The 69,444-nt window shown below is 37.8% G+C and overlaps 1 protein-coding gene across 1 annotated transcript; it reads right to left on the bottom strand.

Moving 5' to 3' along the window:
• Positions 1-28,812: 28,812 nt before the first annotated feature.
• LOC145788255 (potassium voltage-gated channel protein Shal-like) lies at positions 28,813-69,223 on the bottom strand. The gene is made up of 6 exons (XM_082600034.1): positions 69,120-69,223; positions 50,002-51,082; positions 49,369-49,531; positions 44,403-44,510; positions 32,989-33,242; positions 28,813-30,509 (listed from the first exon to the last, which is right to left on the bottom strand). Exons 1-6 carry the CDS (start codon positions 69,178-69,180, stop codon positions 29,954-29,956), a joined length of 2,223 nt encoding a protein of 740 aa, XP_082456160.1. The 5' UTR covers positions 69,181-69,223; the 3' UTR covers positions 28,813-29,953.
• Between the last annotated feature and the right edge of the window lie 221 nt (positions 69,224-69,444).

The following is a 69,444-nucleotide window of genomic DNA, read 5'->3' as shown; positions in this document are numbered from 1 at the left end:
TGGGTGTCGCCTTCGGCGACACGCCCGCAAGGTTCGCCTGATATCGCCCTCCAACAATTCTTGGATATGCTGCCTTGCAGCCCCCCCAATTCAGGAGGCCACCAGCCGCCACTGATGAATACTATACTTTACTTTAATACTTTACTTTAATGATCGCAATTCGAAGTCCATTTTCCAAGTGTTCGTCTTTCAGAACCGATCGATAGGGAGATTTCATGACGCCCGTTTTAGAAAAAAATGTTCGCACAAATACGTTGAGCCAAAAAGTGCCATTTTTGAAGCCATGGATTTTTCAAATGTGCAAAGTCATCTTAGTTGAAATGCTTTCGGTAAAAATCGCCAAGATTCATTTATAAATACTTTGCTTTCAAATCCGTTTTCTCTTGAAGATCAATCAGTTCAAGTTATATCTTCTGGTGCTTTGTTAATGTCTGTGTTGCATGGCGAAGCGAATATACCAAACAAATGTTCATGAGATTTGAAGTCCTTGAAACGAGCCAAAAATTCATACAACAATTTTTCAAGTTGGTCAGCAAATTCAGTTTTCTTCTCAGGATGCATTCCATAGTCTCTTAAAGTTGGAAAGTGGAAAAGATTTCCTGTCTTTACGTGAGCTTTCCAAAGTCGTACTTTGTTCATAATGCCTTTTATGTGACCATACATTTTTACGTTCCAAATAATTAAATACAATGGATTAGCGGTGGCCGGTGGGAGACTTCTAAAATGGTTAACAGAAGGTGCGAAATCTGCAATAATCCACTCCGCAATGAATTGTTCACACGTACCAGACTAAACTAAATTATAAACACGTTTCGCGGGCCGCACACAATTCAAAATTGGCCCATCTTCGCGGGCCACATAATTTTTCCTCGCGGGCCGCACGTTGCACACCCCTGTAATGGACCTTTCCCGAAGCCAACCAATGAAGCGTGACGTTGAAAACAAACCACTTCAAGAACTGAAGTCGTAGTAGTGAAGCATAGTTTTTGATCGAACCATCGCTCATTTTAGTCGTACATTTTGTACTAGAAGTACTTTTTTGACTGAGTATTACAATTAAATTATTTATCTTCAGAAAAAATTTGAATTTACTACAGGGCCTTAGCCCATGGGCCAAACTACCGCCGGCACAGCGCTATAGCCCGCACAGCAAACAATGTTGGCTGATCGGTGGCCAACCGTCGCGAACGTCGCGGTCGGCTTTTCGTCGCAAAACAACCATTTGCCAACTAACATTATTTCTTTCACTGAACAAAGAATCACTAAAAAAGGGTACAACATGTTATAATTTGGCGATATAAACCACATGAAACATTTTTTTTACCAAATATATATTGTGTAAAACTTGGTTGTAGACACAACGTTAAGGCAATGGTGGGCCAACGTCGCATTTGCCGTCGTGGGCGTTCGGTTGAAAGCCAACCTCCAGCCACCGATTGTTTATTTTTATATTCCCGGTGAAATAATCTTACATAATAAAAAGTACCCATTACAATTCTGTGAACTGAAGCTTTTATAAATTGTTATTTCAACAAACGTCAATATAATAAATAGGTTGTTAACACAACGTTGAACCAACGAAGAGCCAACGTCGCGTACGTCACCGTGGGCATTCGGTTGTCAGCCAACCTTTTGAGAATAAATCTTAATTTTGGTATTTCTGGCAAACGAATTAAGAATTATGGTAAGTATGTATTATAATTCTGTAAATGAAGAATTTTAAAGCTTTATTTCAACAAAAATTTAATGTGAATGATAGTTGTTGACGCGACGTTGAGCCAATGGTGGGCCCCACAGCGCGTTCTTCGCCGTGAGCATTGAACAGTTGTCAGTCAACTTTTTGAGAATAAATCCTAATTTTGGTGTTTCTGGCAAACGAATTAAGAATTATGGCAAGTATGTATTATAATTCTGTGAAATGAAGAATTTTTAAAGCTTGATTTCAACAAAAATTTAATATGAATGATAGTTGTTGACGCGACGTTGAGCCAATGGTGGGCCCCACAGCGCGTTCGTCGCCGTGGGCATTCGGTTGTGAACCAACCTTTCTACAACAAATATCATTTTTCGTATTTACAACAAAATAATTCTAACTATTGGCCAGTATGTGTTACAATTTGACGAAATTAAAGTGAACGAAGGTTTATTGCAACAAAAACGCTATATAAAAAGTAGTTTGTTGACGCGACGTTTAGCCAATGGTGGGCCCCACAGCGCGTTCGTCGCCGTGGGCATTCGGTTGTGAACCAACCTTTTGCCAACAAATCTTAATGCGTATGCAATTGAATCAAATAGTTTTCAATTAAAGAAAACATAAGTCTCAACAAAATGTTACAATCACTCCTATATTAAATACTTTATTTCATTGAGAGGTAGCATCATATTCACATGGCATGCTTTATTTTTTGCGGCTAGTCGTAGTGTTATAGTACGTTGCCTATAAAGTAAACGATTGTTTACAATGGGAAAGCTTTTTTGGAAGCGCAATCCTGATAGTTTTGCGTATGGTACCCGGGGAAGAAGCTTTGATCGAAACTGACAAAATGAAGTTTCGGCTTGTTGTTAAGTGTTGTTTCTCCAAAATTTTGGCATCCACTAGGTGCCACTAAGTAGAGAGTTTGCTTTGGTAGAGAGGATCTAGTTTTCCATTTCTTTTCTGAGCAAAACTAATTAGTTTTTTTGTTTTTAATATGTTTAGTTCGTTTTGTTTTGCTGTGTAATCTAGTGTCTACACCAGCTCAGTGGCCAAGTGGTTTCGTTTTTGGCTCTGGTACTGGTAGATTTGAGACCGATTCCAGGTCGGGTCAAACCAAAGACTTACGGGTAAAAACAGTACCAACTGTATTCTTTATTGCATAACGCAGCGAGAATAAACCAGGTAATAATATGATAACATCGTAAACCTGATATAAAATAAAAACGAGTCCTGTTGCTAAAAGACCTTAGCTGTTGCTGAGCGACAATAAGTAAAAACCATAACATTATTATTATTATCTAGTCTCAATCTAACCACCTCAGTGGCCGAGTGGTTATCGCTCAGCAAAAAATGGAAAAACGGATCGATGCCTTCGAGCTCTGGTCATACAGGCAAATGTTAAAAATGTCATGGAAACAAAAGGTCACTAACGATGAAGAATTATCCAAATTTAATTCAAGCAAAATTCTCTTACAAATAGTCAAAAGAAGAAAATTGAAGTATTTCGGACACACAATAAGGCAAAACTCGTTACAAAGATCATTAATAGAAAGGAAGGTAAACGGTAAAAGAAACAAAGGCAGACCAAGAATGATTTGGACATCAAACATCACTAAATGGACAAAATTAAGTTATGAAAATGCAGTATGGTCGAGAACAATTGCATTGTATCCAACCCTCAATACGAGAAAGGAATATAATGATAATGATCACCAGATGTATACAGTGACAATCTGCTTTTATTTCGACGTTTCGTCAATCAGACACGACTGACTTCTTCAGGGGGCTAGACCAGGTAGTGACTACCAGTCTAGCATGGCAAAACACAGGACCATGTTGCTGAAATCAACTAAACATGCAAAAAATTCAACTTCTAGACAAAAAATTATCGCGCGCAAAGTTTGAAATACCGGTAACTTAAAAGAAGGGACTTAAATGTTAACCATCAACAAGAAACATAACAACAAGAGAGGAGAGTGAACGGCATGAGTCATCATGATGAATCGAGTTTTGTACGCACTACTGCACAGTTTTACAAGCAGCGTGAAACCAATTTAAACAACGTAAAATAAGATCTTACAATAGTTTTTTGTAGATCGCAGGAAAAGAGATGCCATCATTGCGATTCATTACATGAGGCTTTTGATTGATGAACCAACTTTCAGAAAACATTCGCTTTTTATAATCACTTTCAACTTTTAGAATTGGTACCGGTATATAATAAACTTGAATATGTTAAACTTGATAACGTTGCTCGGCTTCGTATGCCTATGGTTCAACAAGACAAACTCTCTACCGAAGCTCTATATTTTTGGAATCGCTCCAAGGTATTTTATGATCTGAAGTTATGACATGCATGCAAGGAGCAGAATGTTCCGGGCGTTGATATTTGAAAGCTCTTTGTGTTCATTAATGCGAGATTTAAGATCTCGTTTGGTTTGGCCAACATAAATTAAATTGCAATGATCACAAGAAACTTGGCACACTAAACCTGAGATTTCGCTTTGTCTTTTAAAGACGGCAAAAATTTACTTATTGTCAAGAAAGGTTTCAAAGCGACTTTTACACTAATTTTATTTAAAGATACGCCGAATTTTTCAGAAACTCCCTCAACATAAGGTAAAGAAACAAAAAAGTTATACTGGGTATAGATGGAGGTATGAAACTTTTTGGTTGTCGTTGGCAAGCATGCTTTCTTGGAAATCCATTGGGGAACAACGTAGGCCTATTGTGTACATGCTTTGTTCTGTCGTGAACGTTCATGCGGATCTGCGACATGTGTGTCAATGCTGTCATACAAAGGTTTAGTTGCAGTAAGTTTTTGATGTTTGGGGTGATGTGAATTAAAATTTAAATATCTGTCAGTGTGTGTGGGTTTTTTGAAAATCGTAGTAGTCAAAGTGTTTGTGGTATAGTGACAAATAATTAAGACGTCTAAAAATGATATGAAGTTGTTTTTTTCATGTTCTGTTGCGAACTGAATTGAAGAAGATATGCTGTTCAAATGTTAATGGAATTGGTTGACCGCAGACTTTTTATAATGTAAAAAGTGTCATCTACATATCTCACCCAAACTTGCGGTGTATGTATGAAATGAAGCGATGGCAGTGCGCTCAATGTATTTCATGAAAATGTTAGCCACGACCGGGAAAATGCAAGAACCCATCGGCGTACCATAAATTTGGCGATTAAGAACGTTATTATAACAAAATGCAATGGACCCAAAACACAATATTAAAGCTTTTGTGACATCATTAATAGAAAGTTTAGTTTAGTGCGTTCGTGTGAAGACTTATCTTGCGAAAGTAATTGAGAGATAATCTGCAAACATTCTTTGAGAGGAACGGAAGTAAATAAGCTCACAATATCAAAAGAAACAAAGCAATCATTGCAATCAACAGAGGTGTTTTTGATTAATTGTACAAACTCAAATGAATTTTTTACGGTGTATCCTTGGTTCAACAATGGCGATTTAACAAATTCAGGTTCAACAATGACAATGGCGAAAACCACGCTGAAATATCCACCAAAGCAGCGGCTAAAATCAAGAAAGCCATTTGTACGCGCTGCACTAGACCTTCTGGCAGCCTCTGGTGGAAGCCCTAGCAACCAGTGGTGCCGCGCGGCGTGGTGTGAACAATGGTCAAGCAGCACATCCCCACTTCGCCAAGTATTCAGATCCCTGCCCGAGAACCAGCTGGGCCATGGTCTCTCTAGACTTGCCTCATCAAGGCGTAACCGTTTGCTCACTGGTGTTGGACGCTATGGTGCAGACATGTTGCGCTGGGGCTTGGCAGAAAGTGCTACTTGTGAGTGTGGTGAAATGCAGACGGCAGCCCACATTATCAAGGATTGCCGGCTATACAGAATTATGGAAGGCCTAGTTTCTATCGACGACGACACCAGGCAGTGACTAACCAACGGATGCCCTGACATATAGCGACAACAAGAGAGAAGAACAACGGCGATGAAATGTCAATTAAAAATTTCAATAAATTATAAGTAGGCGAACCGATAAAGGACAAACAAGAAAACAAAATATATTCATGAAAAAAAGTTAGCTGCTTTACGACAATCACAGCTCTCATAAAGAAATGACGCATCATAGTTGACAAACCGATGGGTGAAAAATCTAAGCCAGAAAGAACTCACTAAACGTCAAATCAAAGTGTTGAAAAAGGGTCACAATTTTGCCATTTTGCCCTAGTCAATTCCGAAATTGGATATTGTAGCGGCAACAGAAAAAAGGATACAGAGGTGTGAATGACGCAGCTGGTGTTGCAATGGTCAGATCAAAGATTACTCAAATTCTGAATTCGGCAAGACCCCCTCCACCCAATCTTCTTCCAGAAGAAATGACAGCTTTTAAAGAACAGAAATTTGACAGCTCCATCAAAATAATAAAAGCCGATAAAGGGAACGCTACGGTAATTATGGACCGTTCTGAGTATCATAACAAACTCTCTGAACTTTTAAATGACAATACTACATACAAAATTTTAAGACGTCAACCTAATCCTATTGCATCTATTGAAAAATCTGTAAACAAATTAGTTTGGCGATTTGCAACTCAACGAAAAATCACTATGCCAGTTTATCATCGTCTCCGAAAATTTATAGATTTCCCAAAATTCATAAAAACCACACCCCTCTTCGACCTATCGTGTCCTTTATCGGTTCGCCTCCTTATAATTTATCGAAGTTTTTAATTGACATATTATCGCCATTGTTGAACCAAGAATACACCGTAAAAAATTCATTTGAGTTTGTACAATTAATCAAAAACACCTCTGTTGATTACAATAATTGCTTTGTTTCTTTTGATGTAGTGAGCTTATTTACTTCCGTCCCTCTCAAAGAATGTTTGCAGACTAAACTTTCTATGAATGACGTCACAGAAGCTTTGAAATTGTGTTTTCAGTCCATTGTATTTTGTTATGATAACGTTCTTTATGGTCAAATTTATGGTACGCCGATGGGTTCTTGCATTTCCCCGGTTGTGGCTAACATTTTCATGAAATACATTGAGCGCACTGCCATCGCTTCATTCCATACACCACCGCAAGTTTAGGTGATTGCCATATTATTTTAGGTCGTTTGTCAGGGGACACTCACCATCAAATTTGTGTCAGTCTGTTAGGGGACACCCACCATCAAATTTGTCTGTCACATATATTTTTGTGAAGCTTGACACCCACAGATTAATAATCAGTTGGTTTTATTTGGTAACTTTTTCAGCTGACCTAGCGCAAATTTTTTAGAGGGTATAAAACTTGTCTGTCAGAGCCCCCCCACCACCGAAAGTGTCTGTCACATACCAGACAATCATGTAGAAACAATTTACTGTACAACCAACTAAGTTTCAAGCGCTAACTTTTTCAGCTGACCTAGCGCATTTTTTGGGCCATGAAAAATGCCCCTCATTCCCACACCCACCACCGGCGGCCGGCAGACTTCCAGATTATGAGTACCCACATACCACCGGACATCGCTGTATGAATAGAAATTGGTAACTTTTTCACCTAGAGTGAAGGTCGCGGGCTCCCGGTCTAGTAAGCGCAGAAAACCCCCTCTCTCACACATGCAGGTAGTAACAAATGGCTGGAGAGCTTTTACTGCCTGTGTGCAGTGGTGCCAAAGTAGGGGGGATGGGGGGATATATGCCCCCCAATATTTTGACAGCATCCCCCCTAATAACTCAGAAAAAAACTAATTGCTATGAAGTTGTACTTCGATTTAGTTGTTTGAAAGTATCTCAAATTGCTGTTGTTTTTCTTTTATTGATGTTATAGGACCTTCATTGAAGGTATTAAGGACGAGTTGGACCAGGCCACTGGCCACGGCACTGCAGTAATGAAGAAACTGCAGAAACGTATTTGGGACTTGTGCTGATTTTGAAGCCTTTGGCACTTATAGAGCAATTTAGTATCACGTTGCAAGGAGAAAAGCTCGACATTGACTCTTGTGAAGAGCTGTTTCAGACCCTGAAAATCACTCGAGAGAAATATTGTGATTTAGAGTTTGAGAACAATTACAAAAATGCACTTTCACTTCCGGAAAAATTTGCTGCTAATTTTATCACGCCTTTGCAAGCACCACGGCAAAGAAGAGTCTCTGAAAGATTGGGTGGAGGCTCGATGGCAGCTCCTGCAGACACTCAACTGCATTAAGTTATAAAATACTTTACAATCAGTTCATGGACAGAGTTATCTCTGAACTGACCGAACGGTTTGAAAGTAGCCTGAATTCCGATTCTGCAAAGTATAAAGAACTTGCACGAATTTTCAAGACCGGCTTAGTTCCTGAAATGGTCAAAAATTATCCAGAGCTGAATAGACAATCGATGAGTTATCAAATTGATTCATTCAGCAAGGCAACAGGAGCAAAATCTCTGTAGGCTACGATGCTAAAAGAGCTTACCAGGCATTGTCCGAGTTGGAAAAACCTCTCTTTATTCTCAAATTTAATACTCCAGCTGATTAAGATCCTCTTTTTGCCTGGTCAGCTCTGCTGCTTGTGAGAGGTCATTTTCCAATCTTCGTAGATTGAAAACCTGGCTGAGAAATACTTTGGGACATGAAAGGTTAAATGCTAGCATTGTTTGCAACATTCACCAAAATATTTTTAATGACATCAGCATAAATGACAGTGCTAATGTATTTTCAATGTGCACTACCGTAAGACGCAATTCGGTTGTAACAAGTTCTTGTGATGTGTTTGAAAGTTAGAATTTTTGTCATAAATTTGCAGATGTTCTTCTGTAGCTTCGATTGTTTTCAATCTCCTGACTACTAGTGACTTTGTCCGATAGCGCACTAAGTGTAGTGATTCTAGTGAAGGAGAGCGCAAGAAGAAAAGTATAACTTCTGTTTTTTTTGGAAAAACTAAGTATTTATTGGAAGTTTATAGGTTCGAATCCCGCTGGAGGTACCAATTTTTCTTTGCTTGTTTCTTAATCTTGCAGCAGTCATTCACAAGAGCACTGGTAGCGCTTTAATCTCCACGATTTCTTGTCTGTATATTATTATTATGCTGTTAGCAGCTAATTTACCGAGGTCCGGTGATTGTTTAATAAACTTAATACCAGAACCACTAAAATTGTGTATAAAAGTATGCATCCCCCCCAATGTTCAAAATCGTCTAAAATTTGATAAAATTTTGATTTATCCCCCCAATCCTCCACTAACTTCGGCACCATTGCGGCGTGCCAACAACAGTTTTTTCATTTGTGACTTTTGTCCAAAATTGACCAATGGTTTCTTTCTTAAAACAGTTCATCAATACACTGTCGCACTGAATGTCAATAAACTCCTCTTGAAACTCAAAAATGCATAGGTAGGCTAGTTTTCCTGTAGGGTATCTACATCAATAGCAAATGGATTGCGCACCCATTCCAAATCCTTTGCATTTTTAAGGATAATCAAATCAAATTATCGCATCAATGAACCCAAATGCCTTTCTATGACAAGCTGAACATCGTCAAAGCCAAACTCCGTATCTTGCAGTAACTGTTTCAAAACAGTAGCCTAAATGATGCTGTTTTCTGGAACACGATCTTCTTCCACAAATTCAGCTTTTCTGTAAAAGCAATCAGTTTTTCAAATACATCGACCAACATTATGTTTGGTCCTTGCAAAAATTTATTCAAGATAATCAGCTGCGAAAATATATCAGAAAGATACACCACAAACAAAAGCCACTTTTGATCAGCAAACTTTTCTGCCAAGCTATAGGCCTACTTCTTGTTTATTAAAAATTCCTTCACCTCCTTGCGCACCTTTTTCCTTCTTTGAAGAGGATGTGGGAAATGCATTAATTTTTTATTTGATAAGGTTTAAAACAATTAATTGTCCAATTTTAGCAAGTAATTGTATTTGTTTGGTGTGGTTTTTGAAGCAACTAATTGTTACAATTCCCTAGTCTAATGTGACTGTGTAGGCTACTGTTGTGTACACTTCACCGCAAAATGCGTGTGGCAAAATCATCGAGTGAAATCCGCAGCGTAGAATAGCAGAAATTACGAAAACTAAATTAGTGGTAGGCAGTTTTAACTTTGCTCAAGAGACATTATCTTTTATCATCACATCTTACAGCGACCCAGCGAAATTAAACGGCGAAGCAGTTTTGGGTCGGGACCCAGGCGTTGAGAAGCACTGCCTTATGTTAAGGAAGTTTCTGAAAAAATTCGGTGTATCTTAAATGAAATTGGTGTAAAAGTCGCTTTGAAACCTTTCTTGACAATAAGTAAATTTTTGCCGTCTTTAAAAGACAAAGCGAAATCTCAAGTTTGGTGTACCAAGTTTCTTGTGATGATTGCAATTTAATTTATGTTGGCGAAACCAAACGAGATCTTAAATCTCGCATTAATGAACACAAAAGAGCTTTCAAATATCAACGCCCGGAACATTCTGCTCCTTGCATGCATGCAATAACTTCAGATCATAAAATAACTTGGAGCAATTCTAAAATTCTAAAAGTTGAAAGTGATTATAAAAAGCGAATGTGTTCTGAAAGTTGGTTCATCAATAAAAAGCCTCATGTAATGAATCGCAGTGATGGCATCTCTTTTCCTGCGAACTACAAAAAAACTATTGTAAGATCTTATTTTACGTTGTTTAAATTGGTTTCATGCTGATTGTAAAACTGTGCAGTAGTGCGTACAAAACTCGATTCATCATGATGACTCATGCCGTTCACTCTCCTATCTTGTTGTTATTTAAGTTTCTTGTTGATGGTTAACAATTAAGTCCCTTCTTCTAAGTTACCGGTATTTCAAACTTTGCGCGCGATAATTTTTTGTCTAGAAGTTGAATTTTCATTTTGCATGTTTAGTTGATTTCAACAACATGGTCCTGTGTTTTTCCATGCTAGACTGGTAGTCACTACCTGGTCTAGCCCCCTGAAGAAGTCAATCGTGTCTGATTGACGAAACGTCGGAATAAAAGCAGATTGTCACTGTCTACATCTGGTGATAGTTTAGCTTAATTTGCACCAGTAGAACACATATTATTTAATTAAATGCCTGGAGAACAGCGTCATTCAATTTTCAGCAGAGTCCAGAGACTGGAGTCGCATGAAAAAGCATTGGTGAGTACATATAGGTAGCCTACTGCATATCGCTGTTTTTATTGTTGTTAGCATTTTTGATAAAGCATTAGATGATTCAATTAGTCCGATGTAGTAGTATTAAATGCAATATATAATTATTCATAAATTTAGATTTTAGGACACACCTGGGCATTGGCGTAGCCAAGGGGGGCGAAAGGGGTCATGCACCCCCCAAACTTTCAAAGTTTGAATTCAGAAGTTGAGTCCTTTGTTGAAAATATAATAAAATTTATATCGTTTTCCAAGACGTCTGGCTATTAACACCCCTCTGGACTTGTTTTTGACACACAGAAAGACACCAATAAATTTTGCAAATCGCGTAAAGTTTTGCGCGATTTACGCTTTTTTTAACTAATCTGTGGAAGCAATTTTAGAATCGCTTGCTCTGTTGGGTTTTTGTGTAGCTGAATTTTTGGTGTTCTCTAATTTTAGCCGCAGTTTTTGCCCGTTCGTGTGTAAGAGCTACCTTTAATAAGTTAATAGCTGTTTATCTGCTAATAAATTTCATACAAATATTACCCTAAAAGTGTTTCCAGAAAGCGCTATAATCCATTATTTGAGTGTAAAGTTTGCAAAAATTTTCCGGGGAGCATGCCCCCGGACCCCCCTAGAATACGCGTGCCTTAGGCACGCTCTAACTCCCCACCACTTTTATTGCTTTCCTTGCTCAACCCACCGGAATACGCCACTGCACATCAGGTGGCAATGTCTCAAATAAAACACTTTGTCGTTCTCTTGAATTCATCAAATATTTGGCCCCCCTAATTGTTTTTCTGGCTACGCCACTGCGTGACCTGGGTGTGCACTGTGCAGGGTAGTGATTTTTGCGTTAGTTTCGATAATCTACTGTCTTTTCAAGGAAGTCAACTTTTTGTAGCAAGCTTGCGCGGTGCGTTTTTTTGTAGGGATTATTTAGTTTGTTTTATGTCGCCAGTTTTGTGGCTCAGACTGCTATGTGTTGTATCGCAATTTTGCAATTGTGGTAGGTTAAGATATAATTAACCAAATCAATTAGTTTTCACATAAAATCTCAAAAACACACTAAATTATTTGGTCAAGTTTTTGTTAAGTCAATAAGGTCATTTTTACATTTTAAAGTAAATTGTTTTGAGTTTTCAGGTCGATGAAAACTTGCTGGAGTTGTAAGGAATGGGCTACATCAAATTTTGACAATCTTTTTTTACTCCAAGCACAAGCATGGTCTGAAATCGAACAAACGATAGATTGCGTGTAAATTAAATGTGATCAAATCCAAAATGTCTATTACGAGATAATTTATTTTTTGTGGCCCGGCAGCAAATGCATCGCAAACTTGTGGTCGCTGACCTCTTCTGTACATCACTGTTAAGTTTAAGCGTTGAATGAACATGGACGTCGCCAATGTTTTTTTTAAGGTGTTTTGGGGGACCGAAACGGTCCCCCAAATTTCCAAAATTTGGACTTGCAATCACAGTAGAAAAGTAATGGTTGTTTCTCGCTATGTCTTAAGCAAATATGGCTATTTTTTGATATTTAAATGAAACACTTGCAGTCTCTTAAAACTACTTGGCGGTCACCCAAACCAAACCTTAAAAAAAACCTGGACGTCGCTATTATAACATCACGGACAGGAAGCTAAACGCTGCTGTGCAAGATGAGGCTCAACAAGATTGTCATATTGGAGTTTTTAATGCCAAGTATGAGAAATTTGGCGTTTTTTTTAATGCATTTGTCTTTTTTATTTTGAGTTTGGCCTTTTGACATATTTTTGGCGTTTTTGGAATTTTTTTAGCATTCTAAATAGAAGTTTAAAAAACTTCGGTAGTAAAAATTGAAAAATGATAGAAATCATGCTGTTGACAAAATCAGCTAGCTCAAAATGCAATAGGATAATGAAAAGCATTATCAGGATGCGGGCTTTTCAAACCATTGAATTTAAACAAAACTAGGTCAGTAAAATATGCGATGAAGACTACCCATGACGTTCTTCAAACAAAGATACTCGTAATGTGTGAGAATTGAATTGAAAAATGATACAAAATAAGATGTTTTATGGCTTTGGTCGCAATTATAAATATTACCCCTTTGCCGTTCTCAACATTTGCTTGTTCGATTTTCGTGCTGAAAACGTCACACAATTTGAAAATGGTAATGCAAGTTACTGTTTAACGATGAAGATTTACTATTGCCGTTGGTGGTGGGTGTCTCGCTTTCGACTTTTCGAGCATTTTTACTTCATTTTTCTGTGTTTTTATTCTGTTAAAGTTGTGTTTCTTGTGTAATCAGTTGCCTGCATTAGCGACGTCTATTTCCATTATCATTACCTAGCCAACCTTACATCATTATTTTATGCGCCGCTGAAGTTTGAGATTGAATGCAACGATCATGGAATGTTACGTATTATTAAGAACGATTTTACACACAAAAGTCAAAAAATTGATCGCCTAAAACAGTTCTTTTTGCACTCTTGAGCAGTGAATACTATTTTCTAAAATGTAGTTATTTTGTCTTGTGAGCTGTGCTTATTGCTTGACAAGGGCATAAAGTTGTAGAATCGACAGGAAATCATTAAATTTAAAAATGCGGTTTAAATTTTGGCAAATAAACGTATTCAAAGTTTTTACTTCAGCAATTGCGGACGCTATTTCGTAATTTTACGCCGGCAATGATTTTGCTGGAGTTAAAATATGCTAATTTTGAACCTTGGCGATTATAACGACGCCCACGAATTGAGCAACCAATGAATTTGACATCTCTTCAATGTTGGTATGTCGAATTATTTTTCACGTGGCCCGTAACACTATATCTGTTTTAAAAATAGGTTTTTGTTCGTATAGTTGTGTTTTTAAAAAAGTAAAATTTCATAATTAATGATGCCTAAAGAGAAACTACACAAACTATTGTCATCACGTACAATAGCCTACGCCGCAATGCAAGAATGCAAATGCGCCAGCATTTTGATGATTTGTCGCAACAACGCTGTATCTGGCCCCATAGTCATTCAAAACGAAGTAATGGAAAAAACTGATTTTTCCAGTAAATTTGGTGAGATTTCTAGCCGTAATAAATAAAAGCCAAGAGAGTCAGACTTCGAATATTTTTTCCCAAAAGTTTGTAAGTTATGTTTCAATCCATCGCAACATAGTCTTTCTATTATTCCTGTTTATAAGCTGTTTTCAAGAAATATAATTTATTTTATTGATGCATCCTACTATATTAAATGTTGAAGCTTTAAAAACTTTCAATTGTTTTTCAGCTCTCCAAACAGATGTTTTGCAAGATGTAAATGTCATTGATGAGGATATGTCTCTGTCAAGATTTGAAATTAAAGGTAAATCTAAAAATCTATTGCATTACTTTCTTTAGTGAGTTAAGCTGTCATATGTAGCTAGTTCCCAAACCTTATTTTGTAAAAAACCTTCATACCCAATGGCGGTGGGGTGACGTAACGGATAAGGTGTGTGCTCTCCAATGATGCAATCCTTGTTCGATCTGGTTGTTGAAAAACACCGCTAACTTCCACCTTGGGTGCAATAAATTGGGTGGGCGTAGTTTCTGAATGGAAGGCGGCCGAAGTCTTGTCAGTGCCAAAGGTTTAACCGTTTAACTGTCACGGGCTCTTTAAAGAGCCCAAGCCCTAAAAAATAAACACTTTTTGCATCACCATAACTCTGGTGTTTGTTTTCCAAACTGCATGGGTCTTACTTTCTTAGAAAGAGGAAGACTTGTATTGTCTAAAAGTTGAAAAAAATTACTTGGTTTGTATTTGAACTTTTTCTTCGATTTTCAATCAGATACAGAGAATTTTTATTTTTTGTGCAAAGTGAAGTTTATGCGGCTCTTTCTTCGCATAACACATAAACATTATCATGACAACGTCGCCTGCAAAGCTTGACACTTGCCTGCTTGCCTGACGTCTAGCGCTGACGTTTACCGCAGTTTAAATGTTTTTTTTTAGATATCTAAACGGAAACAAAAAAGTCAAAAAACACAAAATTTTTGTAGCTTGTCAGAAATTTTAGTTATTTGTGGCATTTTTTTAAACGAAATACACAAAATTTGTAAACATATTCTAAAAGCTGTTGAAAATGCAACAACTGTAATGTTTTGATTTTTTTTGGCAATTACCATTCTCAAAATACGGCAATACAAAATCAAAGCCTTGCTCAAGGTAAATTCTGAAAAATGCATCAAAAAAAGGGTGGCAGTTAAAGGGTTAGCCTAATGTGAACCTTTTCTTCTCAATATTGCCCAAATCTTAGAATCGAGAATGGAACCACCTTTACTTTTACTCCTTTACCTAATGTTTCTTTTTCAACAAACTCTCAGTTTTTAGTGAATAATAACCACAGTCAAAGCCTCTGTTTCGGCCTTTTGGGTCTCACCAGTGCTATTATGACTCTTTATTGAGTGCTTTCAGTTTTATTTTAAAATTTAGCAAAAAAACGCCATTCAATTACAGTAAAATGTATTTCAGGTTTGCGACAAAAGCATTGACTGGCATCTAGGTACAAAAAATGCAGCAAGCCAAGACCCACATGTTACTTGATTCTCTGGTGAAAGCACAAGATGATCATCAGCAGTGTCTAAGCGAGCCTCCTAGTGATCTTGTGCTTCCACTCAACAGCCAGGATGATGTGCTGTGCAGAACATAGAAACATTTCTAGAAGATAAAGATATAAGAAAACAGTTGGTGAGTTACTTCTAAAATATCAAGTTCCAGCTGCAGAAGGCCATTTTGTCTGTTTTTGTAGTTGTTAAGATCGTCTTGTTTAACATAGGCTACATCTAAAATTATAATATTTTACAGGTTATGTTCTTTGGATGCATTGGAGGAAAAGATGTCTTCAGCACTGTTCAGAGGCTCATGAGCCATGTCATGACGAATACATTGGCAAGAGAGTTCAACATGACTGGAAGAAATTTTAAGCTTTTGTTTCGAAAATTAAGCCTTCTCGAAATGATCCAGGGTGAGGAGATGAAATGCAATATTGCATGAAAAAGGTTTTTATTACAGTGACGAAAAAAATCACAATTTTGTATTTGTAACAGAAGTAATTCGCAAAAACTTTAAAGAAATGATTTCAAAGTTTATTTGTAGCAGGATAATTCCCATTTTCTTTTCCAGACTGTTGTAATCAACGTAACTCTGAGTTTGTCAAGCATGGAAGATGCTTTCAGAGCTTTTTTAAGTGCGATTAGTTCATTACTTTAAGGGGAAAAGTTGCTTGTTACGTGGCTTCAGCAACCGACCTTTTCCACAAGACATATTGGTTTGGACCAGCTATTTGCAAATTATCCGAATGACATTATTATTTTTAGATGGAGTACGAAGAACCCACAACTTGTCCACAGCAACAAATTCAAATATCGATGCCGCTATTTCAGACTGGTTGAAATACGCAAGAGATTGGGATGGTGGGCGTTTGAGAAGAGGAAGACAGGAAATTTGATTTCAATTTGCCTCTTATGCCCTTTTCTGGACCGCTGTTATATTTAGCATGTTTTTTGTTTTTGCTGTGATGGTTAGAAATAAAAACAAACTTAACTGCCATCTGTCCTACTTTTTGCTTGTATGAATGCCTTTTCTAGCAATGTTGTACCGAGTGGAATGCTAGTATGATAGGTGATAAGGTTTACTGCGAATTGAGGCCTCGATCCCACGTCTTCGTGGTCATCATTATCAGTACAGATGAACTCGAAAAAAGTGAGTTAACTACACGCCACCATGTGGTCAAAGTTTAGAAACTTTTTCGGTTTGGTAAGGTCGTTATGTCTATCCTTTGTCAAAGTAGAATGTGAGCGTTTGATCGTAGATTAACAAATGGATGGCTTGGTTGACTTGGCCAACGCTAGGCCCACGAGTAACCAAATCGTTTTCGCCACAGAGGAGATGATTGTAAATTGCGTCATTGATTCCACGTCGACCCAACGAAAGCGTTTGGTCGTAGGTTGGCCAGCAGTGCACCAACGTTGGTTCCACGATTAAACAAATCTTTTTTGCCACTGAGGATAGTTGTAAATTGCGTCGTGGATCCCACGTCGAACCAACGAAAGCGTTTAGTCGCAGGTGGCAAATGGTCGGGAAAGGGTTGGCCAACAGTGCATCAACGTTGGGTCTACGATTAGCCAAGCCTTTTTTCGCCACAGTGAGGATAGTTGTAAATTGCGTCGTGGATCCCACGTCGAACCAACGAAAGCGTTTGGTCGTCAGGTTGGTCGCAGGTGGCAAATGGTTGGGAAAGGGTTGGCCAACAGTGCGCCACCGAGGGATCGACGTTTAGCCAACCGATTTTTGTGACTGACGATTCGCCCCCGCTGGCCAAATATCTTACGCGCCAACGTCGGAAACCAACGGAGGGCCCACGGAACGTTTCCGATGGGCCAACGACACGTTGTTGTGCGGGAGCCTACTGCACGGGATCACTGAACGAAAGGACCTCGCATTGATAAACTTTATTTCAAAAATATTTGAGGTAGCCTACCGTAACAACCAAAGTAGGTAGCCTAAACGTGTTATCATTTCATTTAGAATCTACACTTTTACTTTTTCGTGCATCATTTCCGTTTATTAATTGATGTTTTTGTCCTAGCTAACCCAATGCTCTTGATCACTCCAGGTCTCTAGCCACTTAACGTTTGGTTCGGCTTCTTTTATTCTTATGGAAGTAATATATTGACACAGAATGAGACAGCATAGGCCTATGTATTTTGGCACTTATTACTTTCTATCGAAATAGGAATAATCACATCACAAGTTTGCAACACACACGCATTCATTTTAAATTGGATTACAGCGCAAGTGGAATACCCAATAGGCTACCATACTTTTTGGTTAGACTAATACAATTTTATTAAATTATTAGCCTACTAACTGTTGTCTAAAATTTTAGTAAACTTTTTAACATTATAAAACTCTAATTAAGTAGCCTACAAACAATTTATAGCTTAGGCTAATGTAGCAACTGCATGGTTGAGTGGTGAAAACGTTTGCGGGACGCTCGGCAAAGACACTTAATGGCATGCTAAAATAAGAATAGCAGCAGTTGACTCGTTAACTAGGCCATTATATCTCTTCGTTGCTTCTTATTGTGTTGCATTTGTGATGGCAGTGAAGGCTACGTAGCCTACTCTATATGTTGTTGCAATGGGAGCAAAAAAACGTGATTAGGTTAGCCTATTACTGGACTTCATGTCAACTTTACTGGGTGGCTTATATGAAACTGGGTAGGCTAAACAAACAAATAATTGAAATCCTTCTGTGGTCGGAAAAAAGATTAAAACGTAACTTCGATTTCATATCTAAATTAATCACCAAACTTCTGCGGAAATCCAGTTTTTATTGGATTGGATGAGTTTGGGCAAATGTGAAGTGTGTGCCCTTACGTCTTCATCAATGGGTTGACCCGTTGGACAATTGAGCCAAAAAGCGGCCAAAACAAGGTATAATGTGGTAATATGGTGTTTAAGTTATTTAAGTATGAGAATGGTTTGTTTATAAGTTGAGTTGAATTTTACGGCTGTCTGACTACCTGATGAAAGTTCTATTTATCTAATTTATCTAGTTTGGCTATCTGACTCCATGAAATAATTTCCACACAATTGTTATTCGAATTATAATTTTAAGTTATCAGAAGGTGTTCGTATAATGTTGTAGGTCTATAACACAATTTGAATTTAAACAGTACAGAATAATGAAATTACAGGATAGTGAAACATTATCACGAGTTATTACATTTTAATTAAACAATCAATTTAATGTTTTTCTGAGAGCTGAACTGGTCTAACTGAGCTGGTTTGATGTAAGCTAGTCCGATTTGATAGAGCTCTTTGTCTAATTGAGCTGGTTTAATGTGATAGAGCTCTCGTCAAAGGGCGAACAAACCCTTTTATTTTCTGTTCTCTTTTTTCTATTTACTTCGGGAGCAGTTTACATGGAAAATTACAGAAACTTTAGTAAAAGGCAGGAAAACTTATATGTTGAAATAATGGATCGCTACAGAGGCCCCCCAAATTTGGGCTAAATTGGAACCAAGGGTACCAAGTTTAGTTCAAATTTAAGGAGTTAAAAACGTTAACACAATTGTAACAGACATAGTATGAAATAGGTATGTTTAGTGTTTATGATAATAATGTGGTGTTGTGTTTGTGATATCGTGTCGCGACGTGATTCTGCGTGATTCCACCGCCTTCCGCAAAGGAATGTCTGAGTTTGTGCCGTATAAGAAGAGTCCACCACATAAAAGAATTGGTTGTTTTGTTTGTGAGCGCCGTTGCAAACCGTAGCAGGCATTCATTGTTTGTCTGACTTTTTCTGTTGAAAAGCAGACCATGCCGATTGACTTGATGCAAATGCAGCAGCAGCCTTGTCTCCTTTTTGTTTGCTAGAGATCAACGCAGCTGGAGATCATTGACATTCGTTGACATTCGGCCTTTGCATTCGCTGTGAGGCGCTAAAGAGTCGGTTGCAAGTGGCTCTGAAGCACTTTTTTCGTTGCAGGCGGTGAAAAGGGCAGAACACTTGCGTTTTTGATCTTGGTTGTTCATGATGGTTTCTGAGAAAGGCAAAATACATTCAATTACCCGTCCGACTATAGAAATATTTGTCGACTTGGTTTGTTAGTCGACCTGTACGAAATGTGAAGGTACTATTTGTAATACGGAAAAAAAATTAATACGTAACAAAAGAACATACGCTTCGATAGGTCTAAATATCATTCACAAAATCGTAAATGTTCATTAGTCTGAACAGTCGTTCGGCAACTGCAAATAAAACACAGAAATAAAAAAGATGCAGTACATGATTCAAAACCATGCAGTTGTTTCATACAGTATGTAAACTAATGTTTCGTGGGCATATGCATGCTTGCCCAACATAGGTTAATAATTAGGTTAGTAACATGCCATGCCAACCGTTTGCATGCCACACTCTCAAGTTGCAGTCACATTCAACCATACACAATAAAACAAAAACGCTGAGCAAACAACTTATACAGAGAGAAAGGTTGAAATTGAAAACCACTGGTTCTGTATTGGAAAGGATGCAGGCAGTGGAGAAAAAGACAACGATTTCGTATTAATGCAATATTTGCATTTTTCCTGCAACGAAGTAATATAACCTGCAGTGGAGGCAAGAACTTTTGAAACGCAGGTAGGCCATCTTATATAGCCAGACATCGAAGAACTGCCAAAGTGGCTGAGGTGCACCTCATTTCAAAGTACATGAGATGGCTATACTGGAAGAAGCTGTAACTGTCCTGCAAAGAACTGCATGGTTTAAACACATGTATTTAGAACAAACAAAAATAACCTAATTTTCTGCATTACTGCTGACTGCAAAATAAACAAACGGAGGAGTGGTACACTGGTCAAGTGGACAATCCTTAAAGTGATTTCGTCGTAAAACAACAGCTTGGCCCTGTTAAAATACACAAACACTACAGTAAAAAGTTACGTAATTACAATATTAAAATACAACGTAAACGCAAGGTATTGCAGCTTTTAATCACATGAGCTGCCCGTCGACTGTTCGGCGGATGACGTCACTGATTGATTGTGTTGTTGTTTAGCAACATTTCTGGGGTTCGAAGGTCCATCACTGTTGTTCACAGCGTGTGTTGCCACGTCAACCGTATGGGTTGTCTTGAAGGTTTTCAGCGATATGCTATAAAACGGTTATCCAACGTTGATCAGCCATATTTCGATACAAAATTACAAATGGAAGAAATTATATAGTGTCAGTTGAGTCGAGGCGAGTGGTGTCATCAATGAATTGTTTTACTGAGTAAAAGTTAAGTGTGATGGATAGTGCTGTTTTGTCGATCTCAGCACCAGAACACGTGACAGCGATTCTGCCTTCTCAAGAGACAAAAGATAATGGCCAAATGCCAAGCAAGCTTACACAAAAAGTTCCATTACAGGGTAAAAAAAAACTGTGCATACACAGTAGTGCAATGCAAACAAAAAACAGAAACAACGTTTCTTAAATCATGTTAGCTCCTAGTAATATTAAAAAAAGTTGGGGCACACGAAAACTACAACCTCTTTGGGTGGCTTCGCATAATTTTCCCTGTCTTTGCGCCACAGAGTTATACAAACTGATGCTTCAGCTGAGAACGTAAGGGTGGCAAAGTTGTGAAGCAAAGTCTTCACAATGATTTCTCCTATTCGGAGATCTCCTTGTCGGAGTAAAAAGACGCACAAACTCATGGATGGTTGCTTGGAAGCGACACCATAACGCTTTGCAGAGCTGTGCCTGCACGTGTACGTCTGTATAAAAAGTGAGATTGAGGCTCGAACCTGGCAATCTCCCATGCTAGTTGCATGTTTAGGTTAAGGCAAAAATAAAAATATATATTAAAATGAGCTAAGGATTTAAGTAACATTTGACACTGCGATAAATCTACAAAAAATTACATAATTATGTTTCCCTGCAACGGCAACTTGTTGGCAATTAGTGGGCTTTATCTAAGCAACGTTTAAAAACATTACATTTGGCGAGTAGCGCTTCGGCATAAAATTAAATTGTCGACATCGGCTGCTGAAATGAGTAGTCTGCCGTTGAACGATTCGCTTTATTGAGCAAAAAACAACAAAAATCAGTTACGTTTAACAAGCAATAAATTGCTGGCATGGTGCTTTAAAAAGTAGGCTACAATACGCTACAGAAGAATTGTTGGAAAACCGACGCGTGAAATCATAAAAGGTGACATGTTTTTACAAAATAATTGTGAGCTCGTGTTTTTTTTTATTGACGTAGAAATAAAAGTTTTGTAGCATAATGTACTTACCAGAGTCTCCATAATTTTGGTTATCTTGTTAAACTTACTTTTATTTTTAAACACCTACTTACGTGCGGGGTCATCAATGTGGTAACATGTTATTTAGGTTATATTTAACGTATAAGGATAGTTTATATTTCAGTATGAGAATGGTTTGTTTATAAGTTGAGTTGAATTTTACGGCTGTCTGACTACCTGATGAAAGTTCTATTTATCTAATTTATCTAGTTTGGCTATCTGACTCCATGAAATAATTTCCACACAATTGTTATTCGAATTATAATTTTAAGTTATCAGAAGGTGTTCGTATAATGTTGTAGGTCTATAACACAATTTGAATTTAAACAGTACAGAATAATGAAATTACAGGATAGTGAAACATTATCACGAGTTATTACATTTTAATTAAACAATCAATTTAATGTTTTTCTGAGAGCTGAACTGGTCTAACTGAGCTGGTTTGATGTAAGCTAGTCCGATTTGATAGAGCTCTTTGTCTAATTGAGCTGGTTTAATGTGATAGAGCTCTCGTCAAAGGGCGAACAAACCCTTTTATTTTCTGTTCTCTTTTTTCTATTTACTTCGGGAGCAGTTTACATGGAAAATTACAGAAACTTTAGTAAAAGGCAGGAAAACTTATATGTTAAAATAATGGATTGCTACAATAAGCATATAGCCTAGTACGGTAACAATAAATGTTTGTCAACAGCTGATTGTAGCAAGAATTGACAGCAATAGACAGTTAGACACCGGTGTTTCGTGGTCTTCAGCTCGTGCGAGCTTTACATATGTCATTTCTACGTTCTATAATAGCCTAAGCACAGAAACAAATGGAGGCCTAATAATTGTATCGGAGCCCCAACTGACGAAGTTAGGCTACGGCCTTGATTGAATAGCAGTCCAGCTTATTGGCCTACTCCAGTTGATTCATATTCAGTGCAAGTAGGCCATTAGTGATAGGGCAGATAGGCTGTAACTTATTGCTCTCATAAGTAAAGAAGCAAAAAAGGCTACAAACTAAAACCCACTTAGCCTACTTATTGTAGCAAATACAACAGTAATTCTCACTTAGGCTATTATTATTATAAAGACATAGTAGCTAAAGTAGAAAGAAATTTTAAGTCTATCAGAATTGCAGACCAACAGCGTTTTGCTTACACATTAACACACTACCAGCAGTGTTGGGCGCGATAACTCATTTTTCGGTTAAGCGATAACGATAATCGATAAACGAAAAATGCCTAAAGCGATAACGATAAACGATAAATCAAAAAAATGTTAAGCGATAACGATAAACGATAAATTATCGCCGATAATGTCCGATAACGATAATTTTTTTTTTCTTGATTAGCGCTGCCCCATCCCATGCAGCACGAACTGTTTTCATCAACATGACGAAAAATCGAACATAATATATTGTAAAGGGACAAAACTTTTTGTAAGTTATGCATAAATAGAATCGCAATAGCGGCAGTGGGTATCGAATCTTCAACCTCTTGATCCAGAATCAAACCACTAAGGTAACCGCCGTGCTTATAATTATACCTTCAGATACCAGTTGGATGCTTTTATGAATTGAGTTACACTGCCGCTTACGTGCAGTAGGCAAAATAATTAAATCAAATGAAAATACCATAAAAAATTCCAAACTTTGTATTTTGCTTTCTGCTTAAAGAGCTGTTTACAGCAAAGTCAGCAATAATTGAAAAAATTCCCAAAAACGCAAAATGCTTGAAAATTTATCAGTAATCTTAAGCGTTATTGGTAGTAAAAATGTGCATACTGTGAAATCCATCAAGCTTGTCAAATTAGTCGTGTTTGTTTAAGAACAATAACATAATTATCGTAATTTACTGATAATTTCAGATAATTTTTTTTTTGTTTTCTTTGTGAACACCATCATTAAAGCAATGGCAGAACGCTGAGTTGTTGAGATAAGAATTACAATGTAGGCACTGTATTAGTGGGAATAAAAATATTTGATTGAGGTAGGCTATGTCGCATAGGTAGGCTACAGTAAATGAGAAAGGTTATACTGTATTTAGCATAATTTTACCACGCAACTCGATCCGCCTATTGTCATACAAAAACTACTACAAGATGCAAAAAATGTGATGTCGGTCTGCATGTTAAATGCTTCAAGCAATATCATATTCCGCAATGACTTGTTTCAGTGATGTTGTGTTCCTTTGCTAATTTTCATCTTCATATTTTTTAAACTTTCATTTCAATAAAATGCTCGATGACAATAATGACATGACAAGACATGAACAAGACATTTATCACTTTGAGCGATAAGTAAAATGTAATAACGCACATTACGCACAAGAAACTTGTGAAATTTGATAACGGATTTGCCTAGCGTCTTATATTATATATAGGACGCCTTTTTTCTCAAAAAGTACAAACACAATTAGAAAAAAAAAAATTGTGATATCTTTTTTAAGTCATAATTATGCAATATTTAAATTTTTCGAAAATTTTTTTTAAGTACTTTCACTTTCGGCACAAATGGGTTAACTTTTTAAGTTTAAGTTAAATGGTACTTATGCATTCGGTTATTATTTTTGGATTAAAGTTATATCGCCAAGCTAGAAAAAAATCGATCTTACAGTCTATAACCGATCTTGTGTTGTTATTGTGTGTGAATTTTGTCTTTTAATCTGAGTTTGTGACGTAACCGCACGTCTCAAGGCAAGTTCTTGAAATTTTAGTTAATCTACTCATTTAAAGATTTAATGCGCTTAAAACAGTAAGTTTCGTGTTTTGACGAGAAAGATTTTATTTTTTACGACAATTACTAAAAACTAACACTTCCAACGAAAAAAGAAAACACAAGAATAAAATAGTTGATCGTGAAGTGGCGCGAAAAACCATGTTTCCGATGTAAAAGCGGCCTCGTATTGCGACACTTTCACAAACCACTTGCCAATTTCTTTCGCTTCGCTTCAAAGGAATCTGTACTGTCTGTGCGCTTACATTTTAATTGTAAAATTCACTCGCGATTGCCGATTGCAGCAAAACAACAAGAGACTTGTTGCATGCATTTCATTGCATTGCAATTTGCAACTCTAAAAATTATTGTGTTGTCAGGGCCGTCGCTGCAGGGGGCGTGCCCCCTCCCCAGATAACGACCTGTGCACACACACTTCACGCACTGAAGAAGAACTGGTTTTAATTTTAGTTTCATTAACTAGGGGGCTAGTAAAAATATTACTTTTCATGATCTTTCCACTTGTGTGTTGATCCAAAATAAAATTTATCGGCGATTAATTATCGGCGATAATCAAATATTGCCTTTGGCGATAACGATAAACGATAACTGAAAAAATAATTGAGCGATAACGATAAGCGATAAAAATTTATCGCCGATAATTATCGCCGATGAATTATCGGCGATAATGCCCATCACTGACTACCAGCAGTTCCTTCAAGCGCCATAGCTTATGCGCAGTTAGGCCACAGTCTCTAGAGACTGTGGTTAGGCTACTAGAGCCCATTAAATAAGTGGCTTATCATTGCATCAATTGGTTTGTTTTTTATATAAAAGTAACTTGAATAAAATTTAACAGTCAGATCCTTGTTTTTTAACGTTGATTCCATGTTTTTACGAAGATTCTACTAACTACTCAACAAGTTATCAAGTATTCACAAGCAATTTGGTGCTTGCCAATGAAGGAGCCAGCGTAATTGTTTTCAACGTCAAGCTTCATCGCACAGAGCTGCGGGAAAGGTCTATTGCAGAATATTAAAGTTGATTGCAGTGTAATTTACTAATGTGGACCGATACTCTTTAAGCTTTTAATCGTTGACTATCAACACCTAATATTGGAACTTGTAATTTTGCATATCATGGATGCAAGTTTGTTTCTGTCTTGGCTCATTGTTGCTAGTGTAGATATTTTAGTGTAATGTTTACTAAATGTTTATCATCGACTTGGCTGAGGGTGGCTGCTTGACTCGAAGACCGTCATGGTCACTTCGCAGCTTCCCGTTGTGATTTACTTACCGTACTTCTACGATGTAGTGTACATTTCTTTCTTTTTTGTTTCAATTGTGTTCGTTAAGCGTGCTGCATCATTTAATGATTTTGCTGTTATGATATTGCACAACAAAATAAACCAATCAATAGTCTCGTAACGAATTCAACATGCTCGAACTGTATAGCCAGGGTTGCCATCGACATGAACCCAAAAATAAGGACAACAGAAAAATTAGATTTGCATTTAAAAAACGTTTTTGGACATACTTTGTATTTATACGAGCCGTGTCATATTACATTCCATACTTTTTGCCAGAAACAATCTGCTCCAGTATAGCTTCTTGTTATTAGAAATTGCTTCATGGATCTCACGGCAGTTCAGGTATAGGGTTATCTTTACTTGTAGCTGGGACTTGACTGTCATTTTACTAAGTCTGTTCCTTTCCTCGGTCCACTGCGTCGAAACAAGAGAGAACATTTTTTCCACAAACGCATTCCTGACATGAAAGGAGAAAATGATGCTAACCAGCACGTAGAGCAGCGGAAAAGAGTTGTTTCCGGTAAAGATCTTCACCCACTTGTCCTCAGGTTCATCCTGGCTGAACATATCATCTGGAATCTTTTTGAGCAGAGCGTTAACAGCCGAGACCTCATCGAACAGCTCATCTTTCTTTGCCATTAGGGGATCAACTTGCTTCGCCAACCCCTTGATTTCCTCGTACGGGTACTCAATTGATTGATCTTTCAGCAGGGTCCAGTTGACGTGCGTTGGATGCTTCTCAAATCGATACCACTTGTTGATATATTCTAATGTAATGGTGTAGAACTCCTGGAAGCTCGCTTTGAGAACCTTAGCATGCTCTTCATCGACTATTCTTAGTAGTTCGTCTGTTGTTACTCCGAAAAACCCTGAACACTAACGTTGCAATACTTTGATCTTGAAAGATTCAATTATCTCTGCCAGTTCTGGAAACAATGCAGTTGACTTTTGCAGGAGTAACAGTGGTTTATTGAAGAGCAAGAGAGCGCTGTGGAGGAATGATACGATGAACAATAACTCTTCTGATTTAAAGAAATCCTCCAATATTCTTGGTGGATGTTTCAGCGAAAGAAAATGAACTTTGAGTGGTTCCCAAAGAACGATCATTTGTTCAAGTACAGCATCAAGTGTGGTCTACCAAGTCGGCGTGTGTGTTGGTAGAGTCGAGTAGTTGGTATCAAGCTCCTCACAGAAATGCTTGAGCCTCATCGTTCTACCACTTTGGCTTTTGAAGTGGCTACCAATCTTCAGTAGCCTACGATTGTTTCTATGTCAAATGTGAGGCGCTCTGATCCCTTCTCTGCTACATTATGAAAAATATGAGCAGGGCAGCCGACTGGGGATCAGATGCAATGTTTGCTCTTTGAGACGAGAGAAGACGTTGTTTTTTCCACTATGCTGTGATCCTCCAAAATTTACTGGTGCATTATCGGCACAACAGGATGACAGCTGTTTCATGTCTAGGCCATTCTCTTGAATGGAGGAGTGAAAAATTTTGTGATCTGTGCCGAGGTCTCGCCTGGCATTGATCGCAGGTCAAGAAGACGCACTTGCACTCCAACTTTGGCGTTGAAGAATCTGATGATTAGAGGAAACTAATTAGACTAATTTTAGAATATTATGCAACACCGGATACCAGAGGAAAACGATTGAAGTTCTGTAATTGTTGAAAATAAGACAAAATAAGGACGCAAGTTGAAAATAAGGACATTTCTTAGAAATAAGGACATTTAAGTTTTCTAAGACCTGGCCCTTCAAACTAAGGACAAATCTTAGAAATAAGGACGGTATGGCAACCCTGTGTATAGCATATCTGGTCCTCAAAGATATTACTCTCATGAACGTCATCTACGTCTAGCACAACCTTCGCGCACGCGTAGCTCACCGCTATCTTAATACTATTCTGGTTTGCTTCTATGAGTGTCAAGTCCTATCTCTCCGGAGGCGGGGCATGGACAGTCATGAACACTTACCTGCCTATTAGCCTACATTATTTGTGTATTTTATTTTTAAAACTATTCGTAACGCTTACTCAAGAATGACGCAGCAACATAGCAGCTGCCCTATTTCTTAGATCCTCCTGAGCATGAGGCGAAACTTCATCCCTCTTGGACAAGAGGTAAAACTGTGCCCAACCCATTCGTCAAGCCACTGCTGTCTTGCCTAAATAGCCAAAAGGCTCCCAGGGAATTACGACATTGCCTTATCTTTTGTGATAAACAATTGTTTCCCCTGCAACCGCAATTACTGTATTACAGTCCTGCAATTACTGTAGGCCTATATCGTCCTAATCCAAAAGGCTTCCAGGGAACTACGACATCACTTATCTCTTATGATAAACGAGTGTTACCCCTGCAACTGCAATTTGTGTATATCGTCCTAAGCCAAAAGGATTCCAGAGAACTTCGACATCGCCTTATCTCTGATGATAAACGAGTGTTACCCCTGCAACTGCAATTTGTGTATATCGTCCTAAGCCGAAAGGATTCCAGGGAACTACGACATCGCCTTAGGCTATCTATTATGATAAACGAGTGTTACCCCTGCAACAATAGAATTCAGTAACAGTATGTATTATCTACTTGCTTATGTGTGCGTTTAATCTCCTCATCCCATGAAAGGAGGGGGGGTCATGTGTCTTCCCCTACTAATTGTTAGCCTACAATTGTCAATTTTCTTTGTACGGTAAAGTATCTTATAATCACACACCTGTATATTATTTGCATCATGTATAACCGAGTTATTGTAGTATGATTTATCCGTTATTTTGCCGTAAGGAGGGAAGTGTGTAACATGTACCATGATTTTAAGCAACAAATTTATATTTTAACATTTAACCAAAACTTATCAGAATTGCAAAATGCATTTCAACACTGCAAATTCAAAACCTAAGTTCTGTTCTCACGAAATTCGGTCACGCTTCCTGTTTAACCAATGCCGGGAACCAATGCCGAGAACCAATGCCGGGACCAATGCCGGAACCAATGCCGGGAACCAATGCCGGGAACCAATGCCGGGAACCAATGTCACTCACATGGAATTTAGCTCAACACATCTGTATTTCTAAAGCGACACAACTATGTAACCGGTTTTGCTTTCATAACTCTAACGATAGGTTATTACTGATAAAAAGGTATTACCAGTATATTATCAAATAAGCGAGGAATTGAAAAATGCACACACTCAGTGACAGACTTGCAAAGCGAACGGACTGAACACGAGAACGAGAAAGTTAATGTCTCGACTGGAGAATGTCGCTCTTCTGACACCGGTCGCAATGAACTAAATTGGGTAGAGACAGAATCAGTACTTTTCAATTTTCCGAACTTGTAATTTTTATTTATAACAAAAATTATAACAAATAAATTAAATATTAAATTTATAACAAATATATTTAATATTTCTATTTTACTTGTTTAATTTTTGTAGGAAATCATACCCCTACACAGAAGCCTAAATTACCAGTTTTGTAGCTAGAGACTCAGAGTATCTCAATAACCAAAAGTCTACACTAAAAATACAGCCAATTATTAGGAAAACCCTACAACCATTCGCAGCCAGGTTTTGAGTCATTGCTGTTTATGATGTTAGTATTTTGTCAACGTTTATTTTACCCACAGGTTTAATGTGAATTCGAGTGTGCACTGTTTAGTAGCCATAATAGAAAAGATGCGGATGAGGTGTAATTATGCGCTATACTATAGGTCTAGGCTACAGCACATGAAAGCCTTGCGATGAATATGTTGTTATGTTGCAATTTGTGTTGGAAATGATATGAAAATTCACTTGAATCGGTACACTTCTTAGCACCAAACAGTGAAAACAGCCACAATATTGTACGACAGATGAAATAGCCTACAGATATTACAAATGACTTCGAACATTTACCACACAACAAAATAATACATAACACTATACTTCCTTGACAGCTTGTCCGGTGGATTCGCTCGCGTATAAATTAAAAGTGTCGCCTACTCTTAAATACAGCCTCAATATTTTCTCCCAGTTTTATGTTTCTAACAAAATTCAATGTATCCAGCCAGAGGAAATACGTAGTTTCGTTGGTCACACTTCGTGTTAATTGTGCCGGCAGTGACCAGAAGAACGACAAAGCTTGTTAGCAGTTATTTGGGCAAAATGCTGAAAGCCCAATCACGCCATCATTATCACAGCTTGATGTAAGCGGCCTGCAGCAAGGCAACGAGAAAAAATTATACTTGTACTCTGGCTATTAATTTTGTAAACATTATCCCCTGACATCATTTTTACATCTTAATATTCCACAGGCTACAGAAAATAACATCACAGCTGGAGAGTCGATGTTCTGTTGCACTATGAGAAATAATTTGTTTTGCCATTTTTGGCCGCTATAAGTGAGACGCTTGAATTGAGTTTGCCTGGAGATTTCCACTTTTTTCAACTGACTTATGAAGTCTTAGTTCTACGCTGGCAGTCCGTGGCGGATGAATGCACGCCATCACTGTTTCTTCCGGTCGGGAAGTTACTGGGCTCCGCGAAGTAAGAAAGTTCTTTGAATTGGAATTGTTGTGTGCACCATGGTCTTTCGTGGTGATCACGTGGGGTAGATTTTCATCATCTTCACTCGTACTTGCAAGACGGTAACCAGACGATGATAACCCACCACTCACTCCCGAAGGCGATGATGACGAATCTGACGACAGGGGTGTCATAGCTACCGCTAGACTGTAAGTTGGTGGTGATCTCGGTGGACTGAAGCTGGTGCGAGGTGCCTGACTTTGTTCAATGGTGGTAATGGCAGAAATTTGGGTCTGACTTTGCTCTTCGGAAGCGCTGTCAACCGTGTTCAGTCGAGTAGAGATACTGCAGCTTGCTGACCGTGGACACACTGGTTGGTCAAAATTAGCTGATTGATCGCATAGTCCGGGCATATCTTTTTTGTTTCTGGAATAATTAAATTCAGTTTAATCTGATAGTTCTAAACCTTTTGTACCGTACATCTCCGAGTCTACATATTTAGGTCATGCCAGTGTACAATTAAACATCAATAAAATCACAACAAAGTGGTTCAGGTCTTCCGCTGCCATCCTTGTTGTGAAAACTATTTGCCATTTGTGTTTGTACAATGTAAATTTACAGTTTTTCTCTTCTCTCACGAATAAAAACAAATAAACCGAACTGTTCATCTAGAATCAACCACTGAAATGCATCAAATATGCGTCGACACATTTGCTCTCATGACAATTGCTTTCAGACGTCTTCTAATCGATTTTTAAGCGTGTTTCAAATGAATTTTATTTGATTGAAACAAAAAAAAGGTTAAGAAACTATGATTCAAAAAGGTACAAAATTTTGTTTGGAAATGCAGTGCAAGTGCAGTATGCCGCTTTCCACGCATTTTTTTTATAAACTAAGTTTTTAAAACTCAAGAGGCAGTTGGAGTCAGTTTTTAATTTCTGTACAGCACAAGCTTCGATCATAAATTTAGGAAAGTTGGATTTGGATGAGTTCAGTAATTTAACTATAAGCTCGCAATATTTAAAAGTTAAATGTTTGGGTAGGCCTACTTTATCGATTTATTTGCTCTGTTTGGGCAGATCACCTTAATAGCATGTTAAAATATTGGAAGCAGCTGACTCGATGACATTACAGTAGATCCCTTCGCTGCTTCCTATGATCTGCTATATTGCATCTGTAATTGCAGGATATTGTAGCCTAAGTCGCGATGGGCTCAAAATAAAGCATGGTTATTGTTTACAGTAGACCCCGCTTATTAAGCCAACAGCTAATAGGCCCACCCGCTTATTAAGCCCAATTTAGTTCGATCCGAAATTACTATATATAGAAGTGGCAGAGAATAGTCCCTCGCTCAATAGTCCCAAATTCGTCATGTCCCAAGGTAGGCTTAATGAACGGGGATTACTGTAGCCTATTATTATTGACCACCCTAATCATGAGTCAGAACTGAACGTTTAAATTATTTGTTTTCTAAACTTTATCTATTTAACAAGTAAATAAAAAAATAACAGTAACCTCTCAAGTAGGCTACATGTAGCTCCACTAGCGGCATATATAGGTATTAGGATTTAAAGAAAATGAAGGGGTGTAACAGCAAATATCTATTTGGGCAAGTGCTTAGCAAAAACTAAAAAAATACAACGTTCCAAAGTAAAAACATTGCTCATTTAACTACTGTACAATGTACATTAAGTACATTAAAAGGTATGTGGTAAATTATGCCGTTTAGGCTATGTATGAAGCAATGGGTGTCGAGTCATGGGTGCTAAGAAATTAAAGTCGGGCAGCCAAGCTTTTGATCGCAAGAAAATTGTTGAACTAAGAGCAAAGTTAGCATTAAAATTGTCAGAGAAAGTCATTTCAGCAAAAACAAGAGTGAATTGAGGTTGCCGGGAAAATATGTTAGGAGCATCACTATTATAGAGGAAAGCGGAAAACACCTTGAACATATTTTCGAAATTTTTCTGCCAAAGGAAGATCATGAATAGCACAGACTAAAGTTTTGTGTTCATCGTGCTTGCCAAACCTCATCATTGTGAAAATAGCAAACGGAATTATTGCAGCATTATTGCATTAAAAATACATAAATATAGCAGCATATGTCATATGTCCGATAGAACTATTCTCACTCCGTTTAAACTATACGCCCTACATGCCTTTGTCTGATTACCATAAGGGTTATTGAAAACTCAAAAAAATAAGTATTGAAATTCTTAGGTCGCCAATAAAAAGTGAATTTGAATATTTATTTATAATTTTACTGTTGAATCAAAACTTTTAATTCCAACTTCTACAGAAATGAGAAATGTAACTTTGATGATTATGATCAAATACGAGTTGTTGGCTACGTCGTAAAACATATTGGGCCACAAATATACAGGCGAAGCTGGAGAGGAAGTTTTACAAAAAGAAGCGTTTCATGCTTTTTCTAGTTTTTTTTATTGGGGGGGGGGGGTGGATGGGATGGAACTTGACCAAGGGATGCGTATAGCCTATGTAGGCTATACCAAGTTTAGTCTAGGCTACAAACTAAAAAATAAACGAACTAAAACGTAATACTAAAACGATCATGTGCATGTAAATGTTCGCAAGTCTTTAATATTTACTGGCCAATAGCAATTAACTAATAACTTTTGAAACCCTGCTTGGTGAGTTTCGTGCATTTTGAAACTTAGAAAAAATAGGGTAAAAGTACAGAAAATAATAAGCAAGCAAATTTAAATGTTTTTCAGGTTTTAAATGTTCTTATAAACTGGTTTGTGATTGAGAATTTGTTGGTTGTTTTTCCTCTTAGTCTGTTGATAAATCAAATGTGAACACTAGCGCTACTATGTGTAACATTGTCTAGCACCCTAGCTAGTCACTATCAACATCATTTTCTACTAAGCATCGTCATGTAACAAACCCAGTATCCGGAAATTCCTTCTCTACAGAGATGCCGTTTGCATTGTTTTCGAATGAAGTTGGTTCGTGCATGGAAGAATATACTTGCTGGTGCCATCCATCATCTTTGCGTGACAAAACTTTAAGAGAAAACTTATTCCTCTTTTCTTCTGGAGGAGAAGATGTTACAGAACTCACCAATTCGTCTGCTCTGACATCTCGATTTAATTTATTGGGCATGACGTCACATTTTTTGTTTTCAACGAAGTGCTGGTTCTGGAATAACAAAAATTTTGGCATTATGGATTGCACAGTTCGAAGACGCAGTTATTGCTTAGCTAGTTGCAAGCCAAATAATAACTTTTCTATTCAAACCAAATTTCAAAAGCAAACATTAAAAATTCAATGGTTGCTTTTCAATTCGAACCAAATCAAACAGTTGCTTTAATATCCTTGTGTAACGCAAAGGCTCGCATGCAATAGTTTTTTAAACAAACTTTTCTCGGTGTTTGCTAAACTTTACATGAATATACATGTTTTTAAAGCAAGTCGTACTTTTCATTGCAGTTTATTGTCGTATCGTACTTCTGAATCGTAGAGTCATACTTATCATTATCCACTAGTTTGTGGCTTGGGTTCAATGAACTTGCTTTACGACAACAAATATCCTACAACTTCTTATGATTGTGTCTATTTTGTATTGTTGTTACATAATCGTGGTGACCTTGTGTTTCTTTTTCCGTTATTGTAGTAAAACTAAGTCCGCCCCGTTAGCTCAGTGTCCGCCCCGTTAGCTCAGTCGTTACGCGCCCGGCTCACAATCAAGCGGCGCTGGTTCGACTCTCGGGGTGTGCGCTTGGGCAACGCATTTCAGGACTGCTCTCCATTCAGCGGCACCTAGTGAATGGAATCATTCCCCAGTAACAACACTTCAACAATCGCAAAGCTTCACTCTGCCAATTTCGATAACCGGCCCTGCCTCAAGAGCCTCTACAAGTATGCGAAACTACCAGGAATAACCTATCAAGGCTTTGTCAGTTCGAGGATAAAGATTCAAAACCAACCAACCAACTTCGGCGGCCACTTTGAAGATGAGTGCAGCATGTGCAATTATGCATTTGGCTTAACAATTTTCGAACAACTCGAAGGTCATGTACGAAGTTTTTCATAGCAGGTTAACACTTTTTTTTCGTACCCAGGCTTACGCCTTAGGTTGAAGATGTGGATTAAGTAGACAGAACGCAAGGAAGCCAATCTTCTTGTCCACCACCAGCCATGCCTTAAAGTTTCCTGCCAAAGACACAGCCGCATGCTTTTGAGCGGTGTCGAACCGTCGCCCTTTCGAACGTCGAACCAGGGCTTTCACCACTCTGCTCGGTGATTGATTTTTATTTGCTGGCAAGATGAGAAATTTTATTCACATAAATTTGTAAATAAGGGATTCATAACTGCAGCAGAATTTCAATATCTACTTTTAAATTTGTTTATATTAACCCACAACTCATCCAATGAAACGTTGGTGAATTTTACTTTTCAACTTCACAATGTAGATTTTAACGACCTGTTTCAGCCTGATGCTGCGAGTTCGCTGTAGTAATAGTGAATTGCACTCGCTTTCGGAACACAGTTCCCTAGTCGTGTTACATGATGAATGGTGTTGAAGTCAGTCAGTGAATCGTTCTTTAGTTCAGCTCTTTGTTTGGCTTGAGGCTGCTGTCTGTTGATTTTCTGTGTTGTTAGGCCTTATTTATGGTGAAGGGGTTTTCATGTGAGGGTGTGCTTTTGGGTGTGGTATTGGGGTGTAGGGGTTTTCATGAGAGGTAGTGCCTCTGTTCCTACCAGTCGCGGATGTGGGTAGAGAATTCTGGTCCTCCACTGAAATCCTAACTCTCACTTATGGCTCCATGTAGTTGTAGTTGGTAATGCACACCAATGGCCACACCCTGGTAACGGCTCGACTGCCGGACTAAACTAAGTGAGGTGCACGTCTAAATGGTTTGCGGTTGGCATGTTTTATTGGGAAGTCAATCCCATGAAGTGCATGAAGACTGGATCGGCTGGGAGGCAAATGAACTCATTAATCAGGTCAATGGCTCTTAGGGCGTGCTCTTGACAAAGTGAGTAATGGCCAGTCACCTCGAAAGAGATTGGAGCCTCATCGAATATTTTTATCCGTAGTCTACAATGAACGTCAGTAACAATGAAGTGAGATATAAGGATCGATTCGTGACCCCTGCAGAGACATTCTTCAATTGCTACAGGGAAGGAGCATCTCCATCTACCAGTATGGACAACTATGATGACAGCACATGCCCAAAGCTCTATGGACGGCATGAGCCTGACGGAAGATGTTTGAAAACTAGAGGAAAGATTCTCGAACTAGCAACATGGAATGTACGAACATTGCATGCTGTAGGGCAGGGGTCACCAACCTTTTTTGCATGCGAGCCACTTTGGCACTTAGGAGAGCTGTGGCGGGCCGCACTAATAAAATTTTAGGTAGGTTGATTCTTATGCTAAAAAAGAACGCATTTCGTACCCAGTATCCAGCGATACATGTTGTCAATATTTATCTTAGAATGCCGTAGCAACAAAATTAGTCGAACAACGCTACTGCCAGCAGTGCCAGGCCAAGCTCCTTTAACAACACTTTTGACTTCTTTAACAATGCCTAATAAACGAGGCCACTTGTTAGGCGCACTTATAGCCAGGCGAGCGGTTTTATCAGAATATTCATCGCCAAGCAAGAGTGGTGTTGTCACTTCGCTTCAGAAAAGATATCTTGCCATTAACAGTTTCAGTAAACATGGAAATGTTTGACACATCGCAAAACAGCCAGCAGTAGTGACCTGCAAACATATCAGCGAAAAATAGGCTCCAATAACAGGGAGAAACAAACCAGGCACCATGAAACAAACGCTTGTGGAAATCACCGAAAAAACATTTCTATTGTAACTCATAAACAGTGTTCCATCTAAAAAAGCAATGAGTTGGTTTTTCATCCTTTTTGTGAGAGTCTATAAAACCGTCTTTCTTTGATTATTAGACAAATGTCACTTGCGATGCTTATTAGCATGGAAAGAATTGTTGATTAACAACATTTTGCAAGTACTAAGCTAAATATTTTCATAATACCAGAAAAAGTCTTTGAATTTATATAATATTTTTCCAATTTATTATAAATTGAGTTGGCACACCGACCTATTTTGCCAACAAAAACTCGCATAAAGGAACACTGCTCGTGAAATCCAATAACGGTGAAACGCACACTAATGTTTACAGGACATTTACAAACTTAAAATAAGCAACACTATGCTCACAGACATTTTCGAAATTCGAAAACAGACGTTTTAATCAACTACTGGGACAGTGAGGCTGGACATCGCATTGGAATAACTTTAAACGACCCCTACCTAAAACTACAATTTGATTGGTAGGTCGGTGGAATCGTATGCAAAGCGAAAATATGCTTCCCGGAAAGTATTTTTTGTCTTCATGCTGTTTAACTCCTCAAGAAAAGTATTTTTGGTTATACTTGTGCGGTGATACCTTCTGCGGGCCGCATATAAAAGCGTGGCGGGCCGCAGCCCGCGGGCCGCCAGTTGGTGACCCCTGCTATAGGGCGTTATGACAATTTAAAACAGGAGACAAAAGCAATGGGTATTGACATTATGGGAATTAGTAAAACACGCTGGAAAGATGATGGTAAAATAGCAGATGATGGTTTTGTAATGATCTATTCAGACGGATGTAAACACATGCATGGAGTGCGAATTCTAATGAAGAAAAGCGTGGCATCTGCAATGATTGGATATTGGCCTATGTCCAACAGAATTATAATGATGAAACTGCAAGGAACCCCTTTCAGCATAAATGTCATACAGGTATATGCACCAACACAAGATCATACAGATGATAAAATATAAAAATTCTATGACAATGTAAACAATGTTTTATCATATACCAAAAGGAATGAAATTACGTTCATAATGGGAGACTGGAATGCGAAATTTGGAAACTAATATGAATTTCCAATAACAGGGACATTATGGATTGGGAGAAATGAACCAACGAGGAAGACGACTATTGGAATTTTGCAAACTCAATCAGCTGATAATAGCAAACACGTTGTTTCAACAACCACCCAGACGACTATACACATGGCATAGCCCTGGAGATCAATGTCGTAACCAAATTGACTTCATTATGATAAATCAAAGATTCAAGAACTCAATAAAACAAGCCAAAACGTATCCAGGAGCTGACATAAACTCTGATCTTAATCCAGTTTTTGTAAAGGTGCAAATAAAATTGAAAAAAACAACGAAACGAAACCCCATTTTGGAACAGTTAGATATGAATCAACTTACAATTAAAAAAACGAAACGGCAGTACAATCTTTTGGTAAACAACAAATTTGCCTTACTAAATAACGAATCTGGACCACAAGAAGGCGACACTGAGAACATGATTGAAAACCAATGGCATGAAATAACTTACAGCAGAACTTGAATGATGCAAGCAAAAAGTTTTAAAACAAAAGAATAAAGCCTCTAAGCAACCATGGATGAATCAAGAGATTCTAGACTTGATGATAAAAAGAAAAAGAAACAAAGACAATAACATCCAGTATTTTAAGCTACCGGTACATAAAGAAATAAATCATAAGTGTCAAACAGCAAAACAAAAGTGGTGAGATGAACAGTGTGAAACTATAGAACAATTAGAACCTACGCACAAGTCACGAGATAGCCTATGCATAAAAAGGTTAAAGAAATGACTGGTAATAGAAAGTCAAAAGCAAGACAAAACAATTGCATCAAGAATAAAGACGGAAAAATGATTTTTGACCGAGATCTGGCGACGCGAAGATGGGAAGAATATATTAGTAGGGTGTGTCATATTTTTTGATTTTTAGAATCTGTATAAATATTCTCTCGGCTACCCCAACAAATGGTGCAAATATATGCCTAGTACTGGGGAAAAAAGTTTTAGCAATATTGAAGTTTGTTTACCTACATCATTTTGCATCTGAAATTTCGAGAAAATTTGAAGTTTTTTCAATTTTTTAAAAATTAAAAAAAATTGAAAAAACATTTAAAACACAGCAACACATCGTAAAACACGTAGATAATTGTTGCACAACTACAGAAACACAACAAGAGTTGGCAAAATGGATATTTAAATTGTTCCGAAACTGCCAAACTGGATCAACTTTGCTATGTCTTGTTTGGAATGATTTCTGGACATCAGCATACGGCGAACCTGCTGGGATTTGATGTACGGTACCCTTCCCTTCGTTCTTGTGTAAAAACAGTTGCTGCTGCTTCAGACACCATCTTTACACACCTCTCAACACTTTGTGTGTGGCTAGACCACATGGGCACGTCCATAGGAATAGCATAAAACTTTCTCAGTTCACTGCTTGTAAGAGAACATGTAAGAGGTGGCTCATAAGCCGATGCTTCCCACTTTATCATGTCTGAAATCTTAGTTGCATCGATATTAATCTCTTCCACCCGTCTCACTCGCACTGCTTCATTTCCAACTTTGCTTTCTCCTTCTCCTCTCAGTTCAATGATCTTGTTAACAGCCCAAACCCTTTCACTTTCATCCTGGGAACAAAGCATTGCCTGCAAAATTGTCTCGCTGAAGGCGTTCCAAGCTGATCTTTGCACTGCAGGAATGACCAGCTGCTGCACTTCGGTCTTTTGCTTTCTTATCTGTTCTAGCATGAACAACAAATTGGCGGGACCTTCTGTCCATTTATGTTTCACTTTAATATTAAACCAGTTAGAAAGATAGACCCCTATGATAAATTGAACAATGCTTTGAAGATTTTGTAGCTTTTTTCCCTTTAAATTATGCTTGGAAATCCAAATTCGGCAGAATCGAAGAGCGGTAGTGAGCCAGCGAGCATGATTTACAGGGCCAATTTCCATGCGAGCGAGAGATGGTGAGAGGTTACCAGTTTTTATAGCTTCATGGATTTTGTACGCATAGCACTGATCTGTAGACAGATCTTTTATAATTTCTGGTTGAAGATTAAGAAGTGCTGGACCACCACTAATCGTGGGAAAACTTGGATTTATCTCCATCTCCGTCGCATCGTCTAACATCTTGCCTAGGGGTCCAGACCACTTACTATCAGATACGGTCTTTCCATCAAGAGCAATTATAAGATGCCTCAAAGGCAGCTCTCCAGTGTGCAAGTCGCAAACTATCCAAACCAGTTTTCTGTTCAATTTAGTTTCCAAACAGTGCATTACTCCTCCTTTCCAACCTGTGTTTACGTTAGTTGAGTCACCGCCGACCGCCAGGATAGTTTTGTCCAATCCTCTTTCGACCAACCACTCGAATATCTTCTCAGCAATGATTTCAGCATGTTTCTTTTCTTTAGTTGCAGTATCTGGTGTAAAATGAAATAAAAATTTTCCTCCTGGCTCACTACACACCGAGTAATGTTCCTCCTTTACCATTCCTGGGTACTTTTGGCTAGATCCTTCAACATAGAAATAAGAATTAGTATTGTCTATCCTTCCATCAAAAAACACACAGGAAATTCCTTCTGTTTTGATCTGCTCTTCAAGCTTGGATTCGATGCTTTTCATCACTTCTGTTTGTGCTCTTCTGAGCTTGTTATGGTCAATCACCTTAGATAGGTCATCCTTTGATATAATCCCAGCATCCATCCAAGCTGCACTGGCTATTTCAGCTGCCTCTCGTAAGCCTGTATTGTGTCGTAAACTAGCTAATGCAATGTTTGGTATTTTTTCTGTGTTACGCTTACGTCGCTTTATAGTAGAAGGCCAAGCAGAAGCTTCTGTAACAAATTCACCATCTTGTGGACTTTCGTTTGCTTGATAGTCATCTTGTTCTTCTTCTTGAGGTTCGAACATTTCATCCTTCTCTTCTAGTCTAAATTTTCTTTTCTCGCTGGCTTCCATCTTTCTTTTTTGATTTAAAGCACTTGCAATTTGTTTTCTTGTTTCAGGAACATCCTCATGAGACATTTGATGGGGCCCCTTGCTGCTATTTTTTTCCCTTTGTCCCTTGATGTACTCTAAATCCATAACTGGAATCTTGTGTTCACGGGTGCAGGTACAGAAAATATGAACCACTTTTTCACAACCCGAACCACATTGGCATTCATCACATTTTTTTATAACACAGTTGCAATGAAGGATGTCAAACAATGAGTCTATGCTTCCTAGAAACTTTTGGCGTGCTTCGGTTTTTCCCTTACCACTTCCAATCTCATTTGCTCTTTTCCACAGTTTTTTTAACCGGTTCATAATGCTTTTTTCTGCAATAATGACAGGGAATTTGAATAGGGCATTAGCTTTTTGCCACTGAGCATACACCTGGTTGTAGATATCTGTAATGAGCTCATTCTGTGTATAATTTCTGCGATTAGTCTCACTTGTTTCTCGCAAAAAGAGACCCAGCTTCAGCACATCTCTGACAGTTGGAAGTTCTGATGGCAGCATCTTGCTGCCACATCCTATCATATTACTTAAATGACAGCTGGAAGCACTTCTTGTGTTAGTAGCCACAATGACTGTTTCATTAAAACTGCAGTCAAATTTTACTAACAGTAAAAATGATCTGGAAACAACAAAAACAAAAGAATGACTAAACTTTTTGCAGTAGCCTACCTGTAATAGCTTGTGCTTAGTATGTTACTTTGCATGGTAAACCTTAGCTGAATGCTTAGCTTAAGTTATAACTTATATTGTACGAGCACTGGATATCTGGTTAAAACAATGCCTGATGAATCTAATCAAAAAGCGATCTGGATAAGCTTTGAATGACATTGCAGACATAGGCTACTGCAAAATTTAACAATCTTAGGCTACTAACTGACCACTGAACCCAGTGAACACTGAACAGGTTAAACCAATCTGAACTAAAGCTGGCTTTTGTTAAATCAGCAATCTTCACATTGATTCTATACATTGGTGTTGGATATTGCTAAATTATCTTTGAAAGCCTACTATTTCCTTGGTTTTTCATTCCCAAACAAACTGGAAAACCAGCAACCTTCAAGCTACCATTATCAAGCAACCAGAGTTCATTATTGCATCACAAATGATTTGATACACTTGGAGAAGGTGTTTTAATCACTTTATCACATATTTATCTTGTAAACTTTTGTTTATCACTTTATTGTTAATGTTGTTTTAGAATGTAATCATATCCTTTGATATTCTGCAAAACACAAGCATGTCAGGATCCTCATTGCCCTCAAATCAGAAAGTCAATAATGGAGACTATTCTTGGCTTTTTTTTTCAAAATTCACTGTTTTTTTGACATCATTTACAAGAATGTTTTTGGAGGGTAGAGCCATTTAACCACATTTAGGAGGGAGAGTGTAACTATTTTGAGCCATACTGGAGTCAAAAAAGCTGAAAAAAATAGTTGGGTATCAAATTATAAAATCAAGAAAATTTTTAAAAAATGCAAATTTTGGCCAAAAATGAAGATTTTCAAGTGAAAATCGATGTAGGTAGACCTTCTTCAAATTCTTTCAAATTATCAGGACTTGCTATTGTCATTAAAATATCACCTTTTTTAGCATAGCCGATAAAAAATAAATTTTTGCAAAAGTATGACACACCCTAATATATTAGCGACCTGTATGGACAAGAGAGAGGAGATATGATTGATTGAATCTTTATCCTCGGACTGGGAAAGCTTCTTGCAGAGCTTAATCCTGGCAGTTTCGCATACTTGTAGAGGCTTTGAATCACTGACGCAGGCCCGGTCACCGAGATTGACAGAGTGAAATTTCCTGGTATTAATAATATTCCTGGGATTAATAATAAAGAAGATGAACCAATACTGGAATCTGATTCTGAAGCCATAAATGAACTGAAAAACCATAACGCTCCTGGTAAAGATCAATTTAACAACGGAAATGATAAGAGCTTTGGATTGTGAAGGACGGAAACATATTTATAACTTATGTAGTAACATCTACATGAATGGCCACATACCACTAAAATAGAATGAATCCATGCTTATCAAACCGTCGAAGAAGCCAAAAGCCACACACAATGTACAGAATTTAGAACCCTTAGTCTGATGAGTCATATACTAAAAAATTTGCTGAGAGTTGTTTTCAGAAGAAATAGAAAAATCATCGAAAATGAAATTAATGAAACTCAAAGTGGTTTCCATGGTAGCATAGTCCAGTGATGAGAGCCTTGGTAAGGTAGGCTACTTGAAAGGGCGCCGGTTCGATACCTCTTAAGAGCAGACGGCTGTGTTTTGGTAGGGCACTTAAGAACATGCTTGAAGGTGGACACAAAGTTTGGATTTTCCCTTTCCGTCCACTTAATCTAAAATAAATCTTTAACCACCTGACATAAAGCAATTCAATTTATTTTGCCTTGTCGCAATGCAGAATAAACGATATTGTGGAAATAAAGTACCGGTACTGCAACAAAACCAACAAAAGGAAAAGATGGTAAAACTGTAATGGTAAAAGACGTGTGCATACAATGATCCAATTCTAAGGTACATGTATCGATGAATATGATTAGACACGATCACCAAACCTTATGTTCAAACCAGCAAATGAATTGGTTGAATTTGAAAGAATGCATTTTCTTTGTTATTAAACAACTGAAGTGCCGATTGTTGAAGCAATGCGGGGACGACCGAACCGAACAATCATCGTGAAAACAGTCAACATCGGTGACCAGACTGGTCCGGACCAGATCGGCCTGGTCACACTCTGAGCCATTCGCAAGGAACGAAATATTTTTATTTATTTGCATCAGACTCAAGATGGTCCATATTACAATCAAACATAAAAAGTAGAAACAAAGCAGATGCTCAACTCCGAAGAGCTGAGTCGTAATGTAGCCTACCAAAGACAAAGATTGATAGTATCAGTCTGTTCGCATTAGTTTATAAGTCCATTGATTGGAAGACAAGATACATCGGGTTACAAACTGATATAATTTTTTACGAATGAGAGCTTGAAAAGTTGTACGAATGAATGTACCAACGAATGCAGAGGTGCTGCTACATCGTCGCTGCAGATTAAACAACATTCTGTAGCAATTATTGTATCCAACACGTAAGCGATTACTACTGGATAGAACATAGTTACACCATCGTTGACAGGCATAATATAAAGTCATAGGCCTATACAATAGGAACGAAACAGCACATTTTTAAGTTTAGAAGCTTTTTAAGTTTACTTTTTAAGTTTAGAAACGGACTTACAGCCCTTGGGACTTATAAAACAAACAAGGATTATTTACAAATGTCGTATAAAAAGGAAGTGTTCGCAGGAAAAATTAGTTGGGTGCTTGGTTGGTATTGGTTGGCGTGTAAAAAATGATTGGCGTGTATTGTTTTCGCTAAGGTGATCAAAAGTACAAACAAACTGAAAGTGAGTTTCAGATTTCCAGTTATCCTTTGCCTGTTGCCAGATAAAACTATTTTTCATTCATCCAAATAGTTAGACCAGCAGATGGTACACTATATCACTAAAAATTTAAAAAGCGATTTTGTATCAATTAGAATCTTTACTTTTGCATAAAAGTCTTACCAACACAACCAGTGGCGTAATGTAACTCATTTGATTGGGCACTCCAGAAACACAAGTATTGAACTTAACATGAAAATTAGGCAATTTTTAATCTGTAGGCTAAATTTTAAATTTTAACAATTATCCAATAAACGCATTTGCAATAAAACCTATATACACATAGGCCATGCCAACGTGCAAGCTTTAAATTTGAACTGCAAACACAACTTGCTAATCTGAGTATTAGTTAATACAGTACAAAACGGTATCGTCTTTGTGTATATTTTATGTCGTTTTGGGCTATTTTTGTGGCACTGTTACAATGCATTAAACTAAACTTTGGCACTTGTACAGGAAGTCCAAAAAGCATAACGATGGCTCTTTGTTTCCCATTCTGTGGGCAGCATCAAAAATTCATAGGAGATACAAAAAAGATATGAAACCAAACTTATCAAAACAGACCATCTGTCCGGACCGGATAGATTCAAGGACAACAAAAGGAGAGTTATTTTGTTTCTATACCATTCTGCAAATTAATATACAGTAGAAGTTTACACTACATGCAAAATTGTTGTGAAGTTCTGTTTTGCCTAACACTTAGCTACGTTGATTGTATAGACGTCTGTTTCTTATTATTATTGCTTGCGCATTTGTTGTGTTGTTAGTTGCAAAAGATGATCGAGGGGAAGTAGGCCTACTACTGTAGTGTGTCATTAATGATCGTATATCATGGTTCTTAGTAGTAGAAATGTGCATGCTTTGCAAATGCATTGTTTAGTCTTTTAAAGTTTGAAATACCTAGTAGCCTATGAAAAATTGGTAGTCTAATAGAATTGAGAGAAAGCATGAAAATAATGATAAAAATTTACTTCAAAATCTTTCATCTTACCAAACTGGGTGATGTGTCGTCATCGTTGTACAAGCCTTCCTCCCTGGTTTGACAGAATGAACTAACACTTGAAGGCTTGTCTTCCCGAATTCTGGCCAACCTTGCTCTCTGCGCAAGAAAAAGGTTGGAAATACAGCAACCTTGATGTGTCAGTTGGTTACACCCGACTATGGAATGCATCAAGCAACACAATGCAAGGAGAGCTCTTCATTCAGCGATAGGCTCCCCAGTGAATAGTAGCCTATAGTTTTCAGACAAAACTCTTCCACAAGCGGGAAATTTGATCTGTCCGTTTCGGTAACTGGCTTGCGTCGGTGGTTCGATGCCTTAGTAAGTGGCCAAAACTACCAGGATTAAGCTTAAGCCTTAAATAGGCTTTCCCAGTCACACGAACAATCATTATCAAATAATATCATTAATAAGTTCCTTTCTTGTGGTGGGGGTTGGATGCAACCCACCATTCTTCACGGTTATGAGCATTTCTGCATTTTCATACTTTAATTTTGACTATTTTGTACTGTTTAATGCTTTTACTCTTTTTTCAACATGAAATGCTGGTGAAATTACAAAGATGTTGATTGACATCTCGTAGCGTCGACAGGGGTGGTACATAGTTTTCGACGATAAATGATTTTATAAGTCCAGAGATTTTTAGAAGCGCTCTAACCAGACGGAAAGTCCACAACGCGTTTTTGGAGCTAACGTGTTATTTTGAAGTATCACTGCCCTAATTTTTTTAAATACCAACTCCATGTCACTCTTTCTTTCCGTGTGTTTAGTTTTACAAAGTGTTGCAATTTCAAATTTTGGAGCCAGCCCTTTTCATTGATGCCAGGCCTAGATCATTGTGTCAACACAACTCTGTTGACAGCACTCTGCTGAAACTAGTCAATGAAGGAGAATGCCCGTTTGATTAAGAAGATGAAAGCATTGTACGGTATAATCTTGTTCCTGAAGAGGTGAAATTCAAGATCAACTTCTTTCTTCATTTAGTAGGTTGGCGATTAAATCTTTAGAATATTGCTTTGACAAAGCTCATAATGTGACTGCTATTTTTAAATTCTCTTTAACTCAATAATGTATTTTAAAAGCGTGAGAAAATTACTTGTACCACACCTATCAATAGTTACGGAAAAATCTTGAAGATAATGAGAAAGAAGTCTGATTTGTGTAAGGCACTTCCTCATTTCCAACCTAAGAGCTCACAATTAGAGAAAAATTTATCTCTTCTGGTTTTCAATTTTCATCTTCATCTGGTTTCAGCACTAGGCCATTATGTTTGTAGGCTACTCCAAGCAATGAAAAAAGGACCAATTAAGTTTATGGCGGCTACTGGTAGACAACTTATATGTTGAATGAAGGTGTGGTTCGCAGTCTAATCCGGTTAAGTATATTTGGTCCTCAAATGAAAACAGTTTCACGATCCTGTTTTAAGCTTTCTACTGAAGACAGCTATAGAATTCTTGTCATTGAGATCGGTGAGAAAATAAACAACGGGAGTCAACGCAAATGGCAAATCGGGAAATTCAGTAACACAACATTCATGGGCAACTCAGAGTTCGTAGAACACACGCTTGAACTGACTTTGCTGCCATCTTTGAATTTCTGGTAAATCTTTTTCAGGCTTGGGAGTCCATTTATTTACCTGGGTACCCCTTCCGCTCTGAGGACACGGAGAACGTCATCTCCGGCTCTGGTTGAGAGTGGCTGCTTGAGTTGAAAACAAATATGGCCACTTCGCAGTTTTTTTGTTGTTTACTTGAACGATGCAGTGTATGTCTACTTTTCTTGTGCATTTCATGCATGTTTCTTAAAATGTGTGATTTTGTTGCGTGTTGTATCATGTTTATCGAGTGTACTGTGTAGATTAACTTGTTACTGTATGCTACTAAAATGCATTTGTCAACTTATCAAGACGATTCTTTTCTAATTCATTTTGCTCACTTACCAGCAATACATAAGCTGGAAACGTTGTAGATTGCCAGAGAGAACGGTTAACTATGTTCTTGTTACTATTTTACAGCATTAAATAAATGAGAAATGTCATGAACAAAGTATGCTTCAGCAGTACTTTCGTGAGGAGATTTCGTGAGGTTTGCAGCAACATAGGCCACCATTTAATAAAAACGACAGGAAAAAATATTCCATTCAATTGAATTGACGTTTCGCCCAGGCCAAACTTCCACTGTTTTATTGCTATTAGACTACACAGCATTCAAAGAACATACAGTACATGTGAAAAGCTTGTAGAAAAAATATGAGTGCATTAATGTCACACTAATGCGTGGTTTTCCTAATGCAAAGCACCCAGATAGTGATGCATAATTTATTGAAAAAGCTGTTTCGAGATGAGATGGCGTTCGATAGCGATATCGCGATTTCATCTCATTATCGACTTTTTAATGCATCCATTACAACTTGGCGACATGTGCTTGCCAGTGATAACAAGAATTTTCGTCAGACGGTTAACTGTGTTGCTGTCATTCGGGATTTTCTGACGTGATGGTGCAACAATCTGTTGTGTTGCTCTCCAATAAATCATAATATAAGTCAGAATGTAAAGTTTTTGATCAGACCTGCATCAACTACTGTATGCACATAGCTTGCCTTGCAAAAAAAATAATTATAGTATCCGAGCAGGGATTGTATACGAGCCAGGGTTACTGTATGTTAACTGGCTCCCGTACTTCCTGAATTCGCTTTCATGACTGTTCAGGGGCACTCTCTTTTTAGTTTGTTTAATGTTTTCGGTTATATGAAAAGAAAAAACATGAAAGTTGCTCCACCATACATTCAATAACTTAAATCACGCATATTTATCGTTTTCTACACCCACCCATGTTTAGTAGATTCAGCGTTTTTTAGCTATTTCAAATAAGAAATAAGAAAATAAGTCTCCTGCGAAAAAAGCTTTACATATTGTATTCTCTTACAATCGTACATCAATGAGATTTTGTATTGTTTGTTTGTGAGCGTTTGATATGACCATTTCAAATCAACGAAACCAGTAAATCCATGCTATTTTGTTAAAGTTTATGAAAAATGAAATAACAGAATATTATCTCCTCGCTTTCTTGTGACATGTCTTGCAACAGTTAAAATCAAGAAACCTATTTGTGCCAGGCGCTCAACTTTTCCTTAACAATGTGGATGGACAAGACATATCTGAGGCTAATTGGGCGGACCACAAATGAAAATCCAAATGGAAGTCAAGCACCATCAGACTCCGTTCGTTCATCCGCGACGCCAACACCCGTCCCATCCGCCTGACCCAATCGAGACAGGTTTGGGTGTGTCTCAACCGTCTTTGTACGGGGTCGGCTTTTATTTTTTACCATGCTTCAATTGGAAATAGCATTTTCCTCTTCTTGTGAATGTGGTGCTCAGAAATAGTCCCCAGATCACATCATTAACGATTGTATCATCTTCAACCAACCTAACGGAGTGGAAGATCTGTGTGTATTCGATGATGAAACTAAAGACTGACTAAGTGACTATTCTCTAGCTGCCTTCCAAGGTAGTCCAAGAACACCTTGAAACTGGAGTGGTAGCCTAAAAGAATAAACCCTCGGTCTCAGCAGCTCAAATGACGACGAAGAAGAATGGTTGGTACAATAGGACCTATCTAACATTAAACGCTCCCGAAATGGAGAAGATGTTGGACACATGCATACTGGGAAAAGATGGTCCAAATTTGCCCAGAAGCCCATAACCCAAACAAATTACCACAAATATTAAAATGGTTTTGATTTCCTAAGTAACTTGAATTGTAACCATTTTTCCTTTTTGACCACTATTGTTCCAACACCTCAGTCAAACCAAGAATATCGATCTTCAAACTCTTTATTTATTTCAATATTTTATAACTTACGAGCACTTACCATTTTTCATATACCAAGCTTAAATTATTGTTAAAACAAATTTTACTTTTTCTTATTTCCATTGCCGCAAACAGTGTAATTGTGAATACAAAATTTCAAACATGATGCAATACAACGAAATCGCGAGATATGCTTCCTTCTGCTGATAAAATACATTAATCACTATGCTGTAAACCAGTGGTTCTTAACCGGGGGTAAATTTATCCCCTGGGAGTAAATTTCACCTACCGAGGGGTAAATTTACTGAATCATAAATTAAGACTTTCAGACAAAACTAGATCTGTGGAGTAGAAGAGTTCAAAAAGGAATTTACGCAAATTTTCAAACATTTGATGATTGAAAAGTCAGTAGAAGTCGCAACGAAATTTCTGACCTCGAAGTCGAAATATGCCAGCACCTTGCCGCCTTAAAAAGAACTTTGACGGTTACTTCGAAGGTGAAAGTTTTAACAGTTCTGCTCTTTGCACAATTCATCTCTTCGAACCCAAGTTAGAAAGTATTGCTGACGATGATCTTTGCAAAGATGAATTGATTGATCTTCAATGTTCAACGACGCTTTGTTCCAAAGTCTTATCGTGCAATGGTGACATTTTCAAGTTTTGGTGTGGATTAGTCGAAGAGTTTCTTACCCTGACTAAGCGTGCATTTGAAGTTATTATACCTTTTCCCACTACTTATCTATGTGAAGCAGGGTTCTCTTCATTGTTGACTATTAAAACAAAACATCGATCTCGCTTAGTTCCCAAAGACGACATGCGAGTAGCTCTTTCAACGACTGTTTCAAGACATTATTTTTCACAGGACACCGTCAAGAACAATCGTGTCTTCGGCAAATAAACAGCTTGTTTTTGATATTTGCCAAGGTAAATCCAGACATAAAGGATGTTTTGCATATCTTCGCATGGTTGACTGGACACGATGACATCACAAGGGGCCACCAAAACGATGGGGGTAAATTTTACTTTTTTCATTCAGCAAGGGGTAAACGAGACAAAAAAGGTTAAGAACCCCTGCTGTAAACAAATGCTACTCTAGAAGAGATTAAACCAGATAGCCAATAGTTAAGGTGTCCAGTTCCTTCCTACCTTTTGAGCCCTGCGCTTGTCCTGGCGTTGATTTTGACTGTAGATTCGGCCAAAGTTGCTGACGATAACAGGGACAGGCAATGCAATAACCAGGACCCCACTCAAGGAACACACACTTCCAAAAATCTTTCCAGCAATCGTCTTTGGTACCATGTCTCCGTATCTGAAATAAGTCAATATTAATGTGCCTCTCACAATCGACAGACATTGTGAAAAGTAAATTCAAAAAAATAATAATATTAACAATCCTCAACAATCAATAATGAACTTTTAAGTGTCATGATAAACCAGTGAACAGAATGAAAGCTCTACCGGTCAACCAGGCTAGCTCATGTTGTTTTCAGAGCATGCAAGTTTTCTGTAGGGGTTAGAGATTACAAAGCGATACAAAAAAAAAAAATTTTATTCAGGAAGCCACCTCCAACTTCCAAAGTCACCCTATGTTTTTGTTGTGCAAAATTAGACAATACAAAATAGCGGAAAAAATTACCACATACAGAAAGTAACTGCAAGACACTGATCCTGTTATATCATGAAAAGTGATGCCGTAACCACTACTTATAAGGTTTGCAATTACTTTGGCATGAAAAACCTGAAATTGCACTGTCACTGTTACTTGACAATTGAACGCACCCGAGCGTTGTCATCGTCACAATGGTGTACCAGAAGGCAGCTGGGATGCTGGTGAAGGTCGTTTCTTTCAATCCCTTTTCTGCATAGAACATCACAGTCGCAAATATGATAATGGCCATTGTAAGAGAAAACAAGAGAAATCCAAGTTCGCTGGCACAGCTCTTTAATGTGTAGCCGAGTATGCGTAGTCCTTGCGAATGCCTGGAGAATTTAAATATGCGAAACACGCGAAAAACACGAAGTGTCACAAAAGCGCCACTCACGTCTTCATTGTCTGTGATAATGAGGCCTATGTAATACGGCAATATTGCAACCACGTCGATGATACTCATAACCGAACGAAGGAACTTGCATCGATTCGGAGCGGCATAGAATCTCATGAAATATTCGACCGTAAATATCATCACACATGCTGTGTCTAGGCAGAAAAACACGAGCTGATACATGTCTCCACATTGCAGATTTTCAGAAAAACCAGGTCGCTTGCCACATGGAATCGTTTCCACAATATTTGCAAACACTGACACAGCTATGAAAAAACCGGTAACATAATAAAACACAAGAGCAGGAGTGCTGGTATGAGGATTCTCGAAAGCGCGCCACATTCTCTTTCGGAGGGAGTCAGTGCGTGTAGCAACTTTTCCTCCTTGAGTGACGGGAGTCGATGATGTTTCCACTGGGTTGTCTTCCACTAGTCGCTCATCATTTTCTCTCTTTCGATCACGATAATCTTCATAGCAACAATCGCCGATCATTTCCGCCACTATTCCGAAGTAAGCGAGTTCGTCGTCTATCGAGCTGACGCACTCGGTGCGGGGAAAGTGCATTTTCCCGCTCCGATAGAATGTTAGAATGTGACGAAAAATCTCGGGATCTCGATCGAAAAAATACTCTTTTGAATTTTCGTTGAAAAAGAAATCTTTTTCTTCACTTCCGAGGAGAGTGTTAGGAAACTTTTCCAAAGAACTCTTCCATATTTGAAAGCCTCTCCCGCTTACATTGATGTTGATCAGCTCATCGCTTTTATTTTCTCTTCTATACGTCATAGGCAGAAGACTTCTGTTCGCCACCGGTGCTATCCCTGAAAAAATTGAACAAATCAACATATTATTAGGCGCAAACTAATGACAAACAACTAGTCAGAGATAGGCCTACGCCTGGTATCATCACTGCCTCTCAGACATGTCAGCCTTGTCGTAAAAAATATGTTATTACTTTATTTATGGTCACTATACTGTACAGCAGATGAGGGTTGTCAGTGATTGCACATTTTTTCTTTCTTTATCTTTGAATCACATTTATGATGTCACTTTAAGACCTCCATTTTATTTCTGTTATAAACAAGACCACAATCGGTACAAAGGCATTGGAATGATCCGGTCAAAACCTGTCAAAGGTCAAAAGTCATGAAAACCAAAACCTTATCGGAAGCAACGATCGACCACTAAGCTGGTTACTTTGGTACAAACATTTAAATAAATCACGTGACAGGCTGCATCAGTGGACATTGCTATAACAGCATCTGAACTGGAAGCCAAACGCCGCCGTCCAAGATGAGGCCTAAGTAGGATTTCCAATTAGCTGTTTTAACGCCAAACTTCATAAATGTGGCCCTTTTTAATGAATTCTGAGTTTAAAATGTGGCAAGGTCACAACACGTAAGACTAGAAAAGCAATCATGCTGTGGACCAAATCTGCTCAAAATGCAATAGCCTACCATAAAAAGCATCATTCGGATTTTAAAAAAGTTGCCTTTTCAAACCTGATGTTTCGTAAATAGTCTACTGCGAATTGACTTGGGGTTAAAACCGACAATATGACAATCCTTTTTACACCTCATCTAAGACGGCAGCGTTTGGCTTTCAGTCCAGATGCTATTACAGCAATGTCCACGGATGCAGCCCCTTCACAAACCGGATATTGCTGTTTGTCAAGAGTGCAAAGTTTCAAAACAAAACAAATGGTGGCATTAATGAGATTCAACATGTTCTTTAAGAATTTGTGATTTTCTTTAAATTATAGGTTTTAAGTTTATTGATTTTGTGGAAAACGCCAGTAGATCGTGTGCTATTTGTAAATATGTTACTTTGTATAACAGGATTCATAAGAATGACAGCTTAGAACATTCAACATGTGTTCAAAAAGCAATATCCAACTGAATGCTTCTATTGTAGGGAAAAGGCAAGCAAAATGGCCAAGCGTTGTTTACAAAGGATGTTTCTTTTCCCCTAAGTTTTCCTGCCTACTTCGTTGTTGGCTTTTTGGTTGAATTTCTGTTTCAAGTTGTATTTTTTTTTTTTCTTTGACCGCTTAATAATAATGCTACTGCTACAACTTCATTTATTGTCGTTCTAAAACAGCAAAGGCCTTTTAGCGACAGGGCTCATTTTTTAAATTTTTTATCAGGTTTACGATCCCACCACATTACTACCCAACTTATTCTCACTGCGTTATGCAAAAAAGAACACAATCGGTACCGTGTTTAAAGCCTTCAGTTCGACACGACCTGGAATCGATTTCAGATCTACCAGCACCCGGGCCAAAGACGAAACCACGCGTCCACTGAGCTGGTCTCTTTGACCACTTATGAGCGCATCTAAAAAAAGCACTACAAAAACATCGTGCTGACTCTACAATTGATGTAGGCTAATTTCATGCCTACGCTATTCGCAATGCTTACAAAGCTAATCAGACTAAGCAACTTTGCGGTGAAAACCAACTCAATGTAGGCTACTATTTACTAATTAATTGGTTGTTTGCATCGAGCTGTCAACAATCTTTGTTTTCAATCGGTTGCCTCAACAAGGCTACAAATGATGCTTACTGGTATCATGGAAGTAACATCATCATGTACAAAAAGATAAAGCACACGCATTCACCTATTTATTTGGCAGCTGTGTGAGGCTTGGCTAGTTGCATGTAATAAATAGCACATTCTTTTTCAGCCTTTTATTCAGAAAGTAACAAACTTTTTGAAAGGATCGTGAAAACCTCATGAATAATAAACGAAGAGTGACTGATCATAGCATTACTTAGGATTCGACAACTTCCAACAAAAGTTAAATAGAAATATTAACTGTTTTGTTCTATAGTTTGACGGATTTTTACTATTCTCGTGTTACAAAATTCTGAAGGTTCTTTAAAAGTCCTTGTTTGCTCCTCATCTTATAATTGCTCTTTCACATTTCTTCAAATCAGGCAGGAATTTTTACGTTACTTTTTGCAGTATCAGGACACCGTGACGCTAGTTTTTTCTAAACACAAACACTTTTGGTAAAGGGTCATTTGATGAAGTGTCATTTACATTTCATCTAAACCCCTTACTTCCACAAGACATCAGTCCGGTTACAATGTTATTCACTTGACGCTCCTTTTAAAGTTGAACTTTTTGGGACAAAATAAGTAATTGTACATTTGTCATCTAATGGCACAGAAATTACAACAAAGCTTTACCCGGATGACGTTGATCTAAGCTTCTACTGAGTAAGACTGAAACCCACGGAAAGTAACTTACTGGTGGCGTCAGAGGAAATTGTTTACTTAGCAAGCAGTCTAGCTCAGCTTGAGGGGAAAGTGAAGCAGTATAAATAAATCGAAACTAACTTTAAATTTAAAAGGTTAAAAACCTTTTTAATAATACATGAAGATGTGCAAACATTGCTTGCCTGTTTCATCTAGGAGGTTAAGACGTCTACGAGGAGTAATGCAACCGAGACAGTTCAGCTATTACAACAATAGTAATTTGTAATTTTCCTCCTCAAACGTTTATTTAGATAAACTTGGTTAACCCAATCCGCCTTTGGCAATTTATGAATGCTTTACTTTAGCATGAAAAATTGAAATAGAACTTAAAGCTTTTACCAAAGAAAAGTATGGTTATTGTATTTGAAGCGGAGTCACGATCCTTTCATCGCATCACGAAGTTTGAGTTATCGGCGACGGGAAATCAATCGAAGACGAATTGATAATAATTTACCGCATTAAAAGCAGGTAGGAAAATTTTCAGAAAACTTTCTCCATCAACCCAATGCTGCAATAGCTGCCAACGCACTCGCGATAAGTTACTGTTTAGTAATGCCATCATCCTAAGAGATCAAGCCTTTTCTCTTCGTTTGCAAAAATGTCAGGTTGTAATGATATAATTTTCTGTTTCATCTCTCTACCATCTATCTTTACATTAAATTGAACTTCTTCACAAATACAGGTAGGCCTACCACTCGTGGCAAGTTCCGACGCCACATTTTAAAACCAAAGTTACTAAGTTCAGTTGACAAGAAATTCAGTGGAGATAAAACAAGTGTAGCCTACAAAGAGCATGTAGCAATGGATTTTCAGATGGAGAATAAGCTACTTGGCGCGGAAGGGAAACTCTCCTTGACTAACCATCTCTTACGTTGAATGACATGATTGCTTGATGGACTAGGGACTTCTAGATTCTAACAGATCTTGGGCGGGTTGCAAAAACGGCCTTCAGGATTTTAGTCGCTGGATAGTTGGTTCTTTTTGGATATTTGGTAAACATAAAACGGGTATTTTAGTAGTATGCCAGTAGGCTACTCCATTGTTAACTATCGTTTCCAGTTGTGGCATATACACCACTATAGAATAATCGAATCGGTTTGCTCGGTCATAAAATTCTACTCTGGAAATAAATTAACACAAAAAAGAAAGAACAGTTCCAAGAAATCAATTGAAACCTGCTTATGCTTTGTTCTTATCTATGCTTAGCATCTAGTACAAATTTACATGCTCAAAGAGGCAACAAAAAAACGAAACCCGGAAAATCAGTGATTGTGCCTATATCGTTGAATTTCAACAAACAAATTTCAGTTAAAGTACCGTTATAACAAGTGCCTGTAATAGCTTAGGTATAACACGCAAAAGCTAGCCAAAATTTCCTTTTCAAGAAAGTAATCAAAACGACCGCGTGATAACAACAATTTAAAACTACTGCTTTGTTTTTCTTTGCTTTTCTTCAGAACATATAAATCATTGTAATAGCCACACACAGTTTACTTGACAATTGCAAAGTAAAACATACTTTAGAGCAGCTATGTTCAACTCAACGGCTTCTCTGGGCCAAAATTTATGTTTGTATTTTAAAAAGTCCGCAATTAAATAAAAAAGTATAACAAAATTTCAGTGTCAAAAAATTCAAATGAAACACCATGCAAATTAATCAATTCAGATTGATTTTGTTCATGCAACACTCTCAATGGGATGATTTGTGATGTCGTCTTCGAGTGCCAGTTATAAACCACTAAACGGGATGCATGGTAGAAGCACTTGACGAAACCACCCTACCCTGACCTAGTTTTTTAAAGCCGGCTCTAACCCTTGAAGTATCTGACTCATGCGAAAGAATACCTATGTTCAGGCCCGGATTTAAGGGGGGGCAGAGGGTGCAGGTTCTCAGGGCCCTCTCCCTTTTGAAGGGCGCCCTGACGTGGAAAAAATGTGATTTTGTGTTTTCTTTTCTTTTAGCCTCTGAAGTTTGTGCAAAATGCTGTGCATTTGCAGTGTTGTGCAGTGCTGGATTAATGCTACTGTAGACGTAGTGGTGGTCTTTCGCGACGTTGGCGCAAAAAAAATTTTTGCATGGGGGCCCCCGATCTAAAAGTGCCCCGTGCCTCCCATCAGCTAAATCCGGCCCTGCCTATGTTACACTTGCTTATGGATTTGAATGAAGCATTTTTTATGTCATCAGTAGGGCGATTGTTTTGTAACCTAAAAAACTCAAAAAAGTGACTTTAATTTTGCAAAAACGTAACCAAAAAGTAATTTTATTCAACGAAAACAAGAAAGTGAAAGAAATAGCAGCAATTCAACAAAAAAGCATCTAAATTAGCTTCAATTTGTTCTGAAATTAGCCTATAATTACACATATGTAATGTTTTACATTCTTTGGCAGGAAGTTTCTGTCAATCAAACACTTTAGCTGTTGCAGAGAAAACAAGTGGCTAAGTATAGTTAACACAATTTGTTTAATCGAAAAAATTACTCAACGTCTCATGAAATTTCGGGAATACACGCAATAGGAACAATTGAACAAGCATGGGCTTGTGCAAACCTAAAATCCGTACCATAGTACAAGATATATTAAAAGTCTTGACATTACATAGAATCTAAATTCATCTCTCCAGTAGCAATGAAAGATAAATAAATGGGGGAATTAGGCAAAAAAGTATGCAAAATAAAGTGACCGAACAAAGGAAAAGTAACCTAAAAGCACAAAAAGTGACTTTTAGTAACTTTATAACTTCTTAAATATTGACCCCACAACCATGAAATTTTGGTTCTACAATTCTTTTGTTAATTGGTACAACCAAAAAAAGTAACTTTAGTGACAAAAAATCGCCCTAGTCATCAGACAGGCTTAGTGTTGCACAACGCAAATCGTCTGCTGCAGCCTAAGTTTGCCAGTCATCGACTTCCTTCCAACTGTTTTGTGGAAAAAAGTATTTTTACTGATCAGTCGACGAGCGTTGAAGGAGTTAAACCACTTTCTCTATTCAAAGATTAATGCTCTATGGAACGAGCACTCTTGTCCACTGAAATCAAGATACCCATTTGCGGTAGCCACTCAACCTTGCTCGATGAAATTAACAAACAAAACATGTTAGCCGCTAAATTAGTGAACCATAAAGAGGAATACAAACAAAATATCATTAAGCTCCGTTCCTTCATATCCGACATATGTCCTACTAGCCTGTGCCCATCGAGACAGACAGGTTTGGATGGGCTCCAACCATCTTCGCAAGGCTTTTTCTGTTTAGAGTGAATGAATGGAGAGTGGCCAATGCTGTGTTAACCCTTCATGGCATCTGGGGCCAAAATAATTTTGGGCCCCTTCAAAAGTTATCATAATATAGTGTGTACTTTCACTACATCGATATGGAAAGGTGGTTCACTTCAATAAAGTTGACCTGACCAGTTTTGAAAACAACCATGGCCACCTGGAGATGCGGCCTGATTTGTCACATTTTGCAGATTTTGATTACGGCTACTGTTTGACTGACATTTTTTTAAATGTTTTTACTTTTTGCTGTCTCTTTATGATATAACAGCTTTTTTGTTGCCTTGGGGAAGCAGTAGCAAATGAAAAAAAGTAAGTTGAAAACCCCATAATCAGACTGTTATTGAAAAATTAGCAGTCTGACTAAAATCTTCGAAATCAAATTGTCTTTGTTTTTCAACTTCTGAGGATGTTAAAACCTATTGTGTCATCTGGGGAAAACAGTAAAGAAAGTGTAAAAATATAATTTTTAGAAAAATCCATTTCAACATATGCCCAAAGTTGGCAAAATCTGGAAATGCAAAATGTGACAAATCAGACCGTATCTTTAGGTAGTCATGAAACAACACAAATGTAGGCTAGGCTAAATGATAGCAAACACAGATTTAACATGTCATAGCTACACCTTTGCTCAGAATGAAAGCCAAAAGCCAAAAACCCTTTGAAGGTTGGGGGGGGGCTGTCAATTCAACTTTCTTATATCAACAGTTGTATCTCTAAAACCACTGAGGCTACGACTACGAGATTTCTTGACTTTTCCTAACTTTTATTCACCTCTATTCAGCTGAAATTTTGAGCGAATAAAGGTTATGAATTGAGAGATATAAGGCATTTCTCAGCAAATCCTCTGAAATATTTCATAATCTATTGTTCAAAATTTTCCCACCAGCTGGATGAAAGTAATTAATTTGGCCCATGTCTCGTTAATCCTAACTGTTTCACAGCGTGAAGGGAATTGGCTGTATGTAAAATTATGTAAAAAAAATTTAATCACAACATTGCAATGCATGTTCTTCATTACTCTACCAAAAAATAATATGTAAACTCACGCTACAATTACAGTCATAAGTCACCTCAACATTTCAACGTATATGAGCAGTTCTAAAATTCACATAGTTTTAATTTTCGAATATGCTTAGCGTGAATAATTTTACAAAGTGAATCCCAAATTTTGAAACCGTGCCTTAAAAAATAACAGAGATATCACTCCTAAAGCATAAGAATAATCGACAGCCCCCCCCCCCCCAAACCGAACAAGACTCCAGGAGCCCAACCTTCTAAGAGTTAACAATTTTACTGGCAATGGTCATGAAGTATTGGAATCATTTATCAGAACTTGTATGGAACAATAGAAGCTAGCATGAAAATTTGGCATTATTGAATTGACTTCAATTTTTTTTTTAAATCGGACAAGAATTGACAAATTGGGAGAATTTTAATTTAGTTAACTACACTTGAAGCAATTTTTCCCTAAAATTACAAATATTTGAAATTTTACTTACCTATTATGTTAAAAACGTAGGCTACTGCAGGGGCTTAGCAATTAGCTCTACCGATTCCAGTTACCAACATTGTACCCTCTGTGCTTGGTGCTTGCTAACATTTAGGCCTACTAACACATACAACCGTTCCATTCAAATAAGTAGTTTATTACAAGTGATGCTGCACCAAACAATTTGTGAAAAATCATTGACCGAACCACACTTCTAACACTTTCTATCGAAAACAATACTAAAGAATACTGAGAGCAAAGAACATGCATGTTAAAACTAACTACTATTATTGTACCGAACCACAAACATTGACTGAAAAAACATTGACTAGCAACCACACCCCTAACACCACCGATCGAAATGAATACTAGAAATAGCCTATAGCCTACTAGAGAAAACTGAGAGCAATGCATATATGAAATTAACTACTAAAAATGTACCGAACCACAACCATTGAATGAAGAGCCAAAAGACAATTGACCGAAAAAACATTGACAAGCAACCACACCCCTAACACAACTTGATCAAAATGAATACTAGAGAATAAGCCTACTCAGTGGTGGATTTCCAGAAGATTAGCTTCCGGAACGTTAGTTTTTTACTTTCCAAATGCGCTAGATGCGTAGAAGAGGTTCAGAAGAATGCCCTTATAAGACTTTGAAACAACACACTTGATGTACCTGTTTAAAACGTCGGTTAAGTAAGTATCATAATCTACTGTATAGATGATATAACGTTGTTCAATGCAAATATTCGTATTTTAGTGAAACAATAACACAAAAATTACAAGTTCCACAATTTTTCAAGAAATTCATCGTATTCAAAACCATAAGACCTTTGGCGACTTCGGGTCTCAACTTTCTCAGTAGAGGACCGACTATTCGTATAAACAGTTAGCCTACAGTGTGTAGAGAAGCACGTTCAGATGTCTGTATGAGGCTCATTTGTGAAAATCCGCGCTCACACTCGCTCGATGAAATTGGAATGGATTTTAGTGACGTTATCAAATTTTGAAAACTCTGGGATCCTTTTTTCGTAGTTACCAGGGGCTCCGGACACTTCCTGAGAGTGGGGGGGTAATTTAAGCAGGGGCGGGAACGATGTTTTGACATCGACAGGGACTTATTAGATTATCGCATCACACATACTTCTGGAAGGTCGCTCCCCAGCCCCCGTTCGCATTACTGAAAGCTTCAGTTTCTTATACAGACTGCATGTTTCGCGCCGAAGGCGCAAATTTTTGCCTTTCAGCACGACTTAAAATCGAAAATTTCTTTCAACGAATCTGAAATCACGAGCAAAAGCATTTTAACATTTGCCACATTTTTTTGAGGTTTTGAGACAATTTTGACTGGAGGAGAGGACGTACGCAAAATCCTTCTCTGTATTCTTCCTTGGCTCAAGTGCAAATTGGCTCAAGTCATTTTGCACTTCAGACGCTAAAAGGTTAGATTTAAAAGGCCAAAAGCGTTAAGGTCAAAGCTATAATCTATAAAACTTAATTTACAATTACATGAATACAGCACGACAACCTGTGCCATAACCATAACATCCGCATTGAAATGAAACGTTTCAGCATTTAGGGTTAGGCCTACATTCAACTCAGAAAAAAAAAGAAGCTAAAATACATTAACTTTTACAAAAACTGAAAATAAGGATACATCTTGATCGATACCACAGGAAGGCCTACCATCTGCGCCGTATAAGAAATAACACTAAACAAAAAATGCCATAACACCCAGGTAATGCCTTGTGCCAAAATCTCACAAAAACTACAAAGAAATAACATTACGAACACCTCAACTCAAAGAAAACACTGTGTGCACTCTGCTTCTATTCTAAGCAGTCATTGTGCTTCGGAGCCATGTTTTTAAGCGGAATAGCGAGCTAAACGATCAAACTACTTAGCTCCTGAACAATTCCCATAGCATTATGCAGGGCTCTATTGCATATTTGCGTTGTCTTGCGAGTCGGAGTTTCCAAGCAAACAACTAAAAAGTTGTGCAACAAAATAAAAAAATGAAAATAAAACACAAAAGTAGAAAAAATATAAAAATTAAACTTTTATCTCTACATTAGTGGGAGAGTAATTTTGCATTAGTTACCCCTCCACTCCAATTGGTGGGGGGGTAATCACCCCCGCGGCCCCCCCTCTAACGGAGCCCATGGTAGTTACATATTCACGAAGTCTCCTCACAGCTTTGTGTTCATCTAAGCGCAATCTCTTTGACACTTCAATGATTTCGTTTTCTCCGTGTGTCATTACTGTTTTCTCTGGTCGAGTAGTTGGATCAAGTATTTTGCAGGCATTAATAAATGACACACAAGATGGAAGCTGTACCAATGATGTAAGAAGAGGAATCGGTCAAGCAAAAGCGTCATTTTGGAAATTCAAGGAATTTTCAAGAAGAGATAGCCTATATATTTACAATTAAAACTGAGACTTCTATATTGTTACATCAAATCAGTCCTGTTATTTGGAAGTGAAAGTTGGACCTACAGCAAAGAAATTCCCAAAACAATTAATGCTTTTCAGCTCTGGTGCTACAGAAAAATACTAGAAGTATCATATAAAAAACACATTACAAACGAAGTAATTAGAAAAAGAATTGGAGTGCAAGATAGATTGGCAAACGACTTAGCAAAACAAAAGATGAAATTCGCGGACATATTTTGAGAGGATCGGCAGGACAGCTACATCAATTGGTTATAGAAGGTATGGTGGAAGGAAGGAGGTGCAGGGGAAGAAGGCGACCAACTTGGGAAGGTGATGTAAAACAGAGGGCTGACTTGTCAAGCATTGAAAAAAAAAAAAAAGAGCAGCAAAAAAGTGACATGTGGAAACAAATGACAGCCAACTTTCGGATCGGAGACGGCACGTGATGATGATGAATAAATGACGAGTCTGTTGAATTCAACAAGCGATCTTGAATGAAATTTCCCAAGTGATGATAGAAGATGTAGGGATTGATCGGCGGGTTATTTTTGCAATTGATACCACAACTGCTCAGACATACAAAGCTACTCTGAATAGTGCAAGGCATACTAAGAGTGGTGCTAAGCAGCGGAAAACAGTCAGTAATAAAAGTGGAAAAATACAGAAAAAACTAATTGTGACATAGTAAGATGGCTTAATAAAATATCGGAATGTAAACGTCAGGGTGTGCGCTAGGACAGTTAAGCTGCTTCAAGGTTGAACAATAAGGGTCAAATGAATGATACAAATTATAAACACCATCTTAACGCTATACTCTGAACACATTAAGAGCATAAAATAATAAGAGCATAAAATATTTGAGCTTCCGGAACGCCGTTCCGGACAAGTCAACTTTTTGATCAAGCTTCCGGAGCGGCGTTCCGGACCGTTTCGGCTGAAATCCAGCCCTGAGCCTACTAAAGAAAACTGAAAGCAAAAAACATGGATGCTAAAACTAACTACTAACGTTGTACCAAACAAAAACATTGACTGAAGAGCCAAAAGACCTTGGACAAAAAAGATTGACTGACAACCGCACCCCTTACACCACCGATAGAAAAGAATAAGTTACTAGAAAATAACCTACTAGCCTACAGAAAATTTAGAGCAAAACACGTAGGCTACATGCTAAAACTAACTACTAACAATGTATGGAACCACAAACATTGACTGAAACAACATTGATTGACAACCACTCCCCTAACATCACTGATCGAAAAGAATAGCTTACTAGAGAATTATACTGAGAGTAAAGAACATGCTAAAACTAACTACAAACACTGTACCATCTGCACTTATACACATCACCGCTCCATTCACATCAGTAGTTTACTGCGGGTAACTCTGCACCAAACAATTCGTGTAAAAACTGTGACTGAACCACACTCCTATCAGAATAAAAGTTGAAAACAGTATGATTAACATGTTGTTACTGAAACGCAAAAGTCTATTATCTGTGGGCCTCCTGAGATGGTGGGCCCAGGGGTCGGGCCCCCTTGCCCCCTCCTTGACACAGCACTGAGAGTGGCGTATTTCCTTTCTGCCAGTGTAAACCGCTAACAATATCATTGACTACTGTGCCACAAACTTCCGTCCACCAAATGGAGCACAAGGTCAACGCGTGTCTCGGATGGTAAGACCCAGTGGCGTAGCTAGGAGGGCCAGGGCGGACCGCCCCGGGCGGTACGTCTGGGGGCGGCACTTTCAGACTACGATTTTTGATTTTGATTATAATCTGATAAAAAACGCATTTCATTTTCACATGCTTTTTCTTGAAGGGGCGGCAAAATCTGAATCCGCCCCGGGTGGCACATTCCGGCACTTTCTCTAGCTACGCCACTGGTAAGACCAAAGACTGTTTGCTCTTTAGCAGTCCATTAGTGCAATCCTTTAGCACTCTTTCGACTTTATTTAAGTTACATCTGTAGTGCTAAACTGCTATTACAAAATTGTAAGATTAATTAGGTCTGACGTATCAAAGAAAAGATCCTACGAGAGAAAATCTTACAATTTTTAATGTACTGTAGAGTGTAGAACACTGACTGTACCATTTTTTCGACAAAGATGCGCATTTTTAATTAATAAAGTTAACTATAAAATAAACATGTTTAGTAAGAAGTGACAAGTGCACCGATTAATGAGAGAATTGCCTGGCTCTCGAAAGGATGTCAGTTCCCAGTTCGATACCCAAAGCCAACATGTTGCATTTTCTTGTGTGTGAGAGGGCAATCACTAAACAACGTCAGACAGCTGCCGCAGCCACGTTGTACTTGACTAGTTCGGAAATTAAGACAACGCGGCGAAGTAGCTCGTAGCTTTATCGTTACACGTCACCGTCAAATCGGTCAACACCGTACCTACATCGGCATCACCCAAAGTTCCCTTGGTAAACTTGAGCAAACAAATTTAAAAGGTTTTTGTTGGGTGAGGAAGGGTGAAGAGCTGGTTCCTAATTAGGTTTCTATGCATTAACAATAGAAAATATTGAGCCAGTAGCTTTGCAACCAGTTGCGGATACTGTACTGTATATTTAGCTTTAGGTTTCAATGACGTAAAATACTTTTGTGTGAACTTTTAAGAAAGTTTTATACATATTGATGGCACTGGTGCCCTCCTCATTAACAGCTGTCAATTCTATACCGTATTCTAGTAGAATCAGTTTTGCTAGATCAGTGGTTCTCAAACTGGGGTCAGCGAGACAGTTTTCTGGGACCGCGAAGCACTTTCCAAAAAAATTAACACGATCTCAAAAAAAAAGGAATATTATAATTTTCAGGCAACTTATTTTCCAAACCAAACTTAAAAGATATATTTTAGTAAGTTGGCTTGGCGCGTCGCCTTCGAGATAACAGAAGGTGGCGATTGGCATCCCTTCACACAGTATTAGCCAGGCATTTCGTTTGATTGTGATAGCCTTTGTTTCATGCCTATGGCCTTTGTGACATCAAGTAGGGCTACCAAACGTCCTCTTTTAAGAGGATTTGTCCTCTTTTTTCATGAAAAATGAATTGTCCTCCGAGGACACTGAAAAATGCTCAAATATTCACTTTTTTCACAGTTTGAGTTTTCATGCTTATATTTTCCACGGAATTATATTGCTTGATGACGTTTCAGCGACGGCTTGTAGGCTATTTGTTTTCTAAACATTTTGTATACCAATGTAACATGCTGATAAGAAATTGGTTCATTTTATGAAACTGTTGTTGAACGTTCATTGCATGGTTCACTGTAAGATAATAAACGACATTTTAAAGGCCATGCTCACACTTTCACAAAAAATTAGTCTTCTACCTACATATGTTTTATATTGATACAACGCGTGTAGACGTTGTTGATTACCAACTCCATTTGGTTCGTTTGTTACTTGAAACGAATGTCTAAAAGTGCAATGTGTATAACACCTATCCTACAGCAAAAGAAATCGTGGCATGGATAGATTTCAGCTTTGCAAGGAAATGAACAGCTTTTCAGTTCACGCCGTTTTTAGCGTGAACTAACGGTTATATATGCAGCCTACTGTTTTAGTCATATTTCTTGCAAATAATGTAACAATTTCGTTAAGGCTGACCCAGGGATTCATAGTATAGGGATCGCCAACTCGGCTGGATATCTGACAAGCGGAATGTAAAAGTGTTGCCAGATATTTTTTAAATTTTTAAAAAAACTAATTTTTTGGCATTTTTAAAGAGTAATGGTTGCCCAAAGCTTGTCCATTTAAAACTAACCTGAAGTTTAAAGTGGCACAAGATTGAGAAAGTAGTTTGTAGTTGTTTTACTTTGCAATAATAATATGAATTTATGCATAAAATTTAAATAAAACTATTAGAGAGATTAAATTTGCAAAAAAATATGATAGTTTGATAAGTGAATAATAAAATTGCTTTGGATTAGTTTTAAAATAGTTACTTACGGGCAATTTTTGGACGACTACTACTTTAGAAATGCTTAAATAATACTTTTTCTAAAAATTTAAAAAATATCTGGCAACACTTTTACACTCCGCTTGTCTGATATTCAGCCGAGTTGGCGATCCCTATACTTTGAATCCCTGGGCTGACCATTCCTTGTTGAAAAAAGTTAAGGCTTGGCTACAGCAGGTCGTGCCTGATTTGTCACATTTTGCAGATTTTTGCGATCATTGCTGTCTAACTGAAATTGTCTAAAAATGAGCTCTTTTTGTATTTTTGCTGACTTTTAAAAATATAAAATCACTTCTTGTCGTAAGGAAGCACTAGAGATGAAATGACAAAAAATAAGTTAAACGTTCAGTCAATCTGTTTTCTTGTTTTTTTTTGGTAACTTTTGCCCCTAGGCCTATACTGAAATGATCTAAAAACATGTAAAAAATTCTTCAAGAGTAAAATTCTACTTGCTGGCGAAACGTGTCCTCTTTTTAGGCGATGAAAATATGGTAGGCCTACATCAACGAGTGCATAGTGATGACGTAGTCCTACAACACTTGTGTTTACCAGATCAAGAATAGAATTACGAACTACAGTATACTTGACTAAGGAGTTAGACAAAGTTGATTAAGGCGGGTTATTTTTATTGATTTAAGTTGTGAATTGAATGCCTTTCCAAACTTTTAGCTTTTTTAGCCTTAGTCAAATTACCCTAAAATTGAGAACTTTTTAACTTTACTAATTTAATTTTTAACTTAAATTTGAGTACAAAAAGTGAGAATGGCTCAGCCTCGAAAAAAAGTAAGATTCAATAATTCCTATGTTCAACTTGGTTTCACTGAGGTACATTGTGGAGGAAAAGAAAAACCGCAGTGCGTGCTATGCTGTGAAGTTTTAGCAAGTTCTGCTCTAAAACCTAGCAAGCTGAAATAGCATTTGGTAACACATCATTCAGATTTTCAAAACAAAAATATAGATTTTTTAAACGGCAAGCTGATAGTTTAGTTGGGTCAAGATTTGATAGCACTGGTGATCAATGGAAGGAAAATACTGCAGGGATAAAGGCCTCCTACGTACTTGCAAGAAAAATAGCTTAGGCTACTATACATTTAAATCAAACAATAACAAGCTGCGCAAACTACTAAAACCCAACATGGAATCTGCCAGAATTACCCCATTTCACAAAAGAAGTGGCAAAATAGCGATGGCAAAGATGAGTGGTAATAACATCAAGTTAATAAAAACAACGTTTCTTAACCAGAAACAAACGCAACACATACTATAAGTTGAGCAACAGAATGCCCCCCAGCATGAAACTACTTTTGTTTCCTGCCATCTGGAATGCCTTGTGGAATTTGGTTTGATTAACAGCGTAGACCGCGAGGTGCTAAGAGGAAGAGTTCGCTCTTGACATACAGACCGGCCACACCCTCAACATGAGGATAAATTCATGGCCAGTATAGTTAAAATTGGTTGATAATGATGACAACTTAAGAATGATTTTAAATGCATGTGATGTAAAATTGACGTTGCATCAAGTATTATATAAATGATAAATCTTTATTGATAATTAATACGCGGTGTTGATGACTTGTAACCGAGTGTTCAGTGGGAAAAGTTTTACAATGCTGTATACTCGATTACTCGTGTGTGGATTGGAAGGTTTATGTCTCATTTACTGTCAGCCATGCAAATACTATTTGTTCCCATGGGGTGCGTGTACTGTAGTATTGGTTCAACTAGATGTGTAATTCGGTGAACTATATTGCTTTATAATGGCTGCTGCAGAGTACTCGTGAATTATTCATTGCAGATTGAGACAAAGGAATTGGCTATATGCTGACGACAACAACGAAGAGCCACCGAAGACAATGTAACTTTTGACGACGATTGAAGACGCCACCATCTTGGACGAGCATTAAACTTCTAAAATGATTAATGAGCTTCATCGGATGCAACTTTTTAAATGCAATTGGGTCGCCATTTGAAAAAAAAAACATATTCCAAAACAATCGCTAAAGAATTGAGGAAACATTTAAAGTTGTGCTACTCTCAAACATCTTGTGACTGTCTTTGCAGTTGATGTTTCATATGACTCGGTAAGTCTAAGCAGTATTCATTTAGCTAATCCATAAGGGTGGGAAGTATTTTCCTTGCAGCTAGGTTACTGGAAGTTTCAATATGAAATGGTCTGTGGGCTGTTTTGGGGCATTACATTTTGGGTGAGGCTACCAGAAAGTTATGATCCACAGCAAACCGCATAAGAACAAAACAAACTAAAACAAATGACAACTTTATTAATGGGGGATGACAACTCAACCAAACTGTATGACTTGCAACGCCCCAAAACAGTCCACAGACTACCTTATATTGGAATGTCCAATAGCCCAACTTCAAGGAAAATACTTCGCAGACCACCAATGCAACAACATCCTTATGGATCGGCTAAATAAAAACTGCGTGGACTTGCAACAGAATAGCGTTATAAAGGTTCTTAACCAGGGTACCTGTAGCCTATCCCTTGAGGCTACAAAGTACAAACTATCAAAGTAGAAGATACGAGAAAACAGAGTCCGATTAAAAACTATTTAGGCATACTTATGAAGAAATGATCTGCTAATAAATCACGGACGTAGCTTGCGGAACAATCCTTCACAATTTTATCTTGCCCTCACATAAAAATATGTTTTGATACCATTTCACAAGGTTTTAATACCATTTGTAACCAGGTATCCCTGATTTGTAACTTATGCTGAATGACGTTTTCCCTCCTTTCCCCAAACAGTTGTTTTTGCCCCCTCCCATTTTCTTTCTAGCTACGTCACTAATAAATCCTAATCCATTATTTTTCTTTATGCGTCATAAACGTTCTAAACTTCGTAATCTAATTACCTTTTCATATCTACTTTATGTAATATATCAAAAGGTTATTGTAGCGTCACAATTTGTAGCGGTGTTAGAATGGCTTGGTTTTCTATTAAACAAGGGGTAGCCTACCAGGAAATTCCACGAGATTTCATGGGGTATAAGAGCACAAAAAGGTGAAGCAACTCTGGCACAAAACATAGTCTATAATCTACTAACATAATTTATACTTAGACTAAGTTTTATGCCAGAGTTTCTTTAACCTTTTTTAATCTATTAACGCTGATATTCGCAAAGGGCATTGGATATTATACCGAGCTAACAAATTTTTTTCAACTGCCAACAAGTTATGACGAAGACGTTTTTTTCCGTTCATAGTTTATCTCGCCAAACCATTTGAGAGCAGTGTTGGCCATATTTGAAAGTCGTTGTCACTATTAACAATAAATTAAGACTCAGCAGTTCACACCGCACACGACAGAGTATCTGTAAGGTAACAGTTTTTTGTGATGTGCAAAGAACTACAGGAAATCCTTACAGCAGTGTCACCATGATCGTTTCATACGTCACGTCATTTTAGATGCATCCTTGTTTAAACACACGAAGACGTCCGTCATGGCGTATGACAAGCAATTCAATTTCAGTAGGCAACTCCACATAAATTCGCTAATAGCCCAGCAACATTTTTCGGTAGTAAGACAAAGATGTTCTGTCCTTTAATAAACTTTCTGCGTATTTTTAAGAAAACAGCAGTAACCTCAGGTAGTAAAAAATAAAACGATTGACCTCCAAAGGTCACAATTAAGAAAAAGGTGCACTTTGCCATAGCAGACGATGTGCTTAATTGTTTTACTTTTAGTTGTTTGATATCACATTTCCTTTTCAGCGTTGTGTTGGAAAATACCAAGATAATAACATAATGATGTGATGATAAACAGTTTAATAGAAATAAAGCTTAAAACGTTATTAAACCAGTAAATTCGCACTGTCTGTTGATGTCGACCCTCTGTCTGTTGATCAGAGTAAACAGCATAACTGAATAAAAGTAAGTTACTTCTTCTTGAGCCTTTTTTATTTATTGACGCACATTGTAACCAGATTTATACTTTTCACATCATAATTAACTAGTCACTTTTCAAAATTAATTTGTGTTCGTTAAGCATAGGCTATATGAACCAGCTGCTATAGCCAAAAGACAATTAACAAATACAGTGTAACAAATACAATAAACCATAAACTGCATTGATATAGCACCACATTCATAATAATGCAAACTTTTCTTGGCGCTGTGCATGACTATGGGGATACAGTTGTTCACTCATAACCATAAGGTTTAGCAAAATAAAATGATCAATGCAACCTGTGACCACGTAGGGGATGAACCTTACAAATAAACTCTTGATTATCAGATTTTTGGTAATGTCAATCAATAAAAGAGTTCTTGACTAATCAGTCCACCTGGACGCAGCTGCACGAGTTATGACGATGAGCAGCAATACTTGTTGCTCTATCTGTGTCATACTAAATCGAGTATTGCGTCCCCGGTGCTAGAAGCTTGTTAGATATAGAAATTCATTGATTCTCACCTATTGCGGTCGCACTCACGAACGGAAACCAAGGCGTCAGTGATCTTGTTGACATAATCATATTCAGGGTGCCCTGATGTCGATATTGTAACGTCAATGATTGGCAGAAGCCTTCTACGTCATCACCAGGTGATCGCTTAGAGGAGAGTACACTTTGGAATCCAATTAATGCACCTTTGATTTTTTAATTTAATTTTCTATTTAATAACCTCTGTTCTGAAAGCAGAAATTGGTTACAACAACAATCGCCAAGTTTAGAGTGACGGCTGTTCATATTAAAATAAGCTATTAATCAATAAAACGATGCTAATGCATTTATGCTAAA

Source organism: Aplidium turbinatum, chromosome 2 (genome assembly GCF_918807975.1).
Source record: "Aplidium turbinatum chromosome 2, kaAplTurb1.1, whole genome shotgun sequence".
Classification (NCBI taxonomy): Eukaryota; Metazoa; Chordata; class Ascidiacea; order Aplousobranchia; family Polyclinidae; genus Aplidium; species Aplidium turbinatum.
This window is presented reverse-complemented; position numbering and strand designations above follow the sequence as displayed.

Bases quoted from the DNA above. Each gene is read 5' to 3' on its own strand.
- LOC145788255 (XM_082600034.1), bottom strand. From the start codon at position 69,180: ATGATTATGTCAACAAGATCACTGACGCCTTGGTTTCCGTTCGTGAGT. The intron at 44,511-49,368 runs GTAGGAAGGAAC...TTTCTTGCGCAG, and splicing joins ACAAGCGCAGGGCTCAAAAG to AGAGCAAGGTTGGCCAGAAT. The intron at 33,243-44,402 runs GTAAGATGAAAG...TTGTTATTCCAG, and splicing joins ACGACACATCACCCAGTTTG to AACCAGCACTTCGTTGAAAA.